At 45.4% G+C, this 72,089-nt stretch overlaps 2 protein-coding genes across 5 annotated transcripts; one reads left to right on the forward strand and one right to left on the reverse strand.

The window, feature by feature from the left end:
- Positions 1 to 7,872: 7,872 nt before the first annotated feature.
- On the reverse strand, positions 7,873 to 15,911 carry LOC123446909 (general negative regulator of transcription subunit 3). Of its 4 annotated transcripts, none has more exons than XM_045123455.1 (16): positions 15,717 to 15,911; positions 15,508 to 15,639; positions 13,572 to 13,688; positions 13,434 to 13,484; positions 12,793 to 12,882; positions 12,544 to 12,690; positions 12,316 to 12,426; positions 12,024 to 12,092; positions 10,848 to 11,597; positions 10,322 to 10,486; positions 9,959 to 10,022; positions 9,686 to 9,807; positions 8,725 to 8,994; positions 8,506 to 8,640; positions 8,213 to 8,388; positions 7,873 to 8,090 (listed from the first exon to the last, which is right to left on the reverse strand). In XM_045123455.1, exons 1-16 carry the CDS (start codon positions 15,807 to 15,809, stop codon positions 8,015 to 8,017), a joined length of 2,568 nt encoding a protein of 855 aa, XP_044979390.1. In that variant the 5' UTR covers positions 15,810 to 15,911; the 3' UTR covers positions 7,873 to 8,014. The 4 variants fall into 4 exon arrangements, with proteins under 4 accessions (XP_044979390.1, XP_044979388.1, XP_044979389.1 ...); XM_045123453.1 differs by having other exon boundaries at positions 9,899 to 10,022; XM_045123454.1 differs by having other exon boundaries at positions 13,572 to 13,709; positions 15,717 to 15,897.
- Positions 15,912 to 29,084: 13,173 nt separating this feature from the next.
- LOC123446910 (FT-interacting protein 3) lies at positions 29,085 to 32,658 on the forward strand. The gene has a single exon (XM_045123456.1). The coding sequence runs from the start codon at positions 29,285 to 29,287 to the stop codon at positions 32,438 to 32,440; it is 3,156 nt and encodes a 1,051-aa protein (XP_044979391.1). The 5' UTR covers positions 29,085 to 29,284; the 3' UTR covers positions 32,441 to 32,658.
- Positions 32,659 to 72,089: the final 39,431 nt, after the last annotated feature.

The following is a 72,089-nucleotide window of genomic DNA, read 5'->3' on the forward strand; positions in this document are numbered from 1 at the left end:
CCTCATGTTTGGATACTTTAGGGCTAGTTGAATCCAAACTAGCTTAAACTAACTCTAACCCATGGATCCAAACAGGGCCAAAGAGAAGCAATGGTCCATTTTTTCCCATGCCCCGCTGTGGGAGAGGGAGAGGGGTGGCGGTGCCTTGGGATTCGGGCCCTTTTTCACGGGGCAGGGGCAGGGAGAGGGACGTGAACAGCTAACCAACTTTTTTGCGGGGCAGGGGCAGGGAGAGCGGCGTGAACAGTTGATGAGTATTTTATTTATGTCTAGCTGGTCCTCAAGTCTAGGCTAGGCTGACACCTCGCATGGGCATGGGCATCACCTTTCCTGTGAACCCCAGTCTACGCCTTTCAACTTTCATCCACCTCGCACGCAACACTGCCAACTTTAACGCATGCATCCAAGTTGGAAGACCAATCAATGCCATGCGTATCATATCTTCCTTTGCATGCATATCATATCTTCATTTGCATGCATATATTATAATAACTTGTCTCTTGCAGTGAGCGGCTGGCAGCGGTCTAGTCCAGTCCTGCATCATGCAGCATGCAGCAGCTATCTAGTCCCTTCCTGCAACATGCAGCAAGCTGGCAGCGGTCTAGTCCCTTCCTACAGCATGTTGGTAGTGGTCTAGTCAATTCCTGCAGCATGCACTTGCTGGCAACGGTCTAGTCCCTTCCTGCACCATGCTCGCAATGGTCTAGTCCCTTCCTGCAGCATGCAACAGCGGTCTAGTCCCTTCGTGCAGAATGCAACACCGGTCTAGTCCCTTCATGCAGCATGCAGCATGCTGGCAACGGTCTAGTCCCTTCCTCCGGCATGCAGCAGCTGGGAGCGGTCTAGTCCCTTCATGCAGCATGCAGCATGCTGGCAACGGTCTAGTCCCTTCCTCCGGCATGCAGTAGCTGGGAGCGGTCTAGTACCTTTCTGCGGCAGCTGGCAGCGGTCTAGTCCCTTCTTGCAGCACTTGGCAATGGCCTAGTCCCTTCCTGCACCATGCTCGCAATGGTCTAGTCCCTTCCTGCAGCATGCAACAGCGGTCTGGTCCCTTCACGCAGAATGCAACACCAGTCTAGTCCCTTCATGCAGCATGCAGCATGCTCGCAACGGTCTAGTCCCTTCCTCCGGCATGCAGCAGCTGGGAGCGGTCTAGTCCCTTCATGCAGCATGCAGCATGCTGGCAACGGTCTAGTCCCTTCCTCCGGCATGCAGCAGCTGGGAGCAGTCTAGTCCCTTCCTGCGGCAGCTGGCAGCAGTCTAGTCCCTTCTTGCAGCACTTGGCAATGGCCTAGTCCCTTCCTGCATGATGCAACAGCTCGCAGCGGTCTAGTCCCTTCCTGCGGGATGCAGCAGCTTGCAGCGGTCTGGTCCTTTCCTAGAGCATGCAACAACTGGCAGCGGTCTAGTCCCTTCCTACAGCATGACATGCGTATCATATCTTCCTTTGCATGCATATCATATCTTCCTTTGCATGCATATAGTATAATAACTTGTCTCTTGCATGCAGTAGCTCGCAGCGTTCTAGTCCCTTCGTGCGGGATGCAGCAGCTCGCAGCGGTCTAGTCCCTTCCTAGAGCATGCAACAACTGGCAGCGGTCTAGTCCCTTCCTACAGCATGATATGTGTATCATATCTTCCTTTGCATGCATATCATATCTTCCTTTGCATGCATATAGTGTAATAACTTGTCTCTTGCATGCAGTAGGTCGCGGCGTTCTAGTCCCTTCCTACAGCATGCAGCAGCTGGTAGCGGTCTAGTCCCTTCCTCCAGCATGCAATAGTTGACAGCGGTCTAGTCCCTTCCTGCAACATGCAGCAAGTGGCAGCGATCTAGTCCTTTCCTACGGCATGGAGTAGCTGGGAGCAGTCTAGTCCCTTCCTCCAGCATGCAGCATGCTCGTAGCGGTCTAGTCCCTTCATGGAGCATGCAACAGCTGGCAGCGGCTAGTCCCTTCCTACAGCATGTCATGCGTATCATATCTTCCTTTGCATGTATATAGTATAATAACTTGTCTCTTGTATGCACTAGCTCGCAGCGATCTAGTCCCTTCCTGCAGCATGCAGCATGCTGGCAGCAGTCTAGTCCCTTCCTGTAGGATGCAACAGCCCGCAGCGGTCTAGTCCCTTCCTGCGGGATGCAGCAGCTCGCAGCGGTCTAGTCCCTTCCTAGAGCATGCAACAACTGGCAGCGGTCTAGTCCCTTCCTGCAGCATGACATGCGTATCATATCTTCCTTTGCATGCATATCTTATCTTCCTTTGCATGCATATAGTATAATAAGTTGTCTCTTGCATGCAGTAGGTCGCACCGGTCGAGTCCCTTCCTGCAGCATGCAACAGCTGGTAGCGGTCTAGTCCCTTCCTTCAGCATGCAATAGTTGACAGTGGTCTAGTCCCTTCCCGGAACATGCAGCAACTGGCAGCGATCTAGTCCTTTCCTGCGGCATGGAGCAGCTGGGAGCAGTCTAGTCCCTTCCTCCAGCATGCAGCATGCTCGTAGCGGTCTAGTCCCTTCATGCAGCATGCAACAGCTAGCAGCGGCTAGTCCCTTCCTACAGCATGTCATGCATATCATATCTTCCTTTGCATGCATATAGTATAATAACTTGTCTCTTGTATGCACTAGCTCGCAGTGATCTAGTCCCTTCCTGCAGCATGCAGCATGCTGGCAGCAGTCTAGTCCCTTCCTGCAGCATGCAACAGCTCACAGTGGTCTAGTCCCTTCGTGCGGGATGCAGCAACTCGCCGCGGGCTAGTCCCTTCCTAGAGCATGCAACAACTGGGAGCGGTCTAGTCCCTTCTTGCAGCATGGCATGTGTATCATATCTTCCTTTGCATGCATATCATATCTTCCTTTGCATGCATATAGTATAATAACTTGTCTCTTGCATGCAGTAGGTCGTAGCGGTCTAGTCCCTTCCTGCAGCATGCAGCAGCTGGTAGCGGTCTAGTCCCTTCCTCCAGCATGCAATAGTTGACAACAGTCTAGTCCCTTCCTGCAACATGCAGCAACTGGCAGTGATCTAGTCCTTTCCTGCGGCATGGAGCAGCTGGGAGCAGTCTAGTCCCTTCCTCCAGCATGCAGCATGCTCGTAGCGGTCTAGTCCCTTCATGGAGCATGCAACAGCTGGCAGCGGCTAGTCCCTTCCTACAGTATGCCATGTGTATCATATCTTCCTTTGCATGCATATAGTATAATAACTTGTCTCTTGTATGCACTAGCTCGTAGCGATCTAGTCCCTTCCTGCAGCATGCAGCATGCTGGCAGCAGTCTAGTCCCTTCATGCAGGATGCAACAGCTCGCAGCGGTCTAGTCCCTTCGTGCGGGATGCAGCAGCTCGCAGCGGTCTAGTCCCTTCCTAGAGCATGCAACAACTCGCAGCGGTCTAGTCCCTTCCTGCAGCATGACATGCGTATCATATCTTCCTTTGCATGCATATCATATCTTCGTTTGCATGCATATAGTATAATAAGTTGTCTCTTGCATGCAGTAGGTCGCAGCGGTCGAGTCCCTTCCTGCAGCATGCAGCAGCTGGTAGCGGTCTAATCCCTTCCTCCAGCATGCAATAGTTGACAACGGTCTAGTCCCTTCCTGCAACATGCAGCAACTGGCAGCGATCTAGTCCTTTCCTGCGGCATGGAGCAGCTGGGAGCAGTCTAGTCCCTTCCTCCAGCATGCAGCATGCTCGTAGCGGTCTAGTCCCTTCATGCAGCATGCAACAGCTGGCAGCGGCTAGTCCCTTCCTACAGCATGTCATGCGTATCATATCTTCCTTTGCATGCATATAGTATAATAATTTGTCTGTTGTATGCACTAGCTCGCAGCGATCTACTCCCTTCTTGCAGCATGCAGCGTGCTCGCAATAGTCTAGTCCCTTCCTGCAGCATGCAACAGCTTCCAGCGGTCTAGTCCCTTCCTGCAGCATGCCATTCGTATCATATCTTCCCTTGCATGCATATCGTATCTTCCTTTGCATGCATATATTATAATAACTTGTCTCTTGCATGCAGCAGCTAACAGCGGTCTAGTCCCTTCCTGCAGCTAGGGCTGCAAACGAGTCGAATTCGAGCGAGTTGGAGTTGGCTCAGTTCAACTCATATTAAAATCCACGCGATCTCAAAGTGAGTGATGCTCAAGATCGAGCTGTGGAACATGGCTTGTGCTCAACTTGTAACGAACTCGAGTCAACCGCGAGCTAGTGTCGGGCTAAACGGTAATATATATATAATTCCATGACGATTATTCCAAGTAGATAAGGCACAACACGTGATCAATCTAACTATAACTTGCATCTAGAAAATGGAACAACCAACATATTCAGAGATCACTCGTATCTTTATAAACTATAGTACCAATTAGATGACTTGAAAGTGGAAACAATTGCTTATTTCAATTGAAAGTATGGCCATCTAGTCGTGCCCGGAAGATCTCATCTTGTTCTCTTGGGCGAACTAGCAATAGACACTGGTCTTTGTGGACAAAAAACAAGCATATGGTTGAATAATACTAGGATATTTAACACATTTGACCACATACCATTTAACACATTCACCACGTACCATAATTAGGCCAAAATTTTCTCCGCGCTTAATTAAACTTCAATGTTTATTGATAAATAAAATGGACAAAAATTGCAGTCCGCATATATGGTGAAAAAATAACTTATTTCCAATTAATGTATGACATGATCATTTAACATATAATGATATTATGTCGAGCTATCGAGCTAAAATCGAGCGAGGGAATATTAACTCGAGATCAACTCGTTTCTTGGTAAAGCTACATAAAGTATTTAACCTCGGCTCATTTCTTGTCGAGTTGATCTCGAGTCGAGCAAAAAAAACGAGTCGATCTCAAATTGCTCACGAGCCTTGAGCTTTTCTTGCAGCCATACATGCAGCATGGAGTAGCTCGCACCGGTCTAGTCCATTCCTGCAGCATGCCATGTGTATCATATCTTCCTTTGGATGCATATCATATCTTCATTTGCATGCATATAGTATAATAACTTGTCTTTTGCATGCAGTAGCTCGCAGCGGTCTAGTCCCTTCCTGCATCATGCAACATGCTAGCATCGGTCTAGTCTCAGCATGCCATGCATATCATATCTTTCTTTGCATGCATATCATATCTTCCTTTGCATGCATATAGTATAATAATTTGTCTCTTGCATCCAGTAGCTGGCAACGGTCTAGTCCCTTCGTGGAGCATGCAGCAGCTCGCAGCGGTCTAGGCCCTTCCTGCAGCATGTCATGCGTATCATATCTTCCTTTGCATGCATATCATATCTTGCTTTGCATGCATATAGTATAATAACTCGTATCTTGCAGGCAGCAGCTGGCAGCGATCTAGTCCCTTCCTGCAGCATGCAGCTGCTGACAGCGGTCTAGTCCCTTCCTACATCATCTAGCATGCTAGTAGCAGCAGCAGTTGGAACGGTCTAGCCCCTTCCTGCAGTATGCAACATGCTGGCGGTGGTCTAGTCCCTTCGTGCAGCATGCATCAGCTGGCACGGTCTAGTCCCTTCTTATAGCATGTAGCATGCTGGCAGCGATCTAGTCCCTTCCTGCAGCATGCAGCAGCTAGGAGCGGTCTAGTCCCTTCCTGCAGCATGCAGCAGCAGGTTCGCCTTCCCCATGCCCTGATGTGGAAGAGGGAGAGGGAGAGGGTGGTGGTGCCTTGGGATTGAGGCCCTTTTTCACACTTGCTTTGATTAAATATGTGTCGTGGGGTAAAGAGGGGGTATATGATAGAAAAAGTGGTTCCAGGAATAAAGGAAGTGTGGTCCCTAGATGATATTAATCCAATATTCATCGAGCAAGACAATGCGAAAACCCACATTCTTCCTTATGATACAGAGTTTGCAGAAGTTGTGGCTACAACTGGTGTGGACATTAAAATAATAAAAGCGCCTCCAAATTCTCCTCATCTAAACACACTTGATCTTGGATATTTGAGATCCCTTCAGTGTTTGACAGACTGCTCCCACGACTATCAAAGAACTGATTCAAGGTGTGCACAAAGAATTTGATGAGTATGATGTCGGAAAACTCAATAGAATATTTGTAACACTTCAGACCATCATGGTCGAAGTGATGAACCATGGAGGAGAAAATTCATATAAAACTCCACATTTCCGGAAGGAGAGATTGGAAAGGCAAGGAATCCTACCGCCTCGGATCCATTTTCCTCATGAAGTGTATGAATATGCCATGGAGATGCTAGAACAAGATGTCATGGAGTAATGGAGTATGTTGAGACTTGTAGTGCTATGATGGAACTTGTTTGTGGAAATGCATTCTTGAGTCTTGTATTGTTTGTGGATATGGATTATTTGTAAGTATGAAATGGATTATATTGTGTTGTTTGAAATGGAGTATTCCATATGTGTTGTCTGAAATTATATGCAAGTTTCTGAACTTTATGGAAGTTTCTGAATTTTACATGAAAGTTTGTGTATGCTTGCAAGACAAAAATGATGTCTCTCTGCTCTTGTATGCAGGATTTTATTCCTAAAGTTTGAACAATGTGTATACTCCCTCCATATTCCTAAAATTTCACCTTGTGTATACATCTACTACTCCCTCCATATATGCAGCAACAATATGATGGCTAGTCGACATCAGCAACAACAAAACACCCCCTCGTCCGGCAGAGCAGCTCAAACACCCCCTCGTCCGACGGAGCAGCTTGAACTCCACATCTGCAGGACCTCCTGCGCTCCTCGCCGTGCAGGCCCATCTGCAGGACCTCCTCCGCTCCTCCACATCTCCAGTATCGGCGCTCCTCCTTGCAGAACGAGGAAGACGAGGAGCACCAGCATTCCTCGTCGTCGTAGTCGAGCAGGACAAGGCTGTCTGGCCCGCGCTCGTCTCGCTCCTCCTCGACCTCAGTAAAAAAAACAGCTTTGCCTCGAGCAGGAGAAGGTGGCGCAAGCGACGCGGGCGAAAGGGAGAAGCGGCGCGAGCGAGGGAGAGCGGCGCCGGCAAGCTAGGGATTTTGGAGTGAGGGAATCGCGAGTGAGTGAGGTGAGGGAGGGGCAAAATGGGAAACGACGAGATTTTCGTAGTGTGACCGAATTTGAGCTGTAGTTCCTAAACGCTTTTATAAAAGTTTACAGAGGGAGTATGAGTGATCAGGGGTTTCCTCTCTGGGGCAGAAATCCATCTAACATTCGAGAAGAGAGCATTCATTGAATAACCCTCATATTGGGGTGCTTGCCCCATTTATGCTTACACAGAAATCCCTCTTAACAATCCACAAGAGAGCATTCATTGAACAACCCTAGTCTTGGGGTGCTTGCCCCTTTTATGCTTACAGACCAGTGACCATAATCCATCTATAGGGCTAGCAAGGAGATCAGAAAAAAAAAAATATTAATATTGGTACTACTAGATGATTTAAACCCTGGAACATAACCCACAGTTTTGTGTAGAGTCATTCAAGTGTCTAGCCGGAGAGATTGTGTTTGTTGGTCATTTAGGCTCAATTCTGAATTGAAACATGGCACATCATCCATCTGGTTTGTGAAGAAGATGCAGCCAGCATTACAAGTGAAGACGATGCTTTTTAAATCCAAAAAAAAAAAAAAAAAAACTGAAGTGAAGCAGTATTAATTTCTTAGCTTCAATCATTCATTTTGTGTGAACAAGTGATGATAATCCTCTGCCATCTTGACCGCATAGATTTTAGATTATTCACTTTATTTCAATGTTGCATCAAGTCCATTTATTTGAATGTATCATCAAATTCATGGGGCATGCCCAGTTCCCAGTTTCTAGGAAATCTGGATCTAATTCAGCTTAAGGTTCAGACTGAGGGCTTCTGGATCTAGTTCAGCTTAAGGTTCAGACTGAGGGCTAGGACCAGTAATGCACACAACAGCTCTAAATTTAAATTCACCCACAAGGTTACAACTTACAACTGGGGAATTTGTTCCAGATTCCAACAGTTCCATTCTGAAAATTACACGAGTCGCAATTGAGCAAACATTTTTCTCAGCCCTAGTGCCCTAGTTTGGTTGTACTGACAGTTCATCCTCAAGGAAGTTGTATTCAAATGTGAAGTCGTTCTTGATCCTTTGGCACCTGCGAGCGAGCGGGCAGTAATATATAACCGGGTTAGCAACCAACACTCACCACCATAAGCAGTACCAGTACGGACGTCATCAATCCACTTGATAAAAAGACTAAAAGAGGGGTCAACTTACCACCCATTTCCATCATCTGCAAGATGAAAATCAAAGTACACGTACGATCCCCGCTCATACTCATCCGTCGTGACCTGTGGCTCCACATGCCGTTGGAACCAAGTATTGTACTTCCTGTGAAATCTCCATGACTGCTTTTTTAGTTCTTTAGCGGCCAAATATTGTTGGTACGAGTTCTGCCGAAGTGCAAAAAATAAATAATGTCAAGAGCTTTATTAAAGCTGGATGGATGGTGCTGCAAGGAAAACGAAAGTAGACACTTGGAATTTGGAAACACGTATACGAAGCCTGACCTGCTGATAGTAGAATGCAAAGAATAGCATATCTGTAGATAATGTATCGCTACCGAGCCTTTCCCAAAAGGCAGGATTTGTCACAATTGGTGCCTGAATCTGTGGGTAACTGGCAGGGGTCACTGAAGGGTGCCTCTGAAAAAGGGATGAGATAGGGAGGTTAGGTTTACAACTCTGCATAACAACATCTGGTGCCTATATAAATGACAGCATCCATACCGGAATATAAGTTTTCGCACGCTCAGAGTCCTTAGGCTGTGGAAGCCTGTGGTATGCAGCTTCGAGCATTTGCAAATTATAAAGGTGATCGTGACCAGAAACTACGGAAGCTCCACTGAGATTGTCTCCAATTGCTCCAAAATCAGATACACTCCTCCGGCCAATAACACCAACACCAGATGATGGCATGCCAGGTTGCATAGGCTGCCCGGGTGATAGATCAGTGTCTCTAGATAGCTGGGTGCCTTCTGCTATGGATGCTGGAGGATTCTGTAAAAACATACAAGAAAAAATCAATGTTCGAATAGTAAGAAAATATGCACACCAAAATGCAATACACATCTACACAGAATTAAGGGTATGCCTGGTTCATGTTCAGAAGGTTGCCAAAGTTTGGCGATGCCCAGGTCTATTTGGCCATTCATGCATTTTTCTAGCCAACATGGGCAAGCAAAAGTGCAAAACCTTGGCAAAAGTTTTGGCTAACCAAAATTTTGATGAGGGTATGCTCAGGCTCAGACCAAACATACCCTAAAATACTACTCTACTACCCAAAATGATTACTGAAAAAATTACACCGTGCGTTGTTCTGGTTTTTCTGTTAAGCCACACGGGGTGAGGTGCCAGGTGTTACATTATGTGATACAGTCAAAAACTATTAAGAATTAAACTGTCTAGCACATTGTAGGAGCACCGAAAAGATATGCAGATTGGAACTGACGTGACCAGTTCAAGTCTATTTTGCAAGACAGATGGGCCATCACACATGATCAGTTTTCTAAAATATGAGCAAAATAGCCCAAAATCCTTCTAAGAAATCTAGCTAAGAAATGCCGCATAGATTATTGTGAGTAACTCCACACTATTGATTATTCACAGAGATAATTGTGGTGTCCTTAATTGTATGCACCTTGTTTCACTTATTTCATGAGCAGGCATGTATGAAAAAGTTGGACCATACCGAGTAAGGAGCCTTCGTGTCATCTTCATTGGTGTGCTTAATCGGTCCAGTTGTTGCAGCAGACTCCACACCAGCATCATCGGCCAAGCCTTGTTGCTCGTCACTTTTTGTTTGCCCAGCGTCTGCACATATTGATATAATGCAAAGGAAAAACTAGTCAAACACGATGAGCCTCCAACTTTATGTATACTAGAAATAATGCATGGCCATTACATTGCTCGAGAATTTGGGATTCATGAGGTTGTAGCTGAGACGAGAAGGCAGAAGGGATACCTGGTCCCTGAACCCCTAGCCCAAGGCCCCCTTGAGAAGAGATAGAAGAACTCTGAGAATTAAACTGCAAAAATGAACAAATTGAAAATGTGAAAACAATTACTATATAGAATTGACTACAGACTTCAGATATTATAAGATGGTTACAAAAGATTGAGGAATCCCTACACAAAATATTACTACAAACTTTACGAGTTGATTTGATGCCTTAACAGAAAGAGGTTAGAATGGAAGCATCTAAAGAAGGACCTGCACTCCCAAAGACAGAAAAAGAGAACAGCACCTAATTTGTACTTCCTGATTCTTGACTAAAGGAGACATTGATATATGACAACATTTTTTATTAGTAAAAGCAGGAACAACCTGCTGTAAGAGGGAATTGGGCTGCTGGGTTGGAAATTGCTTCTGATTGATGCCCGTTATATGAGAAGCGTTAAGAAGGTTGCCCTGCTGCTGCTGTACTTGTTGCAATCTTTGCAAGTACTTCTCCCTTTGGTCGGTTACCTCAGGTCTTCCACGAAATTGACCCTGAAAATGTGAACACGTAAATGTCATATAATCCTATAATCCTATGAATATTTTATGACCTCGGTGGTAGATTAACACTCTAAATGAATAAAATCTACAATAGGGAAAACACGGTTATTTAGATGTTTCAGACTGACACTGGATCAAGATGAAACAACAAGAATTCAAGATTGGATGATGAAAATTTTCAAATAAATGCCTGTGTTGTTTGAATCAATTGGAAGTTGAAAAGACTCAAAAGAACAGCATAATTGTTGAAGAACTCATACATCTGAAATGCCCATAAAGTTCTTATGATGAATAACAACATTTGCAAAAGCATAGTGGAATTCAGAAATAAAACGGGAGCAAACGTACGTACAGTTTCACTTTGATTTTGGAAACCAGCAGGAGCTTGAGCCCTCCACTGAGCCCCAGGAACAGGAGGAGAAAATACCCTTCCTCCAAGAACTGCACTTTCACTTGTGTTACTAGAATCAGAGCTAACTGCATCGTTAGTCTTCAGAACTGGCTGTTGTTGAATTTTACTACCAAGAGGTGAAACCAACTGCTGAGAAAGACCACCACTGTTAACCCTTTCATCAGTATTCGATATGTTTCGTTTGGACAAGTCATTTATTGCAGGAATTGCAGTTATGGACCCATTTCCTGGAACTGGACCTACACTTATAGGAGCAGCTAATGCCTGACTAGTTAACCCACGGGTAATACCCCTGCCAAGACTAATTTCAGTAACTGCGGGAGACGGTCTACGTGGAGGGAAGCTCATGCTTTCATCATCCTTCACGGCCGTAGATAAGTTTGCAGGAGTTGAAGCAACCGCAGGCATGCTCTCTGGAGCATTTCGAACAGCAGCAGAAGCAGCAAATATTGTGGGTGCTGCGGCAGGAATAATTGGCCTCACTGGGCCTGGGGAACTAATGGTATCCGCCGAAACGGAAACAGCTGCAGCAGTGGTACTAATGGCAGTGGGCACAGCTGGCACTGATGGTCCCAGATTTCCACCTTTCGGAGGTGGTGTTTGTGGCACCGGTTCAGGATTGCTTTCTATTGAAGTTGTTTCCTCTGCTTGATCTTGTGATGTACCTTGTGAGATTGTTGATACAGTAGCCTGAAGCAAAGGGAGACAGAGTCGGTAAATCAGCATATCGACAATTAGTAATCAGGATTGTACATTAGAAATAACCAATTCCTCAATCTTGTTAGCATGTGTTTTTATTAAATGCCCAAATAGCAACAATCACGTGTATTCATATTCAAGGATTAACTTGTAAGAAGATAACCAAATAAATCAATACTACTCCCTCTGTCCCATAATATAAGCACGTTCTTGACACTACACTAGTGTTAAAAACACTCTTATATTATGGGACGGAGGGAGTAGCATGTAAAGGTTGACAAGAAAGCAGCAGCCAGGATGCCAACTAAGCACATAACAAACCATTGTGTTCTGAGTATACGATATACTAATACTATGTCTCCGTCTATCACAAACCAACAGATATTCAATAAATAACTAGGAATGAATAGCATATACCTGAGTAGGTGAAGTTGCTGTCGGACTCTTCGTACTCAAAACTGCAGTAGTGGAAACAACAGCAACACCCTGCCAACCAAACAAGAAGTAATGTTGAAAAATATATAATTACCCATATAACTAAAAGATGAAGAGCTGCACAACATAAAAATATGGTAGAGAAATGATCTCCACCAGCATAGCAGACAAGCAGTATTTGTGAAGAAAAAACATAAGGAAGTTTGCCAGTTGTTTCTATTAGCAAAATCACAATAACCAAAGTAAAACAAAGCATTAACAGCTCACAGCCCACCTTGATAAGACTGGAAGGAGCAAGTGAAACCATGTCTTCGAGTGCTTCAACCTTCTCCATAGGCAATGTGCTATAGAGATCCTCGACATCACTAAATTCATCAAAATCTTCCTGAATTTGGATTATGAAATCAATAGTCAGAACAAGCAGCAGATCCACAATGCTTTTACGTCATCACAATTTATATCAAAAGGATATTACGACAGCTAAGCAGGAAGAAAATCCCACCTGATTACGTTCAACATAGTCTTCTAGGAAATCTTTGACATCATTGACTTGCTCAGGACTCAACTCATCATTATCCAAGAGTCTCAGAATTGACTCCAATTTTTTTATATGAGCCTTATGTCGCGTAATAGATTTCTCTAAATGTACCTGATAATGCATAATTACTTCCTCCACAATAAAGATTGTTGGAAACAGATTCCCCGGACAGTAAAATATGAACACTTTCCAATGCTATACAGTTGATCATACCAATCGAGGAGGTCTTTGCTTTCCTTTCTTAAATGAAAGCCCTTCAAGCTCCGCTTCAAAATTATCAATCTGATTTTCCAAATCGCTAACCTGTAAACCGAACCCAGAAGTATATTAGAAATGTTGCACCCACATGCAACAAATAAATAGCAACACCAGAAAATCACAAAGTAATGACATTTTTTGCAAGGTACAGAGCAATGACTGATACAATCAAATATCAATAAACATCAGCAGAGTCAAGTATGCATGCCAATGTCATTAGCAAAGTACAGAGTAATGACTGACATAATCAAAATGTCAACAAACATCAGCAGAGTCAAGTATGCATGCAAATGATATTTTCGGGGTGATCAGATCAAAGAAAATAGCCATACAAATACTGAATATTCTCTGCTGATGATTTTGTTTTATTTTGCGGGATAAGTAACCACCGGTATAGTCAAAATATCAGTAAACATCAGCAGAATCTGCGAGGCCCGAGTCTTTCGGAACAAACTCTAGGCCAAAGAGAAACAACAATACAAGACGTATATGTTGCAAGTAGTTTCTTTGTTTACTCATGTTTACTGAAAGCCAACAGCAGACATGTAGACATGAGCACACAGAGACTAAGCATACAGGTGCTACATCCAACATACCACACTGTTAAGCCAATCTCTTGTTTCAGCTTTAGCCTTCTCTCTAGGGTCCTGCGGGAAATAAGAAATGATGCTGAGCTTCATAACAACTGAAGAAAAAGGGGTTAATCAAACACAGAAAAGAGACCGAGTGCATACAGTTTTCGGCTGTTGTCCTAACCCTTCTTTCGAGAAGGCCTTGGTTTTAGTTTCCTTCTCACAGACCTTAAATCGTTCCATCTCGCGCTCAATCTGCTTGCGGGCATCCATGAGAGCCTGCTCATAAGAGGCACTAACCTATGTCAACATATATCACAAATAGATTAAACCCAGAACAATAAGCTATGCCCAACTTTAAAGGTTAACATGTAAAGAAAAAAAAGTCGGCCCAACCACCACAAAATTGAAACAAGGAATAACTGCTTTCTAAACGAACAACTACAATCAGGAACCCTACCATATTTCTTCAGTAAGACACTCTTCAATTTACAAAGAAAAAAATGCAGCATGTAGTAGCACAAACATGGAGCACGCAATGTTCCAATTGACAAGGGATGATTAAAATGACAAGGCATATTGGGTAACAAAATACTGAGGGTGTGTTTGGGTTGGGAATATAGTGGAACAGAGTGGGTCGGTTCTGCGCCTGGGATATATTATTATGTTTGGTTACAGAGGGAACGAGAATGAATTGATTGCTCAAAAGGGAATGTTCCCCTAAGATGCGGAACGCAGCGATTTCTCCAATCTTGGTGCTTTACGTGAGAAGTTTCACGGAACTGGTGCACGTAGGGTGTTCTAGGAAATGCCAAGTGAATTGGTGCACGTTGGTTGCTTGGTTCCTCCTCTTGCCTATGGTTTTGCGATACCTGTTGGTACATGCTGCTGTCCAAAATTACATTGTAATTTTTTTACCTCTAGTTCTTAGAAAATTGTGATAGCTACAAAATTTGTCTTGTTTATATGCGCATTCCAGTTTTATGTTTGATAACCAATTAGCCATAGCCAACAGTGATAGCTATACAATGCTGAAAATTCGAATAATATATTGTCTAACGAAAATACGATTATGCGCATGGCCATGGGAGATAATCTCAGGAAGAGGTGAACTGAATCAGATTCTTGTCATTCCATCTCTCCAATCAAACAAAGGAAAGGAACTGAACCATTTTATTTTCCTCCGGAATGGAACTGTTATAGTCCACTCCATTTGGTTCTCAAACCAAACAGGCGCTAAGAAACAACATCAGGAGTTGCGGTGTCTCCAGAACCATCAGTATACTGTTGATTTGGCGAGTCCTTGTAAAGGCAGGTTTGCTTTAAGGTCGGTAAGAACCTTAGGGGCCCAGAAACTCCTAAACTCTGTTGGACATCCATACATATTGCCCTATTGCACTGAACAACTTTCTAAGTGAAGTGAATCCCTTGATCAGAACACCTTCTCACATGATTAATCCAACCAGAGCTTAATCCAACCATGGTTTAATGGTACAATTCGAACACAAGGTAAAGGCAGTTCAATAAATAACATCTACTCGCGTTCAGAACAGAAGATGAGACGAAGACCTCTAATGCTCCATTCCAGACATTACTAGACCACGAGATCTCCCAAGTAATAAATCCATTTAAAACCCATCATCCAAATCCTTCGCATCTCACTACCGCTCAAGTTTGCAGTTGTTTTTAAATCAGCTTCGTCCCTTTCAGAGTTTTGGTTCTTCTAGAGAGAAGAGAAGTCTTGGCTGTTATTCTTAGAACCGTTTAAATAAAACACCGTCACGTGCAGAGTCGCCTCAAGCAGCAGTCATGTATGGTTTCGTATTCCAGACAATCATGGCATCAAATTTCACTTCAGAAGAGACGTGCATTGGCACCGCGCCTACGCGGATGCTCGCACGACCAAGGAACGAGCAACAACATCAGTGTCAAGACAAGATACAGAGGCACTGGAAGCTGAACCTCCTGCTTGCAACAGCTGTAAAAGCATGTTTCCTCGGGATAACTTGGCACTGAAGCCGCGTCTTGTGTGAACTAAACGCTTGACTGAAGAGACGAGCGGGGGTAACTCATGGAGGAAGGAAGGGAGGGAGATTACCTTCTTGTCCTTGATCTCGCTGGACTGGATCCAGGTCTTGATCTGGTCCCGGTAGCGCTGCAGCTTCTTGATCTCCTTCTTGAGGTCGGCCTCGAACTTCTCCTTCTGGTTCGCATTCTCGGTGTCGTAGACCTGCCCACAGAACCGCCCAAAATCGCTCAAAAAATCCTGAGAATCGGGGGGGAGAAGAAAAGGGGGGAGGGGAAGACCTTGTTCCAGATGCTGTCGAAGACGTCGACGCCCTCCTGGACCTTCTTGAGCACGCGGTCGATCTCGCCCTGCAGCTTCCGGCTGGCGCCCATGGCATCCGGCGGGGCTAGGGTTTACGATTGGGGAGGAGGAGGAGGTTTTTTTTTTCCTTCTGCCTTTTGGTTTGCGGAGTGATGGCCAGGAGTGGAGGATGACGTTCGTTTATTCGTCGCCGGCCGAAGACCCAGATGGATGGATGGATGATGGAGGCGCTATGTCTCGCTCGTGGCGAGGCGTAGGGAAGCCTCGCGTCAGGGGGGAGCAAAATGGGCCCGGCCCATCCGCCGAGGCTTATCATGTATACAAAAAAAAATATACAATGTATGAAAAAAGTTGCCCATGTATTACAAAATGTTTCCCGCAAAAAAACATGTGTTAAAAAATGTTGTTGGTCGGTAACGTTTGAAGAAAGTGTTAAACAGGTTTTGGAAAATGTTAGTCAAGTATTCAGAAAAAATCAAACACGTATAGGAAAAGGGTTGACCGTGTATTCGAAAATAACCAAGCATTTTTGAGAATGCTAAATGCGTATACAAAAAGGTCTGGCCATGTATTAAAGAACAAACTGTATTGTGTTATAAATATGCTGACTTGTATTTTTTAAAATTCATCAGGCATTTGAAAAAATGTTGAGCGTATATATAAAGAATATTGACCATGTATTCGAAAAATGTCAATCTTGCATTTGAAAGCATGTTAAATCAAGCATGGCTTCATTGTCCAGTCATGGAAGTGGGAGGCGGATTCTGATACTTTTGCTTCATTGGGGGGGGAGAACTATTGATCTGAATAAGCTTTTTTCTCTGAAATTAGAGAAGCGCGGTGTGATGAAGCTACGATTTGCCAAATACAATATTTTGCTGGTCATGTGCATCGATTTTGGCCTCTTCACAATTCAGCTTCAATCGTTGCAGTTTAAGGTACTTCCTCAAGGCAGATAGGTTTCTCTCCATCAATTCAAAAGTGTCTACGCTCCTCCACGTAAGAACAATATAGCTTCACTATCATGCCTCCGCACTCATGTATTAACAAGACCAAGTTAATTTGTGATAATTGATGATGTGATCTTTAATACTCTGAGCATCAAGGGGGACGACCCAGATTCGGGAGGGGGGAGGAGTTTTTTTTTCCTTCTTCGCTTGGTTTGGTTTGGTTTAGTTTGAGGAGTGGTCCAAGACCAGGAGTGGAGGATGACGCTCGTTTATTCGTCGGCGGCCGAGGATCCAGATGGATGGATGGATGATGGGGGCGCTATGTCTCGCTTGTGGCGAGACGTAGGGAAGCCTTGCGTCAAGGGGGAGCAAGATGGGCCCGGCCCAGCCGCCGAGGCTTATCATGTATACAAAAAATATACAATGTGTGAAAAACGTTAGCCATGTATTACAAAATGTTTCCCTAAAAAAATGTGTTAAAAAATGTTGTTGATCGTACGTTTGAAGAAAATGTTGAACAGGTTTTGGAAAATATTAGTCAAGTATTCGAACAAAATTAAACATGTATAGGAAAAGTATTGACCGTGTATTCGAAAATAATTGAGCATTTTGAGAATGCTAAATGCGTATACAAAAAGGGCTGACCATGTATTAAAGAACAAATTGTATTGTATTGCAAATATACTGACTTGTATTTTTAAATTCATCAAGCAATTGAAAAAATGTTGAATGTATATATAAAAAATATTGCCCATGTATTCGGAAAATATCAATCTTGCATTTAAAATCATGTTAAATCAAGCATGGCTTCACTGTCCAGCCATGGAAGTGAGAGGCGGATTCGGATAGTTTTGCTTCATGGGGGGAGACTATTGATCTGAATAAGTTTTTTTCTCTGAATTTAGAGAAGCGCGGTGTGATGAAGCTACGATTTACGGAATACAATAACTTGTTGGTCCTGTGCATCGATTTTGGCCTCTTCACAATTCAGCTTCAATCATTGCAGTTTAAGGTACTTGCTCAAGGTAGATAGGTTTCTCTCCATCAATTCGAAAGTGTCTACGCTCCTCCACGTAAGAACAATATAGCTTCACTATCATGCCTCCGCACTCATGTATTAACAAGACCAAGTTAATTTGTGATAATTGATGATGTGATCTTTAATACTTTGATCATCAAGGGGGAGGACCCAGATTCAGGAGGGGGAGGAGGAGTTTTTTTTTTCCTTCTTCGCTTGGGTTGGTTTGGTTTGGTTTGAGGAATGGTCCAAGACCAGGAGTGGAGGATGACGCTCGTTTATTCGTCGGCGGCCGAGGATCCAGATGGATGGATGGATGGATGGATGATGGGGGCGCTATGTCTCGCTTGTGGCGAGACGTAGGGAAGCCTTGCGTCAAGGGGGAGCAAGATGGGCCCGGCCCAGCCGCCGAGGCTTATCATGTATACAAAAAATATACAATGTGTGAAAAACATTAGCCATGTATTACAAAATGTTTGCCTAAAAAAATATGTTAAAAAATGTTGTTGATCGTACGTTTGAAGAAAATGTTAAACAGGTTTTGGAAAATATTAGTCAAGTATTCGAACAAAATTAAACATGTATAGGAAAAGGATTGACCGTGTATTCGAAAATAATTGAGCATTTTGAGAATGCTAAATGTGTATACAAAAAGGGCTGACCATGTATTAAAGAACAAATTGTATTGTATTACAAATATACTGACATGTATTATTTTAAATTCATCACGCATTTGAAAAAATGTTGAATGTATAAATAAAAAACATTAACCATGTATTCGGAAAATATCAATCTTGCATTTGAAATCATGTTGAATCAAGCATGGCTTCACTGTCCAGTCATGGAAGTGGGAGGCGGATTCGGATGGTTTTGCTTCATGGGGGGGGACTATTGATCTGAATAAGCTTCTTTCCCTGAATGTAGAGAAGCGCGGTGTGATGAAGCGACGATTTACGGAATACAATAACTTGCTGGTCCTGTGCATCGATTTTGGCCTCTTCACAATTCAGGTTCAATCATTGCAGTTTAAGGTACTTGCTCAAGGCAGATATATTTCTCTCCATCAATTCGAAAGTGTGTACGCTCCTCCACGTAAGAACAATATAGCTTCACTATCATGCCTCCGCACTAATGTATTAACAAAACCAAGTTAATTTGTGATAATTGATGATGTGATCTTTAATACTCTGAGCATCAAGGGGGAGGACCCAGATTCGGGAGGGGGAGGAGGAGGTTTTATTTCCTTCTTCGCTTGGTTTGGTTTGGTTTGGTTTGAGGAGTGGTCCAAGACCAGGAGTGGAGAATGACGCTCGTTTATTCGTCGGCGGCCGAGGACCCAGATGGATGGATGATGGGGGCGCTATGTCTTGCTTGTGGCGAGACTTACGAAAGCCTTGCGTCAAGGGGGAGCAAGATGGGCCCGGCCCAGCCGCCAAGGCTTATCATGTATACAAAAAATATACATTGTGTGAAAAACGTTAGCCATATATTACAAAATGTTTCCCTAAAACATGTGTTAAAAAATGTTGTTGATGGTACGTTTGAAGAAAATGTTAAACAGGTTTTGAAAAATATTAGTCAAGTATTCGAACAAAATTAAACATGTATAGGAAAAGGATTGACCGTGTATTCGAAAATAATTGAGCATTTTGAGAATGCTAAATGCGTATACAAAAAGGGTTGACCATGTATTAAAGAACAAATTGTATTGTATTACAAATATACTGACATGTATTATTTTAAATTCATCACGCATTTGAAAAAATGTTGAATGTATAAATAAAAAACATTAACCATGTATTCGGAAAATATCAATCTTGCATTTGAAATCATGTTGAATCAAGCATGGCTTCACTGTCCAGTCATGGAAGTGGGAGGCGGATTCGGATGGTTTTGCTTCATGGGGGGGGGACTATTGATCTGAATAAGCTTCTTTCCCTGAATTTAGAGAAGCGCGGTGTGATGAAGCGACGATTTACGGAATACAATAACTTGCTGGTCCTGTGCATCGATTTTGGCCTCTTCACAATTCAGGTTCAATCATTGCAGTTTAAGGTACTTGCTCAAGGCAGATATATTTCTCTCCATCAATTCGAAAGTGTGTACGCTCCTCCACGTAAGAACAATATAGCTTCACTATCATGCCTCCGCACTAATGTATTAACAAAACCAAGTTAATTTGTGATAATTGATGATGTGATCTTTAATACTCTGAGCATCAAGGGGGAGGACCCAGATTCGGGAGGGGGAGGAGGAGGTTTTATTTCCTTCTTCGCTTGGTTTGGTTTGGTTTGGTTTGAGGAGTGGTCCAAGACCAGGAGTGGAGAATGACGCTCGTTTATTCGTCGGCGGCCGAGGACCCAGATGGATGGATGATGGGGGCGCTATGTCTTGCTTGTGGCGAGACTTACGAAAGCCTTGCGTCAAGGGGGAGCAAGATGGGCCCGGCCCAGCCGCCAAGGCTTATCATGTATACAAAAAATATACATTGTGTGAAAAACGTTAGCCATATATTACAAAATGTTTCTCTAAAAAATGTGTTAAAAAATGTTGTTGATGGTACGTTTGAAGAAAATGTTAAACAGGTTTTGAAAAATATTAGTCAAGTATTCGAACAAAATTAAACATGTATAGGAAAAGGATTGACCGTGTATTCGAAAATAATTGAGCATTTTGAGAATGCTAAATGCGTATACAAAAAGGGCTGACCATGTATTAAAGAACAAATTGTATTGTATTACAAATATACTGACATGTATTATTTTAAATTCATCACGCATTTGAAAAAATGTTGAATGTATAAATAAAAAACATTAACCATGTATTCGGAAAATATCAATCTTGCATTTGAAATCATGTTGAATCAAGCATGGCTTCACTGTCCAGTCATGGAAGTGGGAGGCGGATTCGGATGGTTTTGCTTCATGGGGGGGACTATTGATCTGAATAAGCTTCTTTCCCTGAATTTAGAGAAGCGCGGTGTGATGAAGCGACGATTTACGGAATACAATAACTTGCTGGTCCTGTGCATCGATTTTGGCCTCTTCACAATTCAGGTTCAATCATTGCAGTTTAAGGTACTTGCTCAAGGCAGATATATTTCTCTCCATCAATTCGAAAGTGTGTACGCTCCTCCACGTAAGAACAATATAGCTTCACTATCATGCCTCCGCACTAATGTATTAACAAAACCAAGTTAATTTGTGATAATTGATGATGTGATCTTTAATACTCTGAGCATCAAGGGTGAGGACCCAGATTCGGGAGGGGGAGGAGGAGGTTTTATTTCCTTCTTCGCTTGGTTTGGTTTGGTTTGGTTTGGTTTGAGGAGTGGTCCAAGACCACTAGTGGAGGATGACGCTCGTTTATTCGTCGGCGGCCGAGGACCCAGATGGATGGATGGTGGGTGGATGACGGGGCGCTATGTCTCGCTTGTGGCGAGACTTACGGAAGCCTTGCGTCAAGGGGGAGCAAGATGGGCCCGGCCTAGCCGCCGAGGCTTATCATGTATACAAAAAATATACAATGTGTGAAAAACGTTAGCCATGTAGTACAAAATGTTTCCCTAAAAAAATGTGTTAAAAAATGTTGTTGATCGTACGTTTGAAGAAAATGTTAAACAGGTTTTGGAAAATATTAGTCAAGTATTCGAACAAAATTAAACATGTATAGTAAAAGGATTGACCGTGTATTCAAAAATAATTGAGCATTTTGAGAATGCTAAATGCGTATACAAAAAGGGCTGAGCATGTATTAAAGAACAAATTGTATTGTATTACAAATATGCTGACTTGTATTGTTTTAAATTCATCAAGCATTTGAAAAAATGTTGAATGTATATATAAAAAATATTGACCATGTATTCGGAAAATATCAATCTAGCTTTTCAAATCATGTTAAATCAAGCATGGCTTCACTGTCCAGTCATGGAAGTGGGAGGCGGATTCTGATGGTTTTGCTTCATTGGGGGGGGGGGGGGGGGGGGCTATTGATCTGAATAAGCTTCGTTTCTAAATAGAATACGTTCAAACTGCCAAAACAATTTATAGTTAGGAACAAAGGTAGTAGTTTGAACCAACTGAAATGTCAAATAGGCAGCTCAAGGTACATTCGGAAGCTTGAAGCTAGTTCTGTTTCTTCCATTTCGTATTCTTATGTCATAACAACATGTGCTAATCTAGCAAATAATTTTAACTCAATGCGAATTTGTTCAAAATTACAATTAAAACTATTCATTTTATCACTATGGGGAGAGCTTGCTCGTGTCTTCTCACAGATGAGAATGCCACCATATTAATTATGAGCAAAAGAACTACCTACCTTCAGTGTGCTTCGGGGTTATATTTATGTTTTACTTTTAATTGTGTTACATTGCCTTTAACTTTTTTCTAATGTGTTTAAGGGTCTATAAGTCTATCAAGTCATAATGCGACTTACATTTTGCCCGTTCATGCAAGTAGTAATTAATACTAAAATACCTTAGCACTATATCTATGCCATTCTACACGTCGGCTTATTTGGGATCACCGGGATATGCAATGAGCTAATGATTGTCGCAACTGAAGAGTTTGGCTTCATGAAATCTTGCTATGATTGTCGTTTTGCATGCAGTTATTATAGTTGTAACGAAGATTTTTCTAGTTTTAGTAAGTAAATGAAGTTTTGGTAAATATGTGGAATATACCTTGGGGCATAGTTTTCACCGGAGGCATCTCTCTCAAGAAAATAACATACGGTGGGTAAATGAATTAGTGTTGGACAATTGATAGAAAATCACATACTTATGATGTTATTCATGGTATGATCATGTACATGGGCATTAAGATCGTGACAAGTAGTCCGGCACGTGCCTGCATCTACTACTATTACTCCACCAATCGTCTGCTATCCAAGATGCATCTATGATATTAAGTTAATAAGAAACAGAGTAACGCTTTAAGCAAAATGACATAATGTAGACAGAGTATGACAAGCAATATGTCCAGACCGCGTTGTTTTATCCTTCATAGCAACAATGTGTGTCTCGCTACAATTTCTGTCACTCGGTGAGGACACCACAAGATTGAACCTACTACTATGCACTACTCCCTCTAATGATCTACCAATCTACTTGGGCAAAGAAGACTCATAGATCGGAAATCATACAAAGCTATAACAATCATAATAATAAATTCATAATAGATTTAAAAGAAGACTCAATTACTTTCAATGAATAACTCGATCCTAAACCCACAATTCATCAGATTCCAACAACCACCACGCAAAAAAGAATTACATCGGATCGATCTCCGAAGAGAACATGGTATTGAAGATCAGAGTGTGTGTGTGTGTGTGAGAGAGAGAGAGAGAGTCATCTATCTAATCACTATGGATCTGTAGGAACTACTCACACATCATCATAATAAGGTTGATGTAGATGGCCTCCGTGATCGATTCCCCCTTCGACAGAGTACCGACGGAGGCCTCCAAATGTGATCTCACAGAGACTTGCGGCGGCGGAAAAATGGTTTCGGGGCTTCTTTTAGGGTTTCTGGAATATATGTGAATTTATAGGACAAAGAGGTAGCGAATGAGAGGCATGGCCCCCCCCACAAAGGATTTACGTAGAAATTTGAAGGAATAGAATCCTTAGATTTTTTTTTATGTTTGTTGTATGATTCACATGATTGAATACCAAAAGAGTTTCTTCTAAGGATTTCTTCATACTGCTTACCATAGGATTCCTGGCATCCACTCAAACCTTTTTAAAAAAATCCTTTGTTTTTTGTGTGATGCAATCAAGCAAACCAAAAGCATGTATGATTGAGATGGGCATGTCATGTCAACCCTACGTTTTTTCAATTCCCTCATTTTTAGAATCCTATGAATCAAAGAGGCCTTTGTGTTGCGACTCATGTTGTAGCCAAGTCATGTATGAACTATGTTAGCTTTTTGTGTTTTTCATTATGCTCGGGATCACAAGAGAATATACATAACTTTGTTGCTTAACTAATAAAGCGACCATGTTACACCCTTGCATGTATGAGTCGTTCGCAATAGCCATGTCATGTATGAACCATGTGAACTCATGTACTTCCTCCGTTTTTAAATATAAGTTTTTTTAGAGATTACATTAAGAAACTACGTACGAATGTATATAGACACACTTTAGAGTGTAGATTCATTCATTTTGCTTCGTATGGAATACCATAGTAAAATCTTTAAAAAGACTTATATTTGGAAACGAGTGGAGTATGAACCATGCGAACTGCTTGTTGGCTTGGTGATTCGCCTTATGAAATACTACCTCCGTCTCAAAATTCATGTCTTAGATTTATCTATATATGAATATATTTAATCACATTTAAGTATTTAGATACATTCATTTTTAAATAAACCTAAGACATGAATTTTAGGACGGAGGGAGTAGGTAGCTTGCATTGTAATCTCTGAATACCATTTGGTTTGATCAATGGAAGCTCCTTTCCCGTCGGGAAAAAGAAGCCCGATTAATCAACGGTAACAAGAAAGAAACGGATAAAGTCGAAGATGTGCACGGTCCGGCACGTAGTACGTACGTACATGCGTGTGTTCACTGCACAACTCGTACGGCTCCGCACTAGACTAGAAATAACAGATCCATGATGAGATGGATCATCGAGGGAGGGGTAGACGTAGACACAACAACATGGGCTTAATCAGCTTCAAACAGTCGTGTTGATGATAATAATAATAATAATAATTTAACTTAACAAGAAAACGACGGGATTGGTGGATAGACGAGCAAGCACCTCGCATCATGCATCACGTGTTTGGTGGTAGATCCAAAGCGGAGGCTGTCGCGGCACGCACATGCACGAGCCCGGCCCGGTGAGTCAGCACCACCTGCATGCACGCAGCAGCAGGTGCCAGCCCCATGCTGCACCGTATATATATATATATATATATATATATATATATATCGTCCACAAAAAAAATCATTAAATAAGTGTATGCATGTATATATGAGCGATTGTATTTATATTATGTCCAAAAAACCAACCTGCGCCGTATAACATGTGTATTTCAATCGGCGCGTCTTCTTCGTATGGCATATCCGTACAGCACGTACCCCGTCCGTCCGCATGTACAATACAGTTAGTTAAGACAGTTATTTTGGGACGAAGGGATTATTACATATTTCATTCAGGCAGATACACTGTTTTCCTGAAAAAAAAATACACTGTACGCACAGCACAGTACATCACACGTATCATTTCATGCACTCACAGTGATAGCACTCCAGTCTCAATGCTGCACCAGTGCGTGCGTCCGTACGCTGCGCGGCAGCGGATAAGTGGGGTGTGGGTCGGTCGCATTTCCGCCACCGACCGCACAGTGGGTTTTGCCGGGAGCCACACACGAAGCCATTTGAACCAAGGTTTATTATAGAGTACCTCTGCTGTGCATGCATGCATGCGACGCACGGCGGCTGCTGCAACTTTTGGCAGTGGCCGTTTAATTGGCGATATCCGGCAAAGGTGACGGCAATGCCTTTACGATCGGGTCTACCACCTGGACCGATACATTATCTAAACAGTGGACAGTGCATTGACACGTAGTACTCCCTCCGTTTCAAAATATAAGACATTTTAGGGATTTCACTAGAAGACTACATACGGAGCAAAATGAGTAAATCTATAATCTAAAATATGTCTATGTACATCCGTATGTAGTTTATAGTGCAATCTCTAAAATATAGTATATTTAGAAACGGAGGGAGTAGTACGTACGTACGTTCGGGCACACCTGGGCTCCATGGTCCATGGATCGGTACAACAGCTGTTCCATATATACGTACGTCGCCCAGGTCGATCGTCTCAACTCGCTCGAACGCAGGATAAGTTCGGATTGCGAATCAAATCGGTGGCCGTTGAGTGTGGATTTATACGTGGAACGCCCAACCCTCTTCGTTAGTTCGTGATGAAACGTAACATCGAGCACCTATGCGATCGACGACACAGAGTTGCTCCATTACCACACATTTTTTTTGAAAGATTTAATGGTTGGGAGATAAACCACTCCAACACAATTTTCCTATACTATTTTTGACAAAACAAAATTATACCCGTGGGCCGTGGCTGATGCTATGGGGAAATAACTTGACCAAATGCATTCCTCGAATACTCTCCCACCCTCGAGACTATCCACGTACCCACACAGAAATCCTATCACCCGTGCGCGGGGCGGATTTCTCTAGCGACCAAAAACCCTAGCCGCTGTCGCCGTAGCCAAGAGAGACAACTGACGTCGTTTTTCGACGGCTCTCATTCACGGGTGACCATTTGGTAGGTTTTAGGGCCATAGTAGCTTAGGTTTTTGGATCGTCCGACGTCTTGGCTTCGGCAACGACGATGTTGAATAAAGAAGCTTCAAATTCTTCTCCGACGAGGCGATCGTTTTTATGGTCGGTGATGCATTTGGAAACCAGTCTATCCAAACAGGGATATCATGCCGACGACGACATTCTTGTGGTGGACTTGTGTCCTCGGTCTCCGCCGTTGCGATGACGTTTGCTCGAGCGTCGATGCAGAGCTTGGAAGGTAGTTCAGGAGCGGATGCAGATTGTGGTCTGCATCACCTGAAATACGGGGCGTGTGTTGGGTTCGTGGTTGCTGGATGGCAGGTACGGCTTCCTTTTTCGGCATCTTAGTTGTGGTGGGGTGTGAGTTCTGGAGTTCGATGGCGTGTGCGTGGTGTTGCCCCGGTCTGATTTGTCCAACGACAACGACTTCATCATTGATGAGCCATCTTGGAGGTCCGCAAAGTTGCATATTAGCGATGGAGCCGCGTCAAGCTCGGGTAAGAAGGTGATATGTCATTTTTTTTTCTTTGGTGGTTATTGTGGTAGTCCCGGATGCAGAGGCCGAATGTTGGTGTCAAGCTCAGTGATTGATGTTCTGCCGTCTTTTCAGGTTTATCATGTCGGTTGTTACATGACTTGTCGTGTCAAGCTTACAAAATCTATATGCGGATTAAAAGGAAACATATGGAGTACTATTGAAAACTGATTGAAAATGGTGTTAATTTTCCACACAGTTCTATGTTGAAAACTAAGATTCCATTGACACTTCAGATCTCTATGTGGTATTTTCCACACGGTTCTATGTTGAAAACTAAGATTCCACCAAGAGTTCAGATCTTGTGTGGCTATGTTCCACACGGGTTTGTGTTGAAAACTAAGATTCCACCGAGAGTTCAGATCTTTTATGTGCTTATTTTTCACACAGTTTTATGTTGAAAACTAAGATACACACGAGAGTTCAAATCTTTATGTGGTTATTTTTTAGGAATAGTATATTAACAATAGACAATTTAATCAAGATGGGAGGGGTTGGTTGGAGATCTTGGCCTTTTTGTGGTTTGGATGAAACATGTCCTTTCTATTGTTTGGGTAAATTTATTGATCATATTTTCATAAAGTGTTCCTTAGTTAAAATGTTGTGTATTATTATAATATGTGCTTTTAATTTGCTTGATGTGCATGTTAATCTGAATGGTTTGCTTAATACCTGGATGAATAAGTACATATCTGATGAAAAATACTTGGTGTTTGCAAGTGTATTCGATATGTTTTGGACCATTTAGAAAATAAGAGATAGCACCGTGTTTGATAATGTTGTAATTACTTACCCTTGTGTCCCCATTAACATGATTGCCATATGGTGGCTAGATTATTTTGCACAAAAGCAAGAAAATGAGAGAAAGCTGAAGTTGTTGGCAAGAATACTAGACCAGACAACAAATGAAGACTCGCGTTTTGGTGTGTTATAAATAGAGTGATGGAAGATCTGGGGAAGTCAGCATGTACTAGGAATCTTGTTAAAGAAAAAAAATCTTTTGGTTCTTCGTTGTCAGTTCAAGTAATGTTTAGCAGTTTGCTTGTGTTGTTTATATGGTTGTCGGCTCGTTTTGTTGAATTGGTATAGGAAATGTCTTAAACATTGCTTTCTATGTTTCTTCGGTATCTGCTGATGATGATCTGAGGCTTCGGCTTGTGGCTCCCCTAGATCATGGTCAGTTCGCGTCTTAATAGGTGTTCTTAGATGTCTGGTTGTGGTATTTTTATTTACTATTTAGTTGTTTGTAAGAAAATGCATGACAATTTTTGATAAATAAAATAAAAGGGAGAGCCCGTTTTATTAAAAAAAGTTACCCCATGTTACTCACTCTGTTCCAAGGTACTACTATATTAGTAAACCAATCGACGCTTTCAAAATGGCTCAACGGTTAATTCAATTTAAAGGAGCATTAACTTGTAGAATTCTCTCGTAAATTGGAAGATGATTTGCACAAGGAAGAAGTTTGACAAGTTTTGCAAATCTCTATGTGAAAGATGGACTTGGTTCTAGTGGAACAAGCCTCGGCTTGGCTGATGTTTTGTGGCCCCAAGCTGCCTTGCAATCTAGCTTAAAGGTAGCTTAATCCATACCTCGACGACCATCTTATTCAGTCATCACCTGTGGATCCAAGTGCTCATCCAAATGTACACATGTTTTCTCATTCTTAAGGGAAATGATGTAAATGCACTTTTATTTTGACAATAAAAGGCAGGGGTTCTGACGATTTTATTAAGACGGAGAAACAAAACGTATAGTGAAACGTTTATTAGGGAAACTAGGCAAAATCCCATAAAGCCCAGCAAAAGACCGAGAGAAAGCCAAAAATCGAAAATACACTAGAGCTTGAGGATAGGGACTCGACGTACATCTTCATAGCAAATGGAAACTTTTACGAATGCGGATTTTGGGTTGTGGGAATCATAACCTCCCTAATAAACATTAAAACCAAAATGAATATAGTACATAAAATTTAAAAATTCTGACTGTTTTTGTAGATATTAGTGTGGCAAGTGTGCTTGTCGGTTTTCACGCCATATGATATAGCAGCGCTTCGTCGGTGAAAAATCAAAATCAAGTGTAACATTTGACGTTGGACTTGTTTTTGTCATTCACATGTCAAAATGCTTTTTCACCCGCAAATTTGCATGTATCATTTGGACGTGACAGTCAACCCATCATTTTCTCTCAAATTTTTGACACTTGTAAAATTCATTTTTGGCCTAGAGCCAAATTGAGTATCTGCATATTTTTTTTTGAAATGCACATTTAATAAACTTTTTAAAGGTTGCTATAAAATGCAGCAGAGAAACATGCGCCGACGAGATTCCCGCCGGCCGCCGCCATTTCCGGCCGTCAGTGCCGTTGCCATTTACAGTTACAGTACTATACTACTACTACCGGACACTGCTCCGTGTCACCGCTCCACGTGGCCTCCACCGCGGGCCTACGTGGCCAACGGCCCCACCTCTCCCGGCCGTTGCCTCCTCCCTTTTAAACCCCGGCGTCCACCCCGCCTCTCTCCAGTCACTCACCGTCACCGGCCGCCTCCAACGGTCACATCCCCTTCATCACTCTCCATCGCTCTCACCATCACCGCACTCATCCCACAGCGCCCGCAGATTTCCCCCAGATTCGATCACTTTCCACGGCCAAGAAGCTTCCAGGATCGGATCCGATCCCAGGCGAGGTCCGTCAAGCAAGGAGCTTTTGCCCCGGCCATGGTGGAGATGGAGGAGGGGGCGCGGCGGCGGGTGGTGGTGGAGGTGTGCAACGCGCGGAACCTGATGCCCAAGGACGGGCAGGGCACGGCGTGCGCCTACGCCGTCGTCGACTTCGACGGCCAGCGCCGCCGCACCGCCACCCGCCCGCGCGACCTCAACCCGCACTGGGGCGAGCGGCTCGAGTTCCTCCTCCACCACCCCGACGCCATGGCCGACACGCTCGAGCTCAACGTGTATAACGACAAGAAGGCCGTCGCCGGGACCGGGTCCGGCCGCCGCGGGGGCACCTTCCTCGGCAAGGTCAAGGTCGCCGCCGCCTCCTTCGCCAGGGCCGGGGACGAGGCGCTCGTCTACTACCCGCTCGAGAAGCGCAGCGTCTTCTCGCAGATCAAGGGCGAGATCGGCCTCAAGATTTGGTTCGTCGACGACCCCCCGCCCGCCCCTGCTGCTGCCCCTGCTCCCGCGCCGGAGGGGGAGAAGGCTCAGGCCGATGCCCCTGCTCCTGCCGCCGAGGAGAAGAAGGAGCCGGCCGAGGCTGCTGCTGCTGCTGCTCCTGCTGCTGCGGGAGAGAAGAAGCCGGAGGCTGCGGCGCCCGCGGAAGGGAAGAAGGCAGAGGACGCCAAACCAGAGGAGAAGAAGGCAGAGGACGCGGGTAAGAAGAAGTCGCCGGAGAAGGGGAAGAAGAAGGACGGCGACAAGCCCAAAGACGGCGAGAAGCCCAAGGAGGAGGGCAAGAAGGAGGTGGCGGTGCCTCCTTCTCCGTCCAAGGCCCCGCCACCCTCGCCGTCCAAGATGCAGCTGGCCACGGCCGGAGTCGCCGGTGATCTCGAGATCCTTCCCCAGACTGCCGCCGAGCGGAGCATGGCCTCCTCGGGTGGCGGCAGCGCGTCGTACGACCTGGTGGATCGCGTGCCTTACCTGTTCGTCCGGCTTCTCAAGGCCAAGAAGAATCAGGACGGCGGCGACAAGCAGCCGCTGTACGCGCAGCTCTGCATCGGCGCTCACGCCGTGCGGACTCGAGCCGCCACGGCCGCCGGCGAGTGGGACCAGGTGTTCGCGTTCCACAAGGCCAGCCTCACCGCATCCTCCCTGGAGGTCACCGTCCACGAGGAGGCCAAGAAACCGGAGAAGGAGGGCGAGGCCACCCCGCCGGACGCACACCTCGGCTTCGTCTCCTTCGACCTGCAGGAGGTCCCCAAGCGATCGCCGCCGGACAGCGCGCTCGCGCCGCAGTGGTACACCCTGGAGGGGCACGCCGAGGACGGCGCCCCTGCCTGCGACGTGATGCTCGCCGTGTGGGTGGGCACGCAGGTGGACGAGGCGTTCCAGGAAGCGTGGCAGTCCGACTCCGGCGGCAACCTGGTGCACACCCGCTCCAAGGCGTACCTGTCCCCCAAGCTATGGTACCTCCGCCTCAGCGTCATCCAGGCGCAGGACCTGCGCCTGCCGTCGCCGCCGGACGGCAAGGCGAAGCAGTTCGGGCCCACCTTCCCGGAGCTGTACGTGAAGGCGCAGCTGGGCGCCCAGGTGTTCAAGACCGGCCGCATCGCGCTCGGCAGCGCAGCGGCCGGGGCGTCCAACCCGAGCTGGAACGAGGACCTGCTGTTCGTCGCCGCCGAGCCGTTCGACCCTTTCCTGACGGTCGCCGTGGAGGACGTCTTCTCCGGGCAGCCGGTGGGGCAGGCGCGCGTGCCGCTGTCCACGGTGCACCGGCGGTCCGACGACCGGGTGGAGCCGCCGTCACGGTGGCTGAACCTGTGCGGCGACGAGGCCCGGCCGTACGCCGGGCGGGTGCACGTGCGCGTGTGCCTGGAGGGCGGGTACCACGTGCTGGACGAGGCGGCGAACGTGGCGAGCGACGTGCGCGCGGCGTCGAAGCAGCTGTCGAAGCCGCCGGTGGGGATGCTGGAGGTGGGCGTCCGCGGCGCGTCCAACCTGGTGCCGATGAAGATCGCAAAGGACGGCGCGAGCGGGTCGACGGACGCCTACGTGGTGCTCAAGTACGGGCCCAAGTGGGCGCGCACGCGCACCATCCTCGACCAGTTCAACCCGCGGTGGAACGAGCAGTACGCGTGGGACGTGTTCGACCCATGCACCGTGCTCTCCATCGCCGTCTTCGACAACGCCAGGTACAAGCAGCAGAGCGCCGACGGGAAGCAGCAGCAGCACAAGGACGCGCGCATCGGGAAGCTCCGCATCCGGCTGTCGACGCTGGACACGAACCGGGTGTACGCCATCAACTACGCGCTCACGGCGGTGCACCCGGTGGGCGTGCGCAAGATGGGCGAGCTGGAGCTGGGCATCCGGTTCACCTGCCCGTCGTGGCTGACGCTGATGCAGGCGTACGGGAGCCCGCTGCTGCCGCGGATGCACTACGTGAAGCCGCTGGGGCCGGCGCAGCAGGACGTGCTGCGGCACACGGCGATGCGCATCGTGTCGGGCCGGCTGGCGCGGTCGGAGCCGCCGCTGGGGCCGGAGGTGGTGCAGTACATGCTGGACACGGACACGCACGCCTGGAGCATGCGCCGGAGCAAGGCCAACTGGTTCCGCGTCGTGGGCTGCCTCTCCCACGTCGCCACGGCGGTGCGGTGGGGCCACCGGGTGCGCACGTGGGAGCACTCGCCGACCACCGTGCTCGTCCACATGCTGCTCGTCGCCGTCGTGCTCTGCCCGGAGATGATCCTGCCCACCGTCTGCCTCTACCTCTTCCTCGTCCTGCTCTGGCGCTACCGGTGGCGCCCGCGCGAGCCGGCCGGCATGGACCCGCGGCTGTCGCACGTGGACAGCGTGAGCCCCGACGAGCTGGACGAGGAGTTCGACGGGCTCCCCTCGGGCCGCCCCGCCGACGTGGTGCGGATGCGGTACGACCGGCTGCGCGCCGTGGCCGGGCGCGCGCAGACGCTTCTCGGCGACGTGGCCGCGCAGGGGGAGCGCGTGGAGGCGCTGCTGTCGTGGCGCGACCCGCGAGCGACGGGGGTGTTCGCCGTGGCCTGCCTGCTGACGGCGCTGGTGCTCTACGCCGTGCCCTTCAAGGCGCTGCTGCTGGGCATGGGCTTCTTCTACCTCCGGCACCCCAGGTTCCGCGGCGACATGCCGTCCGCCGCATTCAACTTCTTCCGCCGCCTGCCGTCGCTGTCCGACCGGGTGCTCTAGCTGCTACGATCCATCCATCGATCGATCAACCGGCGTTGCTTCTCTTTGAGCTTGCTTATTACTGTTGTTGTTCTACTTTGGTGTGATCCACTGCTGCTTATAGTGAGATCATCGTTTGATCATTTGTTTGCACACAGAAGGAAAGCCTCCGAGGCCTACTTAGTGATGCTAATCTCAATAATAAACATGGCTGCTGCCTACTTGTATTCTTTGATTTAGAATCAGAGTTCTTGAATCTTTTTGATGGTCATGGTCCTGAAAACAAGTTTTATGCTGTATGTGAAACAGTGAAGACTCAACTAGAACTAAGCTTCTGCAAGCAACTCAACTTGCATACATTCTACAGCTTATTGAAGAAAGAAGATGCAATTGCATGCATACATTGATACATATGCATACATTCTACATAGTCATCTGGAAGCTACTGTACCAACTGAATTGTTCCATCTGCATACATTCTACAGCTTACTGAACAAAGAATGCGTGCATCTTCTTGGCTTTTGCATTTGCAATGGTTGCATGCATTCCATTCTACGGCTTAGGGCATCCCCAACCATCACCCGTAAATTCCGATTGTTATCTGTCCACGGACATGCCGGACCAGTCCGGGGACACTGATGCGGAAGACCACCATCCATCCGGTATAGTGCCCGTCAGTAAAGGGTAATTTGAAATTCAAATTAAGTCCGATCCACATCACACCATCGTCGGATCGCATGCCCTGGTCACAACGAAAAAGAAATAAGTATGCTTAGTTTCTACATGTCCGCATTCAAAAGATCTCCAGTCTGACAATCCGTGCAATTTTGCCCTGTTGGACCGGCTACCCCAACCATCTTCACGCCGATCAAGGTTTCGTCAAAGCCGCCTACGCCGCCTCCGTCGCTTCCACAATGTCCGCCGCTACCAACTGATCTTTCTGCCGCTGCAACATGTGGAAGCAAACATATTGCACAATCATTCTTGCGTCGGTATCCACAGACTCCACAATCAAGATCAACATATTGGCGTTCTCCGCGTTGGCAGCGATGTTCATCGTCTTTTCTTCGAGCGTGGCTTTCCTCTCTTCGAACTTCAACTTCTTCTCTATCATCACCATCAACAATTTGAATCTCTCTACGTCTTTATCCTCCTTGAGGTTCGAGCCCTTCATGCATGCCTCTTTCTTTGACAAGATGTCCTCAAACTTCTCTGTCAGCTTGGCCGCCACACCTTCTCACTTTGGCCTCTCCTTCTCCCACTTTTTGCCCCGTAAAAATCTTCTAACCTTCTTCGATGGCTCTTGGGTTGGATCGGTAGGGTCACCAGTTTTTTCCTTGATGGCTTGGGAGGCGGTCATGGCTATGAAAATGTTTCACTTTGGCTGCCCATTCAATTTCAGCCAACAATGCATGACGGTCAACGGGTGCAAATTTTCTTCTCCAACTTATTATACACCGAACAAGCACGAGAAGGCTACAAAATGATCAACAAAAGTAAGCATATTCGGCTAGTGATCAACAAAACTTAGCGTACCCGATAAGTAAGCAACAAAACTAAGCATTTCCAGCTAGTGATTAACTTACTTGCTCGGTAATTTGTGCACTCCCGGGCCACCGTGCGATAAGAGATGCTTCAAGTGCCCGCGGTACTTTGACACGGCCTCTTGGATGGTCTACCATCGATGATTGAGGGACTTCGATTCACGGTTGCGCATGACTACGTCGGAGTAGGGGGGAAATGTTTGTGTTCGTGGAACCAAATGTGAATGTCGTTACAAAATATTGTGTCCTTTTGCTCCATGTCATGAACCAGATCGATGCTAGTGGACAACCATGCAAACGGTAAAAGTTGATTCGATGTTGCCGCGAGTGAGACAAATTGAGGGAAGCAGGATGCGTTACCTGAGAGCGCTGGAGGTTCACAATGGTGCCTCGCGCGCTGTCGGACAGGATCGTCGACAACGAGATCGCCGCCACCGATATTCATAAAGAACCCCAACTAGGATAGTGCGTGAATTATGGAGCTGACGTGAATGATATTGCCGCGTGGATTATGGAGCGGCAGGTCATACATGGTCGTGTGGTCGTACGATCTTTTTTTTAAGGAGGGTACAGTACCTGTACGGTATGGGTTATACGGGTTATATGGGGTTTGGATATTGCTTTTATGGGGCTTGGATATGGGCAACGGCGGGCCGGGCCAAAAAACTGGCGGGGGTGAAAAGTACCCCTTCGAAATTGAGTTGGGGGAGCTTGGAAGCAGGGCTCCTCGAGTCCTAGTACGTTGGCCACAACAGGAAGACCTCGACAAGATCACAGGCTGCCGTGCAGCTCACACCACGGGCAGCATCTACCAACCGTGTAACACATCTGCCACAAACTGCATCCCTTTACACTACCGTCGATGCACGTAGAATGAGTCCTCGCCGTCGCTGTCTGCCGCACGGACTTTGCCCGGTGATGTCATCCGGCGATGGTGAGGGGAGCAGACTGAGAGCCTGTCGGTGGAGGGCGGAGGATATGGCTACTGATCGTGTCGTCCGGAGACGACACGGGGTAATGGGTTTTTACCGAAAAAGGATTTCTTCCACTTTGTATACAAAGCAACCAACCGATACAACCAACGATAGGTTCTGGGGCAGACAATACAATCATGCCTACAAGAAAGACAAAAGAAAAAAAAATGCGAGCATCACCGAATCAACGAAAGGTGTAGTGTCCCACAACTCTTGCGCCCATCGAATAATTTCACCACACTTCAGTGCCATCGGATTGCCGCTTGCCAAGCAACACCTTGAAGAAGGACTGCGACGACGACGACGCTGCTGCCCGGACAAGTCCTAGGATTTCTCCCGGCACACGAAGGGGGGCGGAGGAGAGGTACATCCAACGCCCTTCAGGAAAGGAGGGGGCGCCCGCAGGCGTCACTGCATCGGTGTCGGCCAGATCTGACAGAGATTTCTCCCGACCCCTCGTACCCACCGCCCGGAAGCAATCCTTAGCTCCACCATGCCAACCACCCACCAACATGCACCACAATAGTCACGCGGACACCACCGTCGTCTCATCACAGCAAACGCAGCGAGTCCGGTTGGACTGAGACACAACCACCATAGGCAGGGACCGGCAGTACCACAACCACGTGGGAGGGGACAACCTCCATCGACACCCAAGGTAGCAGACCGGACGCATGCGCGTGGGCATGTTGGACCCCCTGCCAGCCGGGCCCAAATCGGGCCCGTTAAGCCCCCGCCGCCGTGCTGCAACAGACACAGCACATGAGCCGCCGCCTTCATTGCCCGTATCGCGCCAGACCAACCGTAGACGACCCGTCGCAGACCGAACCGACCCACCCTAACCAAGATCTAGGCCCTAAGGGCCCAGATCTGGGCCAACATGACGCCGCTAGCCGCCACCGCCGCTAAGGGGCCACACCGTTGCCGTGCCACCGCCCGAGCTGCCTCGGGGCACCGCCCGCCGAGGACCACCGCCACCGGAGCACGCCGCCCGAGCCAGGAACCGCAAATGGGAAAAGGCAGGGGGCTGCCACCGCCGGCCTCACGACGCTGCTGCGTGGGCAAGCGCCTTGCCACGCCTGTTGACGACAACGACGAGAGGGAGGGAGGGAGGAGAGGTTTGGCGACGGGGGGTGGAAGGGGCCGCCCCGGTCGCCTCGCTCGGGGAGGCGACGCGGGGGATACGCGGGGGGTTGAGAGGATTCGCTTGTAATTGTTTTGGGCGATCGTTTTTTTCTCACAACTTCTTGTCATGAGTTATATTAGTAACATTTCATTATCCTGTCTAAAGAAAAACACACCAGTACATTTAATTATGTAACCTGGCTTTTCAATAGTCCTTATGACCTACACTTGCTCACATTTCAATGAGCACTTGTTATAAAAGCCAGAAACTATTTCCTCTCCTCTTGTGGGAGTTGATGTGTACATTCTCTCCGTTTACTTTCTAACCTGTGCTGTTAACAGTAGAAACGCTGTGGTGTTACTAGCTGGTTGAATATAATGCCGTTGAAGGGAATCTATCAAATTTTGCTTAGAGATGCTGCTGCTGCATGCCATTCAGATTGCTACTCGGCATACATGCAACAAAAGAGGCCAAATTAGGCAGCGGAATCTCATCCCAATCGGCAGAGGGGAGGGGATTTGATTCCTCCTTATCACATGCTGCCTGCCATGCCATGCCATGCCATGGGGGGTTGATCTTTTTCGTCTTGCAGGCTCACCACTCACCTAAACTTACACTGAATTTACAGTAGATAATCAAAAGGCTTGTTCAGCTCACCACTTGCCATGCACTTGCGCTGCATGCATGCTAATCGAAGAGAGTGTCTCACGTGCGCCTCATGTCGGCAGGTTTCAGCAGCACTTGTTCTCGCTGTAATTAATCTGCCTGTTGTAAACCAGCAGTAAAATCCCATGTAAGTAGGCTGAGCTGACGGGCCTCGAAATCCAATAGCCCTTTGTTGTGTGCTTTACTACTCCTACTACCTTTTGATCAGATCAACTAGTGGTATCATTGTTGACAAGCAACAAGCATTGCACTGCACGCACGCTGGCTGATGGATTTAGCAGAGCCATGCACGTGAGCTCCACGTGCATGCCTTTTCCCGCCATGTGGGAGACATAGTTTCAGGTTTTCAGACAGAAAACTACGGAAATTCATTTGGTTGGACTCATATACACGTACCAGCGGGAGCACCTGCAGGGAAAATCATGGCTTGCAGCAGCCACAGTGGCACTGGACTGGGAGTGGTGATCGTCGTCGTCTGCGGACAGAACTGGCAGTGAGCTCGCCTTTTGGGGTGGGGTGAGGCCGTGCGCGCACTGAAAATGATGTGACGGACTGATCTAGGAGCTCGAGCTCGCTCGCCTTTTCGTGCAGCTCAATGGGGGAGCTCTTGCTCTTGTTCTTGCCCTTGCGCTCCTCATGTGGACGTGCCTACGTTGTTCATGGTTTGAATACAACTCCCTCCGTGCCTTGAATAGAACAGAATCCATCTGCAACGGTTGTTATTGACTACAGTCTGCAGTAGTTCAAGAGGGGGCGAATTTCATGCCAGATTTGTTCGTTTTTTTTGTGTGATCACGCATCAACAGCTTCAAACAGTAGCTAGTTCCCAAAATTAACTGTATCTAGAGACAATATGATGGCTCGCGGACGCATCTGCGCCCGCATCCGATTAGTCCACCACATAGGACGTGATCTCATCCTGTATCACTTTTTTTCCCTTATTCATTCTTTTTTTCTTTCTCTTCTTCATCAATCACGTGCAAGTGGTGAGCAATATGACAAAATAATAATAATGAAAAGTATGGTCACGCTGACAGAAAAAATAGGTATTTAAAACAGACACGTCTGGTCACCACTGACCGGGCGCGTCCACGGATGTTTAGGGAGGCATATTTGTTAAGTTCGTCTATAGATGCTCTAACAGTTCTATTTTGACCTAGGTCTAGGTCTAACCTAGACAATCAAACATGCACAACTTCATTTGTGTATTTTTTTTCTTGGTAGTTAGGAGTAGCTGTTGCGGAGAAATTTGAAGATACGGTGAAGTTGCTAGCTACTCCCTCTGGGTTTCATAGAGTTTGCTGCTCACGTGCCTAACTAAGAGCATGGTGCATGCACTTCATCTTTTTTGGATTCAGGCCTGAACAATAACACAAGGACCTCCTCATTTTTCCTATCAAATCGGACAAATACAGCAAAGAAGATGGGGGCGCAGACAACAGATACATCCAAAGTACTTAATTTATACTTCCTCTATGTATACCTAAATAATTATAATTGAGGAGTAGCAAGGACGTGGAAGCTAAGTTCATGCGGAAAAGAAGGATCGATGTGGCGATACTTTGGCTAAATGAGTTCCTAAGATGAAGCTCAGGGCGCATTAGCGCGGCATGGATTTTCTTCCTTCCTTCCTTGGATGCATGACGCGCACCTGGGCTAGCTAGTTCCTTTGAAACATGCACAAGAATCATCCCGACTTTTATGTTGAGGAAACACAGGAGAATGCGAGTTTTATGTTGACTCGCACCTTGGCTATTGGTCCCTCTCCAAGGAGATTAATTCAGACAACTCTCAAGCTTGTTATTTCCTTACCGCAACTTCTCTTAAGGCTGCTCCGCAAGAAAGTTTCGATATTGATATGATAAAAAAAATATATGAAAAAAAAAGAAAGTTTCGGTATTCAGGTCAGCCGCGTTCGCGCGTACGGACATGTAGGTAGAAGTAGAACGGTGCTGGTCATAATTAACGAGCTCCTCTCGTGAGAAGAAGCAGGGGCTTCCTGGGCTTGTATGCTAGGAGGCGTTCCAGCAGGCCGATCAACATGCCTGCATCACCACCAGGTTCTGCATTGTAAGAATGGATGACGACGGTCATGAAACAATCAGCAGAGCAACAAACAGCGTAACCAACAAACAGCCTGTATAGGCTGGCCTACTTTTCTTTTTGTCCCAAACAATTCTGTTAATTTCCTTTTTCCTTTTCTGCATATTTCCTTTCTTTTTTCTTTTTTGGATTTTTTCATTTCGAATTTGAAGAACAAATTTCGAAAATTCTAAAATATGTTTTTTCAATTTATGGACAAAGTTTGAAAAACGACAACATTTTGAAATTTGGAACATTTTTATAATCAACTTTTTCTACATTTAAGAAAATGTTTAAACACGAACATAATTTGTAAAATAAAAAATGTTTTGGTATTTCGAACATTTTTTGAAAACAGCGAACATTTTTTGAAAATACCGAACATTTGTTTAAAATAATGAACATTTTTTAAACTAATTTTTAAAGCACGAACAATTTTTGAATCTTGAGAATAAATCTTGAAACCGAGTACAATTTTATAAAATCGTGAACAAACTTGGAAGCGCGAATGATTTTTTAAAGCGCAAACATTTTTTATATCTCGAGAGCAAAATTTTGAAATGGAGAGCAATTTTAAAAAACCCGAACAAATTTGGAAGCGCGAATAATTTTTTAAAGCATGAACATTTTTGAATCTTGATAACAATTTTTGAATCAGAGAATAATTTCGGAAACCCCCGAACAAATCTGGAAACACGGAGAATTTTGAACAATTTTTAAAACGGAGAACAAATTTGAAAACGCGGACAAAATTTTAAAGCATGAGCATTTTTGAATCTTGAGAACAACTTTTGAAACCGAGAACAATTTTGAAAAACCATGAACAAATTTGGAAGAGCGAACAATTGTTTAAAGTACGAACATTTTTTAAATCTTGAGAACAAAATTTTGAAATGGAGAACAATTATGAAAAAAACGCGATCAAATTTGGAAGCACGAACAATTATTTAAAACCAGAACATTTTTTGAAACTTGAGAACAAATTTATAAATCGAGAACAATTTTGAAAAATCTTGAACAAATTTAGAAGCGCGAACAATTTTTTAAATCTCGAACATTTGTCGAATCTTAAGAATAAAATTTTGAAATGGAGAACAATTTTGAAAACCCCAAACAAATTTAGAAGCGCAAACAATTTTTAACTATTTTTAAAAAGGAGAACAAATTTTTAAAGCAGAAACATTTTTTGAATCTTGCGAATAAATTTTGATGACGAGAACAATTTTGAAAAATCATGAAGAAATTTGGAAGCGCGAACATTTTTTTAAACATTTTTAAATCAAGAACAAATTTTAAAATACCGAACATTTTTTTGAAAATACTAAACTTTTTTGAGAATATCGAACATTTTCTAAACATTCCGCACATCTTTTGAAGTAATAAATGGTTTCGAAATGGCAATTATTTGAAATTTAGAATTATTTTTTAAAAAGCAAAAAGAAATTCAAATATTAAGAACAATTGTCGAACATGATCTTATTTGAAAAAATAACCATGGAAATAAATAAACGAAAAAAAGAAAAGAAGAAAGAAAGAAAAAAAAGAAAGAGAAACATAAAAACGAAAAAATAAGAAAAAAATGGTAAGGAACAAAAACATCCGATTGAGGGGAACTCCTAGAAGGTTCACAAAACCGATGGCTAAGCCAACTAGGCCTACCCAAATATGGTCCGGGGATGTGCGGAGCCACCGCTATTTGCCGCAAAATGCGACGAATAGCATTTTCCCTCCTTCTGGCCAGTTCAACCTTCCCCTTCTTGTCTACTTCTCTCTACATGGCGGCTGAATTTGCACAAAGGTAGGGCCGTCCATGGGCCTGTGCGGACGTTGCGACCGCACAGGCCGGCAAATCCCAAGGCTCCCCGATTTTGGGCCAATGTCTATACTATTTTTCGTATTGGGCCGTTCTTCAAAGCTAGCACATGAAAAAAACGGCCCAAAACAAAAAATATTTTAGACATTGGCCCAAAATCGGGGGCCCCTCACACAGGCCCATGGCTCTCCCGAAGTGGGTCGGTTCGTTAGTTTCCCGAACGAGCCTTTCCCGAGTCCGGATCCGCAGTTCCACACAACCTGTCGATCTTGCATTGACAACAATTTGCCATAGATTTTCCCTCTCGTTAGGGTTATGGTTCTCGAGGCGCTTCTCGCCCTCGTCGAGTTTTGACCTTCCATGTCCGAGTTCTTCTTCGAGAAGTCTTCCCCCCGTTCGCCTCGGGTGCCGTAGGCGTTGCAGGGGCCGCGGTGGACTACGAGAGAGCAATGAGCCAAGGGTATCCTCACAACAACCCGATGTAATATTTGGGTTAGTGATCTACATGGCTTCAGAATCGACGTCGAGTTCGACTAGGATGAGCGACGTCGAGAAGATGATGCAAGAGCTGGACCTGAAGAAGGAAGACCTTGACGATGTGGTCTTCGATGAAGAAAAGGCTACGCCGGAGGCAGCCTGGTGGATTGCTCTGGCTAGGGTTAACTCTGTTAACCTATAGTGAGTACTGGTATTTTCGCAACATGATATCGGCTTGGGACTTAGCACAAGAGGTGAAGTTCAAACCTCTGAAGGATAATCTCTACACCATCCAATTCTCTTGCCTTAGGGATTGGGAGAGGGTCGTGCAAGAGGGGTTGTGGCACTTCTGGGGCGATGGTGTATTATCACGGAATATGATGGGATCTCGAACCCTTCCACCGTCAAGCTTGACTCAATCGATATCTGGATTCAGATCCACAACGTGATAGAGCTCTATGGCCATCTGGTGCCCTCCCTGGTGGCTAGGGTGGGCGAGGTGCTGTTTACTGAAGCCCAGTCGCAAGACTTCACGGGGAATTTCCAGTGGGTGTGGACTAGGATCAACGTCAATAGTCCACTCAAGAACGTCGTCTCCATGATCAAGGGGGTGTACGTCAAATCTACAAGGTCAAACACGAAAGGTTGCCGGATTGGTGCGCGGTTTGTGGTATGATGGGGCATCTTTTCAAGGAACGTGACAATGGCATCCACCCTCCTTCAACTCTGGTCTTTAAAGAGCTTAGGGCCTCTTGGGTTATGCGCATGAGGAAAGGACCTGGAGGAGGCCGACACCGTAAAGAAGGACAAAGAGGAGGTCAAACATATGGAGGAGGAAGGGGAGAATTCTTAGGATCTCACTATGATGACGTGGAGAACAATGGGGATGCAATCATGCTTGACGCGGAGAGTAACACAAAGAGGGGATCTTCGACCTAGACACTTCAGAGTTCAGCCATGGAACAGGGGAAGGAATTGGCGCTGGTATCACGTGTGATTCCCCCAAGCCCCAGTACATCACATGAGATGAAGAGAACATGAGTTCAAGCTGATGGAGATAAGCTTTTGCCAACAAAATCTGGAGGAGTGACTAAGGGTGATCTAAAGTTGGCGGGCACGCTGGACACGCACCGCCGAGCCCAATGAGTGTCTTCTTTTGGAACTGTCGCGGCCCGGGTGAGGCTCCGACAGTCCAAGAACTTTGCGCTTTTCGCGAGAAAACTTGCCCCTACCCTTCTCTGCATTGTCGAAACTCAGCTTAAAGGCTCGAGGATAGAATCATTAGCAGGGACTCTTGGTTATGACAATAGTTTTGCTGTAGACAGTCAGGGTAGAAGTGGTGGCATTGGTATCTTATGGAATAAAGAAATAAAAGTTGACGTTTTGGGTTATTCAGTGTATAATCTCGACTGTGGTGTCCTCGAACCTGGGTTTGATCCATGGAGGCTGACCTGGTCTACGGAGAAGCCCAAACACACCTCACACACAACACCTGGGGGATGATGAAGGACATAAGCACAACTAGCAGCCTGTCCTGGCTTTGTGTGGGGGATTTCAATGAAGTCTTCCACCCACACGAGCATGAGGGGGGCGGTCAGCGGAGCAATGCCCAAATACAAGCCTTTCGAGTGGCAGTGGACGTTTGCATGTTGGTCGACATAGGGTATGTGGGGGAATTTCTGGACCTTTGAAAAGAAAGTTACAGAAGGAACGTATACAAGGGCACGGCTCGACCGGGCGCTGGCATCTTCTGAATGGATGGGTCGTTTGTTGGAATTATGCCCTAGAGGCAATAATAAATGTATAGTTATTATTATAATTCCTGTATCAAGATAATAGTTTATTATCCATGCTGTAATTGTATTGAATGAAGACTCATTTACATGTGTGGATACATAGACAAAACACCGTCCCTAGCATGCCTCTAGTTGGCTAGCCAGTTGATCAATGATAGTCAGTGTCTTCTGATTATGAACAAGGTGTTGTTGCTTGATAACTGGATCACGTCATTGGGAGAATCACGTGATGGACTAGACCCAAACTAATAGACGTAGCATGTTGATCGTGTCATTTTGTTGCTACTGTTTTCTGCGTGTCAAGTATTTATTCCTATGACCATGAGATCATATAACTTACTGACACCGGAGGAATGCTTTGTGTGTATCAAACGTCGCAACGTAACTGGGTGACTATAAATATGCTCTACAGGTATCTCCGAAGGTGTTAGTTGAGTTAGTATGGATCAAGACTGGGATTTGTCACTCCGTGTGACGGAGAGGTATCTCGGGGCCCACTCGGTAATGCAACATCACACACAAGCCTTGCAAGCAATGTAACTTAGTGTAAGTTGCGGGATCTTGTATTACGGAACGAGTAAAGAGACTTGCCGGTAAACGAGATTGAAATAGGTATGCGGATACTGACGATCGAATCTCGGGCAAGTAATATACCGAAGGACAAAGGGAATGACATACGGGATTATACGAATCCTTGGCACTGAGGTTCAAACGATAAGATCTTCGTAGAATATGTAGGATCCAATATGGGCATCCAGGTCCCGCTATTGGATATTGACCGAGGAGTCTCTCGGGTCATGTCTACATAGTTCTCGAACCCGCAGGGTCTGCACACTTAAGGTTCGACGTTGTTTTATGCGTATTTGAGTTATATGGTTGGTTACCGAATGTTGTTCGGAGTCCCGGATGAGATCACGGACGTCACGAGGGTTTCCAGAATGGTCCGGAAACGAAGATTGATATATAGGATGACCTCATTTGATTACCGGAAGGTTTTCGGAGTTACCGGGAATGTACCGGGAATGACGAATGGGTTCCGGGAGTTCACCGGGGGGGGGGGGGGCAACCCACCCCGGGGAAGCCCATAGGCATTGGGGGAGTCACACCAGCCCTTAGTGGGATGGTGGGACAGCCCACAAGTGCCCAATGCGCCAAGAGAAGAAAAATCAAGAGGAAAGAAAAAAAAAGGAAGGAGGTGGGAAGGAAGGGGGACTCCTCCCACCAAACCAAGTCCAACTCGGTTTGGGGGGGGAGTCCTCCCCCCCTTGGCTCGGCCGACTCCTTGGGGGTCCTTGGACCCCAAGGCAAGGTCCACCCTCCCTCCTCCTATATATATGGAGCAATTAGGGCTGATTTGAGACGACTTTCTCACGGCTGCCCGACCACATACCTCCACGGTTTTTCCTCTAGATCGCGTTTCTGCGGAGCTCGGGCGGAGCCCTGCTGAGACAAGGTCATCACCAACCTCCGAAGCGTCGTCACGCTGCCGGAGAACTCTTCTACCTCTCCGTCTCTCTTGCTGGATCAAGAAGGCCGAGATCATCGTCGAGCTGTACGTGTGCTGAACGCGGAGGTGCCGTCCGTTCGGTACTAGATCGTGGGACTGATCGCGGGATTGTTCGCGGGGCGGATCGAGGGACGTGAGGACGTTCCACTACATCAACCGCGTTCTCTAACGCTTCTGCTGTACGATCTACAAGGGTACGTAGATCACTCATCCCCTCTCGTAGATGGACATCACCATGATAGGTTTTCGTGCGCGTAGGAAATTTTTTGTTTCCCTTGCGACGTTCCCCAACAGTGGCATCATGAGCTAGGTTCATGCGTAGATGTCTTCTCGAGTAGAACACAAAAGTTTTTGTGGGCGGTGATGTGCGTTTTGCTGCCCTCCTTAGTCTTTTCTTGATTCCGCGGTATTGTTGGATTGAAGCGGCTTGGACCGACATTACTCGTACGCTTACGAGAGACTGGTTTCATCATTACGAGTAACCCCGATGGCAACACGTTGATGGAGATCATGGTGTGGCGCCGGTGACAAGAAGATCGTGCCGGTGCTTTGGTGATGGAGATCAAGAAGCACGTGATGATGGCCATATCATGTCACTTATGAATTGCATGTGATGTTAATCCTTTTATGCACCTTATTTTGCTTAGAACGACGGTAGCATTATGAGGTGATCTCTCACTAAAATTTCAAGACGAAATTGTGTTCTCCCCGACTGTGCACCGTTGCTACAGTTCGTCGTTTCGAGACACCACGTGATGATCGGGTGTGATAGACTCAACGTTCACATACAACGGGTGCAAAACAGTTGCGCACGCGGAACACTCGGGTTAAGCTTGACGAGCCTAGCATGTGCAGACATGGCCTCGGAACACATGAGACCGAAAGGTCGATCATGAATCATATAGTTGATATGATTAGCATAGGGATGCTTACCACTGAAACTATACTCAACTCACGTGATGATCGGACTTGGGATAGTGTAAGTGGATCATGAACCAGTCAAATGACTAGAGAGATGTACTTTTTGAGTGGGAGTTTAGCAAGTAATTTGATTAAGTTAAACTCTAATTATCTTGAACATAGTCTAAGTCCACTTTGAATATATTTGTGTTGTAGATCATGGCTCACGCGAGTGTCATCCTGAGTTTTAATACGTTCCTAGAGAAAGCTAAGTTGAAAGATGATGGAAGCAACTTTATAGACTGGGCTCGTAATCTTAAGCTAATCTTACAAGCTGGGAAGAAGGATTATGTCCTTAATGCTGCGCTAGGAGATGAACCACCCGCTACGGCTGATCAGGATGTTAAGAACGCTTGGTTAGCGCGTAAGGAGGACTACTCAATAGTTCAATGTGCAGTCTTGTATGGCTTAGAACCGGGACTTCAACGTCGCTTTGAGCGTCATGGAGCATTTGAGATGTTCCAGGAGTTGAAGTTTATCTTTCAGAAGAACGCCCGGATCGAGAGGTATGAGACCTCCGATAAATTCTATGCTTGCAAGATGGAGGAAAACTCGCATGTCAGTGAACATGTGCTCAAAATGTCTGGGTACTCAAACCGTCTGGCTGAGCTGGGGATTGAACTCCCGCAAGAGGCTATCACTGACAGAATCCTTCAATCACTGCCGCCAAGCTATAAAGGCTTTGTGTTGAACTACAACATGCAAGGGATGAAGAAGTCTCCCGGCGAGTTGTTTGCGATGCTGAAAGTCGCAGAGTCTGAACTCCGTAAAGAGCATCAAGTGTTGATGGTGAGCAAGACCACTAGTTTCAAGAGAAACGGCAAAGGCAAGAAGGGCAATTCGAAGAAGAGCGGCAAGCCTCTTGCCAATCCACCGAAGAAACCCAAGGCTGGACCTAAGCCTGAAAGAGAGTGCTTCTATTGCAAGGGTATGGGTCACTCGAAGCGCAATTGCCCCAAGTATCTGGCAGATAAGAAGGCGGGCAAAGAAAAATCAGGTATATTTGATATACATGTTATTGATGTGTACTTAACCGACTCTCGTAGTAGTGCCTGGGTATTCGATACCGGTTCTGTTGCTCACATTTGCAACTCGAAACAGGAACTGCGGAACAGACGAAGGCTGGCGAAAGACGAAGTGACGATGCGCGTAGGAAATGGTTCCAAGGTTGATGCAATCGCCGTCGGCACAGTGTCACTTCAGCTACCATCGGGATTAGTGATGAACTTAAATCATTGTTATTTAGTGCCTGCGTTGAGCATGAACATTATATCTGGATCTTGTTTATTGCGAGACGGTTACTCTTTTAAGTCTGAGAATAATGGTTGTTCTATTTCTATGAGTAACATCTTTTATGGTCATGCACCGAATGTGAGAGGATTGTTCATATTGAATCTTGATAGCGATACGCATATACATAACATTGAGACCAAAAGAGTTAGAGTAAACAATGATAGCGCCATATTTTTGTGGCACTGCCGCTTGGGTCATATTGGTGTAAAGCGCATGAAGAAACTCCATGCTGATGGACTTTTGGAGTCACTTGACTTCGATTCACTTGACACGTGCGAACCATGCCTCATGGGCAAGATGACTAAGACTCCCTTCTCCGGAACAATGGAGCGTGCAAGTGACTTGTTGGAAATCATACATACCGATGTGTGTGGTCCAATGAGCGTAGAGGCACGCGGCGGATATCGTTATTTCCTCACCTTCACTGACGATTTAAGTAGATATGGTTATGTCTACTTGATGAAGCACAAGTATGAAACATTTGAAAAGTTCAAGCAATTTCAGAGTGAAGTGGAAAATCATCGTAACAAGATCAAGTTCCTACGGTCTAATCGTGGGGGTGAATATCTGAGTTTCGAGTTTGGTGCTCACTTAAGACAATGTGGAATTGTTTCGCAGTTAACACCGCCTGGAACACCACAGCGTAATGGTGTGTCCGAACGTCGTAATCGTACTTTGTTAGAGATGGTGCGATCTATGATGTCTCTTACTGATTTGCCGTTATCATTTTGGGGTTATGCATTAGAAACAGCTGCATTCACTTTAAATAGGGCACCATCAAAATCCGTTGAGATGACACCATACGAACTGTGGTATGGCAAAAGGCCAAAGTTGTCGTTTCTTAAAGTTTGGGGATGTGATGTCAAAAAGCTTCAGCCTGAAAAGCTGGAACCCAAAGCGGAAAAATGCGTCTTCATAGGTTACCCAAAAGAGACAGTTGGGTACACCTTCTATCTCAAATCCGAGGGCAAAGTGTTTGTTGCTAAGAACGGAACTTTTCTCGAGAAGGAGTTTCTCTCGAGAGAATTGAGTGGGAGGAAGATAGAACTTGACGAGGTTGTCGAACCTCTCATCCCTCTGGATGGTGGCGCAGGGCAAGGGGAAACCTCTGTCATTGCGACGCCGGTTGAGGAGGAAGTTAATGATGATGATCATGAAACTCCAGTTCAAGTTTCTGTTGAACCACGCAGGTCGACGAGATCACGCGCTGCTCCAGAGTGGTACGGTAATCCCGTCTTATCAATCATGTTGTTAGACAACAATGAACCTGCAAATTATGAAGAAGCGATGGTGGGCCCAGATTCCAACAAATGGCTAGAAGCCATGAAATCCGAGATAGGATCCATGTATGAGAACAAAGTGTGGACTTTGGAGATACTACCTGAGGGCCGCAAGGCTATTCAGAACAAATGGATCTTTAAGAAGAAGACGGACGCTGACGGTAATGTGACCGTTTATAAAGCTCGACTTGTGGCAAAGGGTTTTTCACAAGTTCCAGGAATTGACTACGATGAGACTTTCTCTCCCGTGGCAATGCTTAAGTCCGTCAGAATCATGTTAGCAATAGCTGCATTTTTCGATTATGAAATCTGGCAGATGGATGTCAAAACGGCGTTCCTTAACGGTTTCCTTAAGGAAGAGTTGTATATGATGCAACCCGAAGGTTTTGTCGATCCTAAAAATGCTAACAAGGTGTGCAAGCTCCAGCGATCCATTTATGGACTGGTGCAAGCATCTCGGAGTTGGAACAAACGCTTTGATGAGGTGATCAAAGCATTTGGGTTTATACAAGTGGTTGGAGAATCTTGTATTTACAAGAAAGTGAGTGGGAGCTCTGTGGCGTTTCTAATATTATATGTGGATGACATATTACTGATTGGAAACAACGTAGAGCTTTTGGAGAGCATAAAAGGTTACTTGAATAAAAGTTTCTCTATGAAGGACCTAGGAGAAGCTGCTTACATTCTAGGCATTAAGATCTATAGGGATAGATCAAAACGCCTGATAGGACTTTCACAAAGCACATACCTTGATAAAGTTTTGAAGAGGTTCAAAATGGAACAGTCCAAGAAAGGGTTCTTGCCAGTGTTACAAGGTACGAGATTGAGTAAGACTCAGTGCCCAGCAACTGATGAAGATAGAGAGCATATGCGCTCCGTCCCCTATGCTTCAGCCATAGGTTCTATCATGTATGCGATGCTGTGCACTAGACCAGATGTTAGCCTGACCATAAGTATGGCAGGTAGGTTCCAGAGTAATCCAGGAGTGGATCACTGGACAGCGGTCAACAAGATCCTGAAGTACCTGAAAAGGACTAAGGAGATGTTTCTCGTGTATGGAGGTGACGAAGAGCTCGCCGTAAAAGGTTACGTCGATGCAAGCTTTGACACAGATCCGGACGACTCTAAGTCGCAAACCGGATACGTATTTATTCTTAATGGGGGTGCAGTAAGCTGGTGCAGTTCCAAGCAAAGCGTCGTAGCAGATTCTACATGTGAAGCGGAGTACATGGCTGCCTCGGAGGCGGCTAAGGAGGGTGTCTGGATGAAGCAGTTCATGACGGATCTTGGAGTGGTGCCAAGTGCACTGGATCCAATAACCTTGTTCTGTGACAACACTGGTGCCATTGCCTTAGCAAAGGAGCCAAGGTTTCACAAGAAGACCAGACACATCAAACGACGCTTCAACCTCATCCGCGACTACGTCGAGGAGGAGGACGTAAATATATGCAAAGTGCACACATATCTGAATGTAGCAGACCCGCTGACTAAACCTCTTCCACGGCCAAAACATGATCGACACCAGAACTGTATGGGTGTTAGATTTATTACAATGTAATTCACATGGTGATGTGAGGGCTAGATTATTGACTCTAGTGCAAGTGGGAGACTGTTGGAATTATGCCCTAGAGGCAATAATAAATGTATAGTTATTATTATAATTCCTGTATCAAGATAATAGTTTATTATCCATGCTGTAATTGTATTGAATGAAGACTCATTTACATGTGTGGATACATAGACAAAACACCGTCCCTAGCATGCCTCTAGTTGGCTAGCCAGTTGATCAATGATAGTCAGTGTCTTCTGATTATGAACAAGGTGTTGTTGCTTGATAACTGGATCACGTCATTGGGAGAATCACGTGATGGACTAGACCCAAACTAATAGACGTAGCATGTTGATCGTGTCATTTTGTTGCTATTCTTTTCTGCGTGTCAAGTATTTATTCCTATGACCATGAGATCATATAACTTACTGACACCGGAGGAATGCTTTGTGTGTATCAAACGTCGCAACGTAACTGGGTGACTATAAAGATGCTCTACAGGTATCTCCGAAGGTGTTAGTTGAGTTAGTATGGATCAAGACTGGGATTTGTCACTCCGTGTGACGGAGAGGTATCTCGGGGCCCACTCGGTAATGCAACATCACACACAAGCCTTGCAAGCAATGTAACTTAGTGTAAGTTGCGGGATCTTGTATTACGGAACGAGTAAAGAGACTTGCCGGTAAATGAGATTGAAATAGGTATGCGGATACTGACGATCGAATCTCGGGCAAGTAATATACCGAAGGACAAAGGGAATGACATACGGGATTATACGAATCCTTGGTACTGAGGTTCAAAAGATAAGATCTTCGTAGAATATGTAGGATCCAATATGGGCATCCAGGTCCCGCTATTGGATATTGACCGAGGAGTCTCTCGGGTCATGTCTACATAGTTCTCGAACCCGCAGGGTCTGCACACTTAAGGTTCGACGTTGTTTTATGCGTATTTGAGTTATATGGTTGGTTACCTAATGTTGTTCGGAGTCCCGGATGAGATCACGGACGTCACGAGGGTTTCCGGAATGGTCCGGAAATGAAGATTGATATATAGGATGACCTCATTTGATTACCGGAAGGTTTTCGGAGTTACCGGGAATGTACCGGGAATGACGAATGGGTTCCGGGAGTTCACCGGGGGGGGGGGGGGCAGCCCACCCCGGGGAAGCCCATAGGCATTGGGGGAGTCACACCAGCCCTTAGTGGGCTGGTGGGACAACCCACAAGTGCCCAATGCGCCAAGAGAAGAAAAATCAAGAGGAAAGAAAAAAAAAGGAAGGAGGTGGGAAGGAAGGGGGACTCCTCCCACCAAACCAAGTCCAACTCGGTTTGGGGGGGGGGGGAGTCCTCCCCCCTTGGCTCGGCCGACTCCTTGGGGGTCCTTGGACCCCAAGGCAAGGTCCCCCCTCCCTCCTCCTATATATATGGAGCAATTAGGGCTGATTTGAGACGACTTTCTCACGGCTGCCCGACCACATACCTCCACGGTTTTTCCTCTAGATCGCGTTTCTGCGGAGCTCGGGCGGAGCCATGCTGAGACAAGGTCATCACCAACCTACGAAGCACCGTCACGCTGCCGGAGAACTCTTCTACCTCTCCGTCTCTCTTGCTGGATCAAGAAGGCCGAGATCATCGTCGAGCTGTACGTGTGCTGAACGCGGAGGTGCCGTCCGTTCGGTACTAGATCGTGGGACTGATCGCGGGATTGTTCGCGGGGCGGATCGAGGGACGTGAGGACGTTCCACTACATCAACCGCGTTCTCTAACGCTTCTGCTGTACGATCTACAAGGGTACGTAGATCACTCATCTCCTCTCGTAGATGGACATCACCATGATAGGTTTTCGTGCACGTAGGAAATTTTTTGTTTCCCTTGCGACGTTCCCCAACATCGTTTCCGTGCGGCGGACCTTACTTATTTGGTGGCTGCCACTTCGGATCACTGCCCGATCCTGACAAACCTAAATAGAGACCAGCACCAACCTCAACGGCCTCGTTCCTTCAAGTACAAGGTTATGTGGGAAGGGCATTCAACATGGAATAACACCATAGCAGAGGGATGGTCATCTGGAGGACCTTCAATTAGGGTGGAGGAACTATGGGAAAAGCTTCGGGTTGTAGCTCATGACTTACGATGGTGGAATACTGACACCTTCGCCAGTGTTCGCAAAGAGATAAAACCGTGAAGCTAGAACAAGAAAAACCGAGGGCCGATCCCTGCCGTTCTCCACCCAGACATGTTGAATTAAAGATAAATGAGAAGCTGGTGGAACTCGCACACCGGGAAGAAATCATGTGCCGCCAGAGGTCCAGGGTGGAATGGCTCAGCTCTGAGGACAGGAACACTAAATTCTTTCACCTAAGAGCTAGCATTCGTCGGAATAAAAACATGATCAAGGCATTGCAAAACTCACTCGGGTGTTAACTGACGATCCTGGAGAACTGCGGGCACTTGTACACGATTTCTACAAGACCCCATATACCACTGAGGGTGTTAAGAACATGGACGCTGTCATGGAATGTGTACCGAGGAAGGTGATGCTGGAGATGAACGAGATGTTGTGTGCCTCGTATCCTAAAGAGGAGTTCAAGACCGCACTATTTCAAATGTACCCGACTAAAGCACCTGGCCCCGACGGCTTTCCGGCACACTTTTACCAGAGACATTGGGAGCTATGTGGTACAGAGGCAACTGGTGTAGTACTCAGGTTTGTTAGCACGGGGGACAACACGGAGATCATCAATGATACATTACTTGTGTTAATTCCCAAGGTAATGAATCTGTCTCTCCTGTCGCAGTTTCGACCTATCATCTTATGAACTGTGCTCTACAAGATTGCGTTGAAGGTCGCGAACAAGCTCAAACAAGTCCCGTGTGTGATAATTTCGGAGGAGCAATCGACCTTTGTTCAAGGTAGGCTAATCAGTAACAACATTATCACAACATTTGAGTGCTTACATTTCATGAAACACAGGAGGTCAAAGGAAAAGAGCTACCATGCCCTCAAGCTCGACATGCTGAAAGCGGATGATAGTCTTGAATGGGATTATCTCGAAGCTATGATGATAAAATTGGTTTTTGCCACATCCTGGAGCAAGATAGTGATGGATATGGTGCGTTCAGTTTCTTTCTGAGTCCTATTCAATGGAGAAAAGCTTGAAAGTTTCATCCCAAGCAGAGGCATTCAGCAGGGAGATCCGATTTTCCCTTATATTTTCTTACTAGTAGGAGAGGGCCTTTCGTGCCTCCTGAAAACCAGTTCTTTGTCATCAACTCTAGTTGGATTGAAGGTGGCACCAATAGCTCTCGCAGTTAACCACCTACTTTTTCCAGATGACAACCTGCTGCTCTTCAAGTCAAGTAATGAGGGTGTAGTCGCACTATCAAACCTCTTGGACAGCTCGGGACAGCACATAAATAATGAAATATCTTCGATTTTCTTCAGTAAGGGCGGCCCTCAACAAACAAGGGATATTGTTAAAACTGCGTTGAATGTGCATAATGAATCACTTAGTGACATATATCTTGGGATGCCAATGGATGTGGGGCACTCCAAGAATGGGACCTTCAAATATTTGAGGGATCGTGTTTGGAAGAAGTGAAGGGATGGATGGAAAACCTGTTATCTGCGACAGGGAAGGAGGTGTTAATCAAGGCGGTAGCACAAGCCATTCGAGTCTACTCCATTGCATGTTTTCGACTCCCACGAGGTATATGTGAGAGTGTCACTTCCCTCATTTGGTAGTTTTGGTGGGACGATAAGTAGGAGAAGCGGAAGGCTAGCTGATTATCATGGGACATCATAATATTGCCAAAGCATTTGGGGGGGGGGTTGGGACACAAAGATCTGGAGCTCTTTAACCTTGCTCTTGTGGCAAGACAAGCATGGCGCATGTTGCAAAACCGTGATGCTCCTATTACGAGAATCCTGAAATCGGTCTACCACCCCTCAGACAACCTTTTTTGAAGCAGCCCTAGGGTCTCATCCATGTCAAATTTGGAGGGCGATCTTGGAGGGCAGGGATATGATGGTCAAGGTCTTGTACGGCGAACCGACAACAATGAAACGACAAACATTTGGACCGACAATTGGCTCCCAAGAGAGAATATGAAGAGGCAAATTGATTGACCACAATTCCGTTGCCTCGGATGAGCCACTGGTCAAGTTAGTTTTTGTACCCAGTGACGCTGAAGCTATTCTGCAGATCCCGCTATGCACGTGGCAAACTGAGGATTTCTGGGCCTAGTTCGAGGAGCGAAGGGGAAGCTTCACTGCCCGGTCCATGTATAAAATGATTCAGCGCACTAAGCTTGCCCGAGAAGCATGGTTTTATGAGAGGGAGACAACTTTTAACACCCGAAACAACAACACTTGGACTGATTTGTCTAAAATCAAAGTTCCTCCGAAGTTGAGATACTTCCTATGGAGGCTGGCTCGCAACTCTATCCCCGCGGCTGCACTCATGATCCATCGAAACATGTCCATCGCTAGCTCTTGTTGCTTATGTGGTGTGGAGGACACATGGCGCCACGCTCTGCTAAAGTGTTCGGTCTCAAGGAGCACTTGGGCACTCTCGAGTGAGGCCATCACGGACAAGCTAGCAGAAGCAATGACGGCAATGCTAAATCGTGGCTTTTGTCTATGCATGAATCACTCTCGGGAGAAGACTTCCTCGTTTTTGTGGTCACTTTTTGGGCTATCTCGGGAGCACGTCGAAAAGCGATGTACGAAGACATCTTCCAACCTCCGCATGCTATTCACGGGTTCGTTCAGTCTTGTATTGCTGAGATCGATGCCATCCACACGGTTAAGGCATCAGGACAAAGTCGACCACAAAACATACCAACTTAATGGATCGCACCGCCACCGGGTGTGGCAAAAATCAACACTGATGTAGCTGTTGGGAGGGGTACATCCCATGGCTCGGTTGCTGCTATCTGTCGGAGTGAACATGGTGGTTTCCTGGGTGCTTCATCAATAGTCTTGCCTCACATCTCTGACCCGGCCACTCTAGAAGCACTTGCCATAAGGGAATCCCTAGCACTAGCTGATGATATATATGAGAGGAGAGTTCAAGTTGCCTCTGATTGCAAGGTGGTGGTTGATAACATACATCAGAAGAACAAAGGAGCATATGGGGCGATTATTCGGGAAATAGTTCAAAACAACTCTACCTTTCTTTTTTGTAACATTAGTCATGAATTTAGGAGCTCTAATGTCGAGGCTCACAAACTCACGAGGCACGTTTTATCCCTTGGAGCTGGCTGTCATGTGTGGTTAGGCCAGCACAATGGTCTTGATTTCATCCCTGTAAACATTGTGATGAATGAATAAAAAGCTTCGAAGTTTGTTTAAAAAACCTGTTGATCTTGCCTAAAAAAACACAACCTGTTGATCGATCTATCGATCCTCTCGAGACAAACTGATAGAAAGTGTGGCGCCACCGCACGAAGGTGGAGGCAAGCGGGGTCGTCTTATTTGATCTCTTTGTTATCTACCCCGAGGCACAACCCATAGCCCTACTCGCATGGAACTTTTCCTTATGCTACAACAAGCCATCCGTGCACTGAATCGCAAGAAGGTGCATTCTCTGATGTAAATTTGATACAACTCGTGCTTTTGACTCTGTTGGAAGCCTGTTGTTCATTGCAATTATGCAGCGTTCCATTTTTGGGAACAATTGGATTTCATGCATGGCTATGGACCTATGGTCCTCTCTTCTGGAGTACTATTATGAAGGTCAAGCTGAATGGACGTTTGGGTGGCTCAGTCCGGCATTTTTCTTTGAGAGGGTGCTTAATGATAAGTTTCGGCAGTGAAGAGCGTCCATTTATGATGTACTGATAGTTTTTCTTCGCTATAACACCATTCCATAATTTCTCTTGTCTATTCTTAATCTTAATATAACGACACACTAATATTTTGGGTGTTGTGAACAAAAACATAAGTAGAAACAAAGGTGAGGGCGCGCATCGACGATCTGTCCACTAGGTGCACTCTAACCGAATCCCTACTTAATTTAGTCGATTTTCTTCATTTATATTAGCGAGTATTTGTGTGCATATGCATCATTTAGCCAATCAAATTATTTAGGGAAGATATATATGTATACTATTACTCACTCATTTTGTGTCCTCGTGTGATCCGAACGTTTCGGAAACCCCGGGGTTCGGTTACGGGGAACTCGTCAAAACTCAAAGTTTTGACCTATTCCGGCTAGTTTTGTATGCTATTACTCACTGATTTTCTGTCCTGCTGTGATCCAAACGTTTCGGGAACCCTGGGGTCCGGTTACGAGGATCTCGTCAAAACTCGCAGTTTTGGCCTATTCCGCCTAGTTTTGTATACTATTAGTCACTGATTTTGGGTCCTAATGTGATCCGAATGTTTCAAAAACCCTGGGGTCTGGTTACGGGCTCATCAAAACTCGCAGTTTTGTCCTACTCTGGCCCGTTTTCTATACTATCACTCACTAATTTTGTGTGTCGTGCAATCCGAACGTTTCGGGAAAACCCGGGGTCCGGTTTCGGGGAACTCATCAAAACTCGCAATTTTGGCCTATTCCGGCCTATTTTGTATGCTATTACTCACTAATTTTGTGTCCTGTTGCGATCCGAATGTTTCGGGAACCCGGGGCCATGTTACAGGGAACTCGTGAAAACTCGCTGTTTTGGCCTATTCCGTCGAGTTTTGTATGCTATTACTCATTGATTTTGGGTCCTACTGCGATCCGAACGTTTCAAGAACCCCGGGTTTCGGTTACGGGGAACTCGTCAAAACTCGCAGTTTTGGCCTATTCCGCCCAATTTTGTATGCTATTAGTCACTGATTTTTGGTCCACTAGGATCCGAACGTTTGGGGAACCCCGGGGATCGTTTACGGGGAAGTTGTCAAAACTCGTAGTTTTGGCCTATTCCGCCCAGTTTTCTATGACTCACTGATTTTGTGTCGTGCTGCGATCCGAACGTCTCGGGAACCCCGGGGTCAGGTTACGGGGAACTCGTCAAAACTCGCAGTTTTGGCCTATTTCAGCCAGTTTTGTATGATATTACTCACTGATTTTATGTCCTGCTCCGATCCGAACGTTTCGGGAACCCCGGGGTCCAGTTACGGGGAACTCGTCAAAACTCGCAGTTTTGGCCTATTCCGCCCAGTTTTGCATGCTATTACTTACTGATTTTGGGTCCTACCGCGATCCGAACGTTTCTGGAACCTCGGGGTCTGGTTAGGGGGAACTCGTCAAAACTCGCAGTTTTGGTCTATTCCGCCTAGTTTTGTATGCCATTACTCATTGATTTTGGGTCTTGCTACGATCCGGACGTTTCAGTAACGGTGGGGTCCGGTTACGGGGAACTCGTCAAAACTTGCAGTTTTGGTCTATTCCGCCTAGTTTTCTATGCTATTACTCATTGATTTTGGGTCTTGCTGTGATCCGAGCGTTTCGGGAAACCCGGGGTCCGGTTACGTGGAACTCATGAAAACTCACAGTTTTGGCCATTTGTAGCCAGTTTTCTATACTATTAGTCACTGATTTTGGGTCCTGGTGCGATTCGAACATATCGGGAAACCCGCGGTCCGGTCATGGGGAACTCTTTGGAACTCACAGTTTTGGCCTTTTTCGACCAGCTTTGTATGCTATTAGTCACTGAATTTGGGTCCGTTGGGATCCGAACGTTTCGGGAACCCTGGGGTCCGCTTACGGGGAACTCGTCAAAACTCACAGTTTTGGCCTATTCTAGCAAGTTTTGTATGCTATTTGAAAGTGCGTTATATCGACTAGAGGGGGGGTGAATAGGAGATTTTTAGAATTTCATCACTGAGGAAATTACTTTTGAGGAAATTCCTCACTGATGACTAACTTACAGCGGAAACAGTTAAGGATCAGTTTTGCAATCGTTCACAATGGCAGTATTACAGAGTGAAGATTATGAAAACAGATTGCACAGCAAGCAGGCACGCAGAATACAGATGATGATTTACTCAAGTGAAGAATTTGGGGTTGAGGAAATTCAGAGAGAGTCTTCAGCAAATTCTTCAAACAGTCACAGTGAAAGTCATCAACACATAATACAGAGAATGTAAAGAGTTGAGGAATTAGAACCCGATTCTTGGTGAAGACTGTCATTGATGATCCAGTTCCAACTGCTATGACAGTTGTACATCTGGTTTGGAGCGGCTTGGTATTTAAACCAAAGGACACCCAGTCCCGGGACACACAGTCCCTACCGTATTCTCCTTGAGCTAAAGACACACAGTCCTCGCCCAACACTCGTGGTAAGTCTTCAGGGCAGACTTCCAAACCCTCACAAACTCGGTCACCCGGCGATCCACAATTGACTGCTGGATTGCTCTAGACCATGACGCCTAACTGTCTGGAGGATGCACAGTCCTCAAAGGTAAAAGGCTTCAGTCCCACACAGGAACAACTTCTTCAGTGATGCTCAATCACTAGATTTGGTTTGTGGTTTCGGTGGGTGGTGTATTTCCTCACTGATGATTTACTATAGAAAGCTCTGAGGAATTGGGTTGCTCTTATGACAAGTGTCAGTTTCTAGCGGAGCAGCCAACCAGCTAGTGGTTGTGGGGGCGGCTATTTATAGCCTGGGAGCATCCCGACATGATTTGACATTAATGCCCTTAAACAATATGACCGTTGGAGTGGATAAGATCAGTGACTTGGCGTGGCTTATCGAAACGGTCGGGACTCTCAACTGTGAGAGTCCTCATGTCACTCATATTCCTCACTTGAGGCTTTTGGTAGGATTTGGCTAGGGTTGAGCATCATGAGGAAATCCATTCCATAGTGTTACTTTGACCCCCTTTAACAGTACGGTGTTCCTATTCATCAAATGCGAAGAAAGTAAAACAGAAAGTGAAAATCTTCACGCTTCAATTTCTTCAGAACGATTTTCTTCAGGAATCACCGATCTTCTCAATATCAATATCTTCATGAGGAATATCAATTTCATCGCAAATTCTTCGCGATTCATTTCTTCAGCTTCAGACCAATTTCTTCAACTGAAGACATATATTTTAGGGGTCGATATTCTTCAAATATCTCAAACTCCTCAATGACTTATAGATCCTGTGTACACTTAAAAACACATTAGATACTTAACCTATAAGTCTTCAAACCACCAAAATCACTAAGGGGCACTAGATGCACTTACAATCTCCCCCTTTTTGGTGGTTGATGACAATTAGGTTAAGTCTTCAACAGGGATCAAAAATATGAAGTGTAAATACTCATTTGAGGAATTTTAAAACAAGATTCATAGAGACTCCCCCTGAAGATGTGCATACCTTGAGGATTTTGCTTTTATAGCATATGCACATTGATGATTTATATCATGGAGATCTCCCCCTGAATCTTGTAAATCATGCATACATATAACATATCATATGAAGAAAATGAAGATGCATGATGGCAAATGGTATCTGAGAATTCCAGCATGCGTGCATTAAAACTTGAGGAATAAGTATGCGAAGAAAAACGTTCAAACAGCGTCAGAGTACCATCGGGCTTAAGTTACAACTCATTACATAAAAACTTCAGAAGAGCCAAGAGTTTGTAACTTAAATATAGTTCATAAGCCCCAAAAATAAATCCCGTTTGAAGACTAACTCTCAAGTTTCTCCCCCTTTGTCATCAAGGGACAAAAAGGGACAAACTGAGGACTAACGCCCGTGAAGACTTCATTGCTTGGCAGTTGATGAAGATCCTTGGCGCTTCTTTGGTGTAGTCTTCTTCCTTGGGCCTGTCGCGGTGTCAAGTTGTTCCTCATCAGATTCGGCGGTGCGGAAGGACGAGAAGGAGCTGTCTTCAAGATCTGGCACTGGAATGGGCCTGAACTTCTTCTTGGGAGGCCACGACCAGTCAAAGTCCTGCTCAAAGTTCAATTCTTCAAGTTCAGTCTGGGTCTTCAGATGTGCAAGGGTAGCCCAGGTGCGATCAAAAACCTCATGCGGATAGTGATGATTAAGCTTCACACTGTTCTGTGTCTCAGTGAGGGTTTTCACAATGGCACCAAACTGGCGTTTGACCCATTTGTGGTTGTGATCCACCTTCTGATGAAGACTGAGAAGAAGTTCTCTAGTGGTTAGCACGCGAGGAGGAACTAGGCTTGGCGGACGAGTCTCAGTGTCTTCCCATGAGGAATATGCATCTGGTTCTTTGAACTGGCCATCAAGGGGCCTGCTTCCTTCATCAATCACAGACTTTCCTTTTCCCTCAATGGGCTCGGAAGTCTTCTTGTTGACCCGGATAGGAGGCATATAACCAACATGGTTCTGGAAATCTGCGTGAAAGTTGATGCCTATCCTTGTCCTGAGGAATCTCATGATCCATGGTGCATAGATTTTGTGATCATAGGGGCACATTGCATTGTCAGCCAAAGTCCTCAAGAAGAAATCATGGATATTCATGGGGATACCATGAATGATGTTGAAGAGGATACTCTTCATGAGGCCGACGACATCTTCGTCATCATCATGGCCTTTGATTGGCGCTAGCACACTGCAGAGAATGCGGTAGACAGACCGGGGTGTGTACTTTAGCTCATGGACGAGGAATGTGGTTCTTGAGGGTTTTCCTGCAGCCAAAGGCTTCATGAGGACTTCCATCATTCCATTTGGCAGCTCACGCTCACCATAAAGCTTCACTGCCCCTTCTGAAGGAATTGGTACGGGCAGTTCTCTGAGGAGTTCAGACGCTGGAGCCTTGTAGTGAGTATTTTGGGTCATCCAGTCGAACACCCAAGTGTTGATGTCATCAGGATTGCCCAAGATGTGCAGAGTTGAATAGAACTGAAGAATTAGCTCACTATTCCAATCTGATATGTCGGAGCACATAGAGAGCAAACCTGCATCATGTAGTACACTGAGGACTGGTTCCATGCAGGGAATTTCTTCAAGGTCAGCATGAGGAATGTGCCTGTGCTAGAATATCTTGTTGCGGCCACAGAGCACAGAAGCATAGTAGTTCATCTGCGTCCTTTTCCAAAACTTCAGATGCCTCATTTGAGGCTTGTCATAAGGATTCTATCCGATGAAGTACATACGTTCCTCAAAGAAATTCTCTTTCTGAAACTTTGGCCTCTTCGAGATTGGCAGGCGCTGAACTGGATTGAGATTGTGCTGAGGAATGGGAGGGGAAACAACCATGGCAGATTCTGGGTTGAGGACAATGAACTCATTGTCAGGGGCGGGAACATTTTCTTCAGCAGTTTCTTCAGGATGAGGAATTTCTTGTTCTAGCTGAGCATCAGGCTGAGAAATTTCTTCATCCTTCTCAGCTTGAGGAGTTTGATCAGCTTGTTCAGTGGGAGGAGCCTGCTCAGACTGGACATTTTCTTCAGCTTGATTTTCATCAGCTGACTTTGTGGCAGAAGCAGATTCATCAGCTGCTTCAGCTGAGGCTTCAGTAGTCTCTTTCTGAGGAATACGAGGTTGAGGACTGTCATCAATCTGTATTTCCTCATCAGTATGCTCCTCAGAGGCAGCATCCTTCATTTCCTCATCTGCCCTCGTAGTGTGGTCATCAACGACGACCATTTCAAATGAGGGTGCAACATTAAGAGGCACCGGGTCCAGTGGGGCAGATTCTTCAATTTCCTTGAGGCGTTTCGCCTCAATCTTTTCTTCTGCTGAGGAAGCTTTTCTCTTCTTCGCTTCCTTCTCAGCAGCCCTTGTCTTTTTCGCGTCTGATGCAGACGGGATTAACTTCTTCACCTTTGAAGTTTTTGGTGAAGGTGATTTCTCAACAGATTCTTCAGCTGGCAGTGAGGAACCAGCTGGAACAGAGTCATCAGCCTTCTTTGGTGAAGCATCTGGATCAGTAGAAGTTTCATCAGGAGCGGTCTCAGTGATGATCTCTTCAATGGCCGGCTCATCAGCACGGCGCTCTTGGTGTTGTTCCTCAGCTTGAGGAATTTCCTCCTCAACAGGAGATGCATCTTTTGGCTGCTCAACCAGGGGCTGAGGAGTTGGTGCTGGTGGGGGGTGACGTCTGTTGTAGTCATCAACAGCACTAGTGGCTAGCTTGATGAAATTGCTTTTGATGCTTGTTCGATCTAACAGTTTCTCACACTTGTCAGTCAAGACTTGCAGTTCTGCCTGGGTGGACACCAATGCTTCAGGCGTCAGTTTGAGAACATTTTGCCTGAGGAATTTCTCCTTTCTGGCCTTTGCAATCTTTGCCTGCTTGGCCTTCTGTTCCTTCCACTCGGCTTCGTTTATGAAAGTAGCCACCATGTGGCTTACACCAGGAGGAAGTTTCAAATCATCAATGGGTGTGTTTGGGTCTTCATACCACACGTTGATGAAATCGAGGAGGACCTTGGGGTCCATCGCCAGAGGAATAGCACTGCCTGATGCTTGTGCTACCCTTTCTTGTTTGTTCCTGATGATGGCTTCCAGAGTTTCATCATCATATTCTTCACTTCCCTCTGATGCAGACGGGACTGTGATGTTTCTTGGGCTGGGCAGAGGTGCAGGTTCAATAGTAGCCAAAGTCTTCACATGGGGAGTTGAAGACTTTGTCTCCGAGCTAGTTGCAGCTGGGAGTGAGGAGCTGGAGCTGGCAGTCGTAGTCTTCACGACTTTCTTCTGTACTGGCTTTGGAGGTGGAGCTGAGGACTTTGGTGTAGATGAGATTGGTGCTGAGGGTTTTGGCGCTGATGGTTTTGGTGTGGACGGTTTTGGAACCGAGGGTTTTGGAGCTGAGGGTTTGGTGACTGAAGCCTGTGCAAATTTTTCTTGGGGTTTTGAAGCTTTTGCCTTTGCTGGCACAGACTTTGGTTGAGGAATCTCGGAGCCTGAGGTTTCTGCTGCTCAGGAATGAGCAGCACCGGAGGCAGCAGCTGAAGATTCATGAAATTTCTTCACTGTTGTTTCTGCTTGCTTCTTGAGCTTGGCTAGATGCCTTTCTTTTTTCCTCTGGGTAGTCATCAAGTGTCATAAGACTTGAGGGATGAGCAACTTGATGATCCTCAAGCGGGGCCCTTCTGCCAGGAGGCTTCAAGGCGAATTTCTTCGCATACTTTGGAGTCACAAACCTGTACTCCTTCCACTCCTTTGCCCATCTGCGTTCAATTTTCTGCAGCCTAATCTTCCTTTTAGGCATAGTCTCAGGTTCATCATCAGGCGTGCAGTAGTCCAGGTATATGTCATCAGGAATGTCCACAGCTGTGTTCTGCTCCAGTTTCTTTCCTCCCTTCTGTTTCCTTTCTTCCTCCATTTTCTTCAGACGAGGAACTTTCTGAGGATTTTGAACTCTTGAGGATTCTGATGAGCCTTGAAGAGTTTCTTCCAGAAACACTGCAAATGAGTTAATGTGATGAGAACCGAGAGATTCATCAGCTGACATGTGTGTACCTGTGAACAGAGTATAGTTGCGAGGAATTTGGAGAGGTCATATGCGTTCTCAAATTTGAAGAAAAAGGAAAGGTTTGACAGTTTGAGAAATATAACCAGTGGTTGAGGAATTTGCTTAAGCATTCTGTTCTTGGGTTCCAGAGTTGTACAGATCCGAAAATTCTCTCAATTGAGGAATCTCGTGAAAATCTTAGATGCTTAGCTAGTTCATCAATGATTGTGGTGATGGATAGTGTGTGAGGAATCATGTGCGCATCGTATCTTGAAGAAAAAACAGATTTCACAAGGGAGAGGTAAAATTTTAGATCTAATCTGTTGTAAAAATGGGATATATTTACCCTGGAAGGTGCGAACGAAGAACACAAAAAGGTGGCGTTGAAGAGGCTCTTCGGTTAAGTGTCCAATGTACCCTAACTTGGCAGCAGAGGACGTCTACGGCGGCGGCGGACGTAGATGTTCCGTCTCCGGCGTGATCCTGGCGGCGAGAAGGTTGAGGCAGTGAAGCTCTTCCTTGCCGGCGTCAAGACTTCCAGCAGTGGCGCTAGGGTTCGGTGTGCTGTGGCAGGAGAGCGATGAGGCGAAGAAGATGATACCGAGGGGGTTAAGGACATATTTATAGCCCGAAAGTTACTGTTTGGCACGAAAGTTTCGGACCGAATAGCCCTTGCCTCTACGTCTCCGCAGGACACGTGTAGCTCCCGTACGATGCGGTGGAGATAGTGGAGATCGTGGCTATCCAATCGTGGGAAGTGGGGGTTCAGTTACTGTTCCTTTGAAGAAAACAATTTTTCGAAGATTTGAGGATTTTCGTTACAAAATCATCAGCTGACAAGGATGCAGTGAGGATTTGGAACAAAGTTTCAAGTAGTATGCATATGAAGAATTGAATAGACTGGATAAGTATAGCATAGAGGGAAGATCGGGTCCGATCACATTCACTTAGCAGAAACATCAACTTGAAGAAATAGCAATAAGTGAATGCTGTTGAGGACTAGAAATCTCAGTCTACCTAGGCAAATGAAAGTCATCAAGTGTTTTTGAAGATTTTGCAATAGATCATCACAATGAAGAACAACTGTTTTGAAGAAAAACGCATTGTGAGGAATTTGATCATTTGACGAAAATCAACTTGAGGAATTTCACATTGGGCGGTGGCGTTGCCCACCATATAAGAAAATTGATTACAGACGCCGCGTACAATTGTCGTAGGGCCCTGAGAATCAATTTCTTCGTTAATTTCTTCACATTCAGAGTGACTTTCTTCATCGGTTGAAGAAAATCGTTTCATCATGTGTTGCACATCTAAGTCATCAACTTTGCATAAGTGTTAGGATGTGTGCATGTTTTTACAAAACATTTGAAGACTCTAAGATATTTAGCTCACACCGCAACTTGCAAAACCTTTTCTCATCCAAGGGCTTAGTGAAGATATCAGCCAGTTGATCATCAGTCTTCACATGGTCGATGAGGATATTGCCCTTGAGGACATGGTCCCGAAGAAAATGATGACGAATCTGGATGTGCTTGGTCTTCGAGTGCTGTACTGGGTTGTAGGCAATCTTGATAGAACTCTCATTGTCACAGTAGAGAGGCACATTCTTCATGTTGATGCCGTAGTCCTTGAGGGTTTGCTTCATCCATAGTAATTGAGCACAGCAAGAACCAGCAGCAATGTACTCAGCTTCGGCAGTGGAGAGTGATACGCAGTTCTGCTTCTTTGAGGACCAGCAAACAAGTGATCTTCCTAGGAAATGGCATGTGCCAGATGTTGACTTGCGATCCACACGGTCACCAGCATAGTCTGAATCAGAATACCCTACCAGATGAAGATTGGAGCCCTTGGGATACCATAATCCTAGTGTTGGTGTGTGAGCTAAGTATCGAAGAATATGTTTCACAGCCTTATGGTGTGATTCCTTCGGTTTTGCTTGAAAACGTGCACACATGCAAACACTAAGCATTATGTCTGGCCTAGATGCACATAGATACAATAAAGAGCCAATCATAGAACGGTATACCTGCTGATCGAAATCTTTACCATTTTCATCAGTGCCGAGGTGACCGTTGGTAGGCATTGGAGTCTTGGCACCTTTGCATTCATGCATGTCGAATTTCCTCAGAACATCCTTGAGATATTTCTCCTGTGATATGAAGATTCCATTGTTTTGTTGACGAATTTGAAGACCTAAGAAGAATTTCAGCTCCCCAATCATAGACATCTGATATTCTTCACTCATCATATAGGCAAATTCATCACTGTATCTTTTGTCAGTACAACCAAATATGATATCATCAACATAAATTTGACATACAAACAGTTCATTATCATAAGATTTTGTGAAAAGAGTTGGATCGAGTGAACCAGGTTTGAAGCCTTTCTTCATGAGGAATTCCTTCAATGTATCATACCATGCCCGAGGGGCTTGCTTGAGGCCATACAGAGCCTTCTTGAGTCTGAAGACTTTGTCTGGATTCTTTGGATCCTCAAAACCTGGGGGCTGAGCAACATATACTTCTTCCTCAAGCTTACCATTGAGGAATGCACTTTTCACATCCATTTGATATAAGATGATGTTATGATGATTGGCATAAGCAAGTAGAATTCGAATAGCTTCAAGTCTAGCAACAGGTGCAAAAGTTTCATCGAAATCTATTCCTTCAACCTGGGTGTAGCCTTGGGCTACAAGTCGTGCCTTGTTCCTCACCACTTGACCGTCCTCATCTTGCTTGTTTCGGAAAATCCACTTGGTGCCGATGATGTTATGCTTGCGAGGATCGGGTCGTTTGACGAGCTCCCATACGTCATTCAGCTTGAGTTGAAGAAGTTCGTCTTGCATGGCTTGGATCCACTCCGGTTCCAGAAAAGCCTCAGCAACTTTTGAGGGTTCTGTGATAGATACAAAAGAGAAATGCCCACAAAAGTGAACTAAGTGTGAAGCTTTTGAGCGAGTGAGAGGACCTGGCGCGTTGATGTCGTTGAGGATTTTGTCAAGTTCTACTTCATTTGCAATCCTCGGATGAGCTGGTTGAGGATTTTGTCTGGGCTGCGGAAGTGGTGTTGTTGCAATTTCCTCAGGTGCATCTTCTTGGTTTCTGTCAGCGATAGGGATTATTTCTTCTTCAATTTCCTCAGTGGGAACAATGTCTTCAGTAGGCTTAAGCTTTATTGCTTCCTCAGGGGACAGTTTATCTGGATCAGAAGGCAATTGCTCTCTTTGCGAGCCATTAGTTTCATCGAACCGCACATCTACAGTCTCAACAACTTTGTTGTGATAGTTGTTGAAGACTTTGTAGGTGTGCGAGTCCTTTCCATAACCGAGCATAAAACCTTCATGTGCCTTAGGTGCAAATTTTGAGCTATGGTGAGGATCTCTAATCCAGCATTTTGCACCGAAGACTTTGAAATAACTTACATTGGGTTTCTTCTCAGTGAGGAGTTCATATGAGGTTTTCTTGAGGAATTTGTGAAGATATACTCTGTTGATGATATGTCATGCAGTGTTGATTGCTTCAGGCCAGAAGCGACGAGGAGTCTGATATTCTTCAAGCATAGTTCTTGCCATTTCAACTAGAGTCCTGTTCTTTCTTTCGACAACACCATTCTGCTGAGGAGTATAAGGAGCAGACAATTCGTGAGTAATACCAAGTTCATCAAGATAATCATCAAGACCAGTGTTTTTGAACTCGGTTCCATTATCACTCCTAATATGTTTGATCTTGATGCCGAAGTTCGTCGAGGCCCTTGAAGAAAATCGTTTGAAGATTTCCTGCACTTCAGTTTTATACACTATGATATGCACCCAAGTGTATCTGGAATAATCATCAACTATGACAAAGCCATATAGAGATGCTGCATTGGTTAGCGTTGCATAGTGAGTAGGTCCAAACAAATCCATATGAAGCAATTCAAATGGACGGGTAGTGGTCATGTTGGTTTTGGAGGGATGCTTGGATCTGGTCATTTTCCCAGATTCACAAGCACCGCAGAGATGATCCTTGAGGAATTTGACTGATTCGATGCCAATTACATGCTTCCTCTTTGCAAGTGTGTGCAAATTCCTCATGCCTGCATGACCTAGTCTTCTGTGCCACAGCCATCCTTCCGAGGTTTTTGCTAGTAAGCAAGTGGCTGGTTGAGGACCTGTAGAGAAGTCAACAATGTACAAATCCCCTCTTCTTACACCTTCGAAGACTTTGGATCTGTCAGATTCCATGATGACTACACATCTATATCTACCAAAGATAACAATCATATCAAGATCACAAAGCATCGAGACTGACATGAGGTTAAAACCAAGGGATTAAACAAGCATCACTTTGTCCATATGCCTATCCTTGGAGATAGCTACTTTGCCAAGTCCCAATACCTTGCTTTTACCTTTATCAGCATATGTGATTTGCTTCAGAGGTGATGGAGTTAGTGGCATATTCATCAGTAGGCTTTTATCACCAGTCATGTGATGTGTGCAGCCACTATCGAGAACCCACTCAGTGTTTTTGGGTTTGTCATCCTGCAGATGAATTAGTACAGCTTACCATCTCATATGCTTCAAGTTTGAAGAATATGATGCTAATTTCATCAGTTTAGTGATTTCATCACTACAGAAATGTAAGGACGTGTGAAATATTTCTATTTCATCAATCATTAGCTTGCGTCCTATCAAGCATTTCCTCAGGTCTCCAGCAAATTCTTCAGATGATGATTTTCATCTGGAGACCTGACCTGCAGAAGTGATTAGTTTGATTTCTTCACCACCCACATATGAAGGGGTGGCAAAGCGTTCAACATCCTGCGAGCACCATATGAGAAAGGTTGCATTGAAGCTAATGCACTTCTCTTAACAGTAGGGGGGTTAAAGTACTGATATGAGTATGCAGAGAACTGGTTTGAGGATTTATGAACATAATGATTTGAAGAGTAGCACTCATAATCATATTCCTTGTAGTTTCCCTGCATGTTCGACGTATAAGCAAGGGTATGAGCATAGTTTTGACCAGTTGAGGATTTTGATCCTCTTGAAGACTTTGGTCCTCCTGAGGAATTTGATCTGGGGTTCAGATTCTCCAGAGGTGATGCCATGAGGACATTCACTTGAAGATTCTCAAGACAGCTTTTGGGAACCCAGATTTTCCTCAGAGGAGGGCCATTCCTGCAGTTAGTTCCAACATATCGAGCAAATACTTTACCAGATTGATCTTTGAACAGTTTATAGTTGGAGTCAAATGACTCATCCGAGGAATAGGATAATTCACATGAGAAGCCAGTTAGATTAGATGGATCAAAAGGAGGCCCAGTAGCAGCAACCCATGAGGTTTTGGGATACTGCTCAGGTTTCCAATAAGATCCATCAGCATTCAATTTCCTCTCAAAGGCAATTCCTTCTTTCCTCGGGTTCCTGTTCAGGATCTGCTTTTTGAGCACATCACAAAGGATTTGATGTCCTTTGAGGCTTTTGTACAGGCCTGTCACGTACAATTCCTTCAACCCTGCATTTTCATCAGTGACATTTGTGTTTTCCTCAAGTGAGGAAATTGACACAACAGGTGTAGTTGAAGAATCTATAGCAGTGGTAGCATTTGAAGATTCTGGTGAAGAATTAGTAGTTTCACGATCAATGCATTTAAGACATGGAGGAATAAATTCAACTTGACTAGCGCTGATCTGTTGAGCTAGTAATGAATCATTTTCCATACGAAGATCATCATAAGACATCCTCAGCTTCTCAAGATCAAGCTTCCTTTGAAGAAATTCGTAGGAAAGCTTCTCATGATCAGTGAGGAGTGTATCATAACGATCCTGAAGAATATCAAATCTAGACTGAAGATTTTTCATGTCATCAGTGAGGATTTGATTAAGATTCATTTCTTCATTCAACAGATCATCACTTTTGTCTAGCAGTTTTTGAAGCTTTTCCAGAGGAGTTTGTTGTTTAGTGGCAATGATGGCAAGTTTACTGTAACTGGGTTTTTTTGTAATCATCATGTTCACAGTCACTTGAATCAGAGGAGGAGGTATTATGTGATACCTTTGAACCTTTTGCCATGAAGCAATAGGTTGGAGCGAAGTCATCAGCATAGTCATCAGTATGGATGGTGCACTCATTTTCTTCAATATTGAAGATTGACTTGCTGATGAAATTGGTTGCTAGTGCAAGACTAGCCTGTCCGGATTCTGAATCTTCTCCAGAGCCTTCTTCATCATCACATTCTTCTGATTCTGCCTCGGAATCCATTTCCTTGCCAATAAGTGCCCGAGCCTTTCTGAAGCTAGTCTTCTTGTGTGAGGAAGACTTTGAAGATGAGAATTTTGAGGATTTCTTCTTCTTCCTTGAGTCATCAGAACTGTCATCCTTGTATTTCTTCTTCTTTGATTCCTTTCCCCAGCAAGGACAATCAGCAACGTAATGACCTGATTTCTTGCACTTGTGATAGGTCCGTTTCTTGTAGTCCTCAGATGCAGATTCTGATTTCCTCATGTCTCTTCTTGATGATTTACCGAACTGGCCTCGTCGTGTAAATCTCTGGAATTTCCTCACAAGCATTGCAAGCTCCTGTCCAAATTCTTCAGGGTCACAACTGCTGTCTTCTGTTTCTTCTTCAGATGAGGAAATTGCTCTAGCCTTCAGTGCTCGTGGTCTGGAATAGCTTGGTCCATATAGATCTCTCTTTTCTTCTTGCTGGAATTCATGAGTATTTAGCCTTTCAAGAATATCAGCTGGATCTAGCATCTTGTAGTCTGGTCTTTCTTGAATCATCAGAACTAGAGTGTCAAATGAAGGATCCAAGGATCTTAGCAGTTTCTTCACAACTTCGTGATCAGTGATGTCTCGAGCTCCCAGTGCTTGCAGTTCATTTGATATATCAGTGAGGCGATCAAAGGTGTCTTGGCAGCATTCATTGTCATGTCTCTTGAAGCGATTGAAGAGATTGCGAAGAATATCAACACGAGAGTCACGCTGGGTTGATACTCCTTCATTTACCTTGCACAATCTCTCCCAGATCAGTGTTGCAGATCCCAAAGCACTTACTCTTCCAAACTGACCTGGGCTCAAATAGCCACAGATGATGTTCTTCGCTTGAGAATCGAGTTGCTTAAATCTCTTCACATCAGCTGCAGTGACACTAGCAGAAACGAGGGGAACGCCATTTTTCACAATATACCAGAGATCATTGTCAATTGCTTGCAGATGCAGTTGCATTTTGTTCTTCCAGAAAGGAAAGTTCTTCCCTTCGTAGGTGGGACATGGTGCAGTCACCTTGAACATGCCTGCAGTCGACATAACTAAAACTCCAGGTGGTTAAACCAAAATCACATAGAACAAGGGAGTACCTTGCTCTGATACCAATTGAAAGTGCGTTATATCGACTAGAGGGGGGGGGGGGGTGAATAGGAGATTTTTAGAATTTCATCACTGAGGAAATTCCTTTTGAGGAAATTCCTCACTGATGACTAACTTACAGCGGAAACAGTTAAGGATCAGTTTTGCAATCGTTCACAATGGCAGTATTACAGAGTGAAGATTATGAAAACAGATTGCACAGCAAGCAGGCACGCAGAATACAGATGATGATTTACTCAAGTGAAGAATTTGGGGTTGAGGAAATTCAGAGAGAGTCTTCAGCAAATTCTTCAAACAGTCACAGTGAAAGTCATCAACACATAATACAGAGAATGTAAAGAGTTGAGGAATTAGAACCCGATTCTTGGTGAAGACTGTCGTTGATGACCCAGTTCCAACTGCTGTGACAGTTGTACATCTGGTTTGGAGCGGCTTGGTATTTAAACCAAAGGACACCCAGTCCCGGGACACACAGTCCCTACCGTATTCTCCTTGAGCTAAAGACACACAGTCCTCGCCCAACACTCGTGGTAAGTCTTCAGGGCAGACTTCCAAACCCTCACAAACTCGGTCACCCGGCGATCCACAATTGACTGCTGGATTTCTCTAGACCATGACGCCTAACCGTCTGGAGGATGCACAGTCCTCAAAGGTAAAAGGCTTCAGTCCCACACAGGAACAACTTCTTCAGTGATGCTCAATCACTAGATTTGGTTTGTGGTTTCGGTGGGTGGTGTATTTCCTCACTGATGATTTACTCTAGAAAGCTCTGAGGAATTGGGTTGCTCTTATGACAAGTGTCAGTTTCTAGCGGAGCAGCCAACCAGCTAGTGGTTGTGGGGGCGGCTATTTATAGCCTGGGAGCATCCCGACATGATTTGACATTAATGCCCTTAAACAATATGACCGTTGGAGTGGATAAGATCAGTGACTTGGCGTGGCTTATCGAAACGGTCGGGACTCTCAACTGTGAGAGTCCTCATGTCACTCATATTCCTCACTTGAGGCTTTTGGTAGGATTTGGCTAGGGTTGAGCATCATGAGGAAATCCATTCCATAGTGTTACTTTGACCCCCTTTAACAGTACAGTGTTCCTATTCATCAAATGCGAAGAAAGTAAAACAGAAAGCGAAAATCTTCACGCTTCAATTTCTTCAGAACAATTTTCTTCAGGAATCACCGATCTTCTCAATATCAATATCTTCATGAGGAATATCAATTTCATCGCAAATTCTTCGCGATTCATTTCTTCCGCTTCAGACCAATTTCTTCAACTGAAGACATATATTTTAGGGGTCGATATTCTTCAAATATCTCAAACTCCTCAATGACTTATAGATCCCGTGTACACTTAAAAACACATTAGATACTTAACCTATAAGTCTTCAAACCACCAAAATCACTAAGGGGCACTAGATGCACTTACACTATTACTCATTGATTTTGGGTCCCGCTGCCGTCCGAACGTTTCGGGAACCCCAGGGTCCGGTTACGGGGAACTCGTCAAAACTCGTAGTTTTGGCCTATTCCGCCCAGTTTTGTATGCTACTAGTCACTGATTTTGGGTCCTGATGTGATCCGAATGTTTCGGGAACCTCGGGGTCCGGTTATGGGGCACTCGTCAAAACTCACAGTTTTGGCCTATTCCGCCCAGTTTTGTATGGTATTACTCACTGATTTTGGTTCCTGCTCCGATCTGAACGTTTCGGTCCGGTTACGGGGAACTCGTCAAAACTCGAAGTTTTGGCCTATTCCCCCCAGTTTTGTATGCTATTAGTCACTGATTTCGTGTCCTACCGCGATCCAAACGTTTCGGGAACCTCGGGGTCCAGCTACGGGGAATTCGTTAAAACTCGCAGTTTTGGCCTATTCCGCCGAGTTTTGTA

The sequence above is a fragment of the Hordeum vulgare genome, chromosome 4H (genome assembly GCF_904849725.1).
Source record: "Hordeum vulgare subsp. vulgare chromosome 4H, MorexV3_pseudomolecules_assembly, whole genome shotgun sequence".
In the NCBI taxonomy this organism is placed as follows: Eukaryota; Viridiplantae; Streptophyta; class Magnoliopsida; order Poales; family Poaceae; genus Hordeum; species Hordeum vulgare.

What these genes read in the sequence shown, in the direction of transcription:
- LOC123446909 (XM_045123452.1), bottom strand. Translation starts at nt 15,809, where the DNA reads ATGGGCGCCAGCCGGAAGCTGCAGGGCGAGATCGACCGCGTGCTCAAG. An exon ending in CAGCAACTTCACCTACTCAG is followed by an intron (nt 11,598 to 12,023) that starts GTATATGCTATT and finishes CCTTTGCTTCAG; the next exon opens with GCTACTGTATCAACAATCTC. An exon ending in TTGCATTCTACTATCAGCAG is followed by an intron (nt 8,389 to 8,505) that starts GTCAGGCTTCGT and finishes GCACTTCGGCAG; the next exon opens with AACTCGTACCAACAATATTT.
- LOC123446910 (XM_045123456.1), top strand. Translation starts at nt 29,285, where the DNA reads ATGGTGGAGATGGAGGAGGGGGCGCGGCGGCGGGTGGTGGTGGAGGTG.